The 72,089-nt window shown below is 39.1% G+C and overlaps 1 protein-coding gene across 1 annotated transcript; it reads right to left on the bottom strand.

The window, feature by feature from the left end:
* Positions 1-20,101: 20,101 nt before the first annotated feature.
* On the bottom strand, positions 20,102-55,418 carry LOC126198729 (WD repeat domain phosphoinositide-interacting protein 4-like). Its single transcript, XM_049935250.1, has 8 exons — positions 55,163-55,418; positions 54,927-55,001; positions 54,653-54,845; positions 53,866-54,046; positions 47,078-47,286; positions 42,177-42,278; positions 32,839-32,957; positions 20,102-22,019 (listed from the first exon to the last, which is right to left on the bottom strand). Exons 1-8 carry the CDS (start codon positions 55,227-55,229, stop codon positions 21,907-21,909), a joined length of 1,059 nt encoding a protein of 352 aa, XP_049791207.1. The 5' UTR covers positions 55,230-55,418; the 3' UTR covers positions 20,102-21,906.
* Between the last annotated feature and the right edge of the window lie 16,671 nt (positions 55,419-72,089).

Raw genomic sequence — 72,089 nt, 5'->3', positions numbered from 1 at the left:
TCCGACGCTTCGCGACCGCCGGCGTCGGGCGCGGCGAAGAGAGCGGCCCGCAGGGGGAGGGGATTTAAATCGGAGCCCTCAGGAGCTCAGTTCGTCAGCGCACCTGACGATGGCGACATATCTGATCGCCGAAATATTGTGCCCGTTGGACACTATGAACTGGCAGTATACCCGTGGACTGTTCGAGCTATAGAAGAACTGTTTGACTGTGACCATAATCATAAAGCATTCGTGGGCACTGTCAAGTTCTACCATCTCAGAGACTATTTAAATTGAATATATCATACATGACCAATCATGACACAGCTGTATAAATGCAGTCACTCTTCTCACAATGTGAGGCATAAACTTTAGTGCATTAGCATCGTGTGAGCAGCAAAATCAGAAATAGCACAGTAGTGGAACTAAGATTGCATGCAATGAGTTCTTGGGTTAGTGTCATATTACTTGAGGTATAAACAAAAATTAATGAATATGGGTAGGGACTGCGCTTGTGTACAGAACCCGGTGGAATTGGCTGCTGTCCATAAAGAGCTGGATGCGCATTGACCATGGTCAACAGGCTTCAGGCCACTGTCCTAGATTGTGGTGGCACAGGAGCCCATAGACAATTGCTTTGGCGCCACAGGAGCCTATAGTGTTTCACCGGATCCCTGATGCCCCAGTGTTTCCCAATTCACACATCCCGGCTGGTCGACACTTACCTGATGGTGACTGGCAAACAGTGGGGGGTTGCAAATCACTGGGCCAATTGCAAAAGTATGTATTACGCATAATATGACAAATAAAACTGGAGGAACAACATAGCTTGCAACAATTTACAGATTATCAACAATAATTTCTACAATATCTTCATTTATAACAGGAAGATTAGTGATGGCTTGAATGGTGTTGTGCCAATACGTTTTCTAGCAGACTTCACAGTCCACGGACAGATGAGCCAGCCTGCTGTCTGCTAAATTTTGGTGTGTGGACTAGAAAAGTGCTGAGGGAGCACGATGCAAGCCACTAGCCTGGTGCAGTGCAGTGCTGGTTACCTAGGTCATGCTCCCTAGGGCATTCTATACGACTGGAGGCGGTACCTTGTCAAAACAGGAGTGGGGCAAGAATAGATGATGGTGATTCCAGCCTAACAGTGTCTGTCATCGACTACAGCCCACATCACAAATGCCTTCACACCAGCTGTCGACCCGATGTGTGTCATTCAGTCTCATCTACAACTGTCCGCTGCCTCCACTAGCCACTGGTATATGGGCCACAATGAGAACCATTGCTGCTGTGGTCTGAACTGACACTACGTGGCTGGGTCCTCCTGCAGGCTGATACCAAGGGAATGTCTACCAAGGGTCTCTGATTAGAGGGGCCCTTGGTTCACAGTCCATGCCTAGGTGCCTCCTGCACATGATGTACCGCTGGACAGTGACACTGCACTCTTCACCAAGTTTCCGGGTTTGGGACACTGTGTACCACATCCTTACATTGCCAAATCATGCTATGGGCCATGCCTACCAGCATGATAAACTGCATGACTGCTGGTTGGTGTGTGCAGTGCCAGACCGGCCATGTTGTATCAGCACCAGATGTAGCATCATTGGGACACAGTTACAGCCCAAGGCTACCTCACCATTGTGCTTTGTTGAGTGGAGCAGCTACACCACTGCCACATGCTGCTGCTTGTTTCCTGGGGCAGGCATTGCCCCCCAGGTTCAACGAGAACATCCATAGGAGATGTATGATTCCTACTTTGTAAATATATTGTTGATAACCTGCTCTTATAATTCCATGACGGCCAAGAAACTGGTGCTTCACACCTGCCACTCTGCCAACCATAATGAGATGACTTCTTGATGTTTTATGGTGTCAATAATGCTTGGACCAACCTGACTTCATAATAACTGGTCAGAAGTGACCAGTGACATCGAACAATGACGTAGATCCACATTCCACTCCATCAGTCCAGAATGGTGAGTGGAAATAAACTGTCATTTCTGGCTGTGCTTCCTTCAAGTATTGCACAATGTCAGGTCAACCAGAAGTGTGAACTGTTTTTACAGTGAAATTCATAAAGGTTGATGCAGCAGCAGACTTGAGGGTGTTCAATGATAATACAGGAGGTACTTATACTAGTATGCACCGTGTCCAGCATATGCAGTGTATTTTACTAGGTCATTGTGCTGCCTGTTTTCAGTCTTCACCTGTAATTTGTCTTAAGTGTAGATGGTGTGGCTGGCTGCATGTTGGCAGCAATGCCCCCCATCACTTCGATTTGTAAATAAAAAAATAATTTCATTCGAAGTATACGAATGACCAAATTATGTTTAACATGAGATGCAATGACATATGTACTGTGAGGACTTCAAAAAGGCATGAACATTTGAATCACTGAGGAACGACTTGGTATAATTGTATAGAAGGCAGAATAGTTGTAGGTATTTTGGAAGCAATTAAATGGTATGTCGCAGAAACAAGGTGAATCTATCAAAAGTTTTATGGGTAGAATAAGAAAACTCAATGTTAATACCTATGAATTAAAGGCCTATGAGAACACAAATAGTGTCCATCTGCAAATAGCAGAGTTGAGTGCATTAAAACTCATTTTTACAGCGATTAACACCTGATGTATCAAGTAAAGTATGCATGGAGCTTCTAAGGGATTTGATTGGTGCCATAGGCACAGCAACAACTTTAGAGGAGAGAGAAGAGCTAAGTCGAGTCTGTAATAGGAGAAGTCTTTTTTCTACTTAGGTCCATTGTAGATGTTTGGGCCACACATGGTGAGATTGTCTTCAGCCACAATGTAGGAAATATGAGAAAGTTGGGCATCAATAATGGGACTGTGGACATAGTTAAGGGCTAAACGTATGGGCAGTTTGGTAATAACCAGCCACCAAATGGCAACGGGAGCGCGAAGGCTGCTGAACAGTGCTCCCAGTGATTCTTAATGCAACAGAAACCTATGCAGAAGTAGAGTTCTGCTTGATTGGCATAACAGATGGAAGGGAAAATTGTAATGTGTCTGTGGCAAGTTTGGGCCTCATGGGAAAGAGATGTTTAAACACTTCACAATATAAGTTACATGAAGCTGGGGTAGATGTACATCCGCAAGATTCAGCGATATTAAGTTTTCAGGTGCGGCAAAAAATTTCTTAGAATGTGTATAAGTTTTGCCTCATACAGGTGACAGTAGCAACCTGTTCTTGGGGTTAGATTTCCTTTATCAGCATAACCCCAAAATTCACCTTGGACAACATGTAGAAGAACTTGGTGGGCTTTGTTCCATATGGGATAAAACTGTTGTCAGTGAAACACTGTCACAAGTTTTGGCTTCCTATAAGGATGAAACAATTACACTGTGTGCAAAAACACCAAGGATCAATTACTGTGGTAAATTACCACAAGGCAGAGTGAAACTTCTATGGGTGAAGATGTCTACCTGTAAACATGTTGTGTGTAACTGAGCCAGTGGGAGAAAATGATGAGTTAAGATAAAGCACGGTTTTTGTGCACATGAGTATTGAACGTGTATGTGAGATGGACAGTGAGTGAATGGTGCCTGTCAGTACTGATAATTTTGGGACTGAAGATATGGATTTGTATAAAGGGTTGTTGGTTGACAATTTAGATGTTCTAAACAAAGATAATTCACTTAGGACAAATTCAAACTCTAGCCATAAGCAACCCATGAGTGTAACTGAGTTAGTTGAGAATGTGAATCATTTAAAATGAATGGAGAAAGTAGCAATGAAAGAGTTGTTACCAGAGCTTGGGGACGTGTTTCATCCTCGTAGATCTTTACCAATGACCCTATTGACATAACACAGAATTCGGACTGGGACTGAATCACAGGAGTATCATAAGCTATATTGGGTGTCCAATCTCCTACATCCGGTGAAGAAGGAAATCGTTAACCAACAATTGCATGATGGCAATTGTACCACTAGTGGGGTGTACTGATGGTGATTTGTGCCGAGAAAGAGCTTGGGCAGAATGAAGAAAAATCAGTTTTGCTCTGACTGCAGATACTTCAATAACTATGTGCTTAAGCATACACAGTCCTGAACATAATGGAAACCCAGCACTATTTGGGGCAGTGCAGGTATTTTTCCACAACGGATCTACGGAGCAGCTATCATCAGCTAGAGGTAGCGTAGGAGGACTGGCCAAAGTCAGTATTTAAGGTTTCTTGGAGTCACTACTAGTATTGGCAAATGCCATTTCGATTGAAGAGCCCACTGGCCACATTTCAACAGTTGTTGGACAGAGTGTTGAGAGGATTAAAACCAAAGCAGTGTATGATGCATTTGGATGATATCACTGTGCTAGCGGAAGACATGAAACAGCATGTGAGACATTTGAGGGAGGTACTGAAGAGTTTACGCACAGAACATCTAACTCTTAATTTAGAAAAGTGTCACTCTGCACTGTAGTTATTAAATTATGTGGGACATGCAGTTAGTCATAATGGGGTACATATATGTTCTAGATTGGCGATCACCACACAAAGCTATCCAATGTCTTGGACAGGGACTGAATTGCTGTTGTTTTTAGAGTTAGTGAATTATTATAGAAAATCTACCCTGGGATTTGCAGAAATAGCATGACCTCTCAGACAATTATTGACAAAAGGTGTGAATTTCTATTGGAAGTGTGAAGGTGCATTTTCGCAAGCTGAAGGAATTGCAGTCAACTAGTGCAGTATTGGTCTTTCTGAACTAAAAAAATGAGTTCATATTATTGTGTGGTATTAGTATTCATGCACTGAGCTGTGTTAGGTCAAGAATTAGGGGAGAAGGAACATCTTGTTCATCCACGCGTCACGACAATTGAACGAAGTGTAGAGGAACTATTCTACCACAGAGGAGATGTAGGGACTCATACGTGACATGAAATACTTCCACTGCTATTTGTATTGTAAAAAGTTTAAGGCAGTAACAGATTACACAGCATTGAAATGGTTATTGGGATTAAAGAATCCATCTAATAGGCTAATGTATTGAGTGTTGAAACTGAACAAATCTGATTTCAAAATAGTCCACCTGGTAGAAATCATGGTATTGAAGATGGCCTCAGGAGGAAAATTGGTGTATTATGGACTGTAGGTTGTACCATTATGGAGTGGTAAAAAGTGTAACCTCTCATGTGACAGTATCATGGTGCCATTTTTCAACACAACAATGATTGTCCACTTCTTGCACATATCTCTATGAACTGTCTGCATGATAGTGAGGTACTTCCATGGCCAACAAGATCCCAATATCTGCCCCATATAGAATACATTAGGGACCATCTCTGACATCATCTCCACCCCAGAGCCAGTATCCAGGATATCAACACTAGTTACAACGGTTGCGAGCCAGCTTGCCTCAGGTGAGAAAACAATGGCTTTATGGCACTCTTCCCAACCAAATCAGTGCGTGCATCCCAGTCAGAGTGGGTGTGATGTCATACTGATAAGTGGGCTCATACTGTCAAGTTATTTGCAGATGTGACTCATTTTGTAATCACTGCAATCACTTTGTTTCCTTCTGACCTGTGAAAATTAACTTTGTTCTTCTCCCCCTTCTGAGTGCATCACTTTCTTTGTCAGACAGTGTATATTATAAGCCCCACAGAATCATATATCAATTTTAAGATTCTTAAAAATAATGTAATTATATGGCCATTGATCAAATATTTTAGTACTAAAGTACCAGTTAATCTGTAACTACACTTACAAGCAATATTTGACTGTAATAAAACACAGTAAGTATTTGATGAGAAATTCTTGTCATTATTAAAAAGTTGTTATGGTTATAATAGAGGGAAACATTCCACGTAGGAAAAATATATCTAAAAACAAGGGTGATGTGACTTACCAAATGAAAGTGCTGGCAGGTCGACAGACACACAAACAAACACAAACATACACACAAAATACAAGCTTTCGCAACAAACTGTTGCCTCATCAGGAAAGGGGGAAGGAGAGGGAAAGACAAAAGGATGTGGGTTTTAAGGGAGAGGGTAAGGAGTCATTCCAATCCCGGGAGCGGAAAGACTTACCTTAGGGGGAAAAAAGGACGGGTATACACTCGCACGCACACACACACACGTATCCATCCACACATATACAGACACAAGCAGACATATTTAAAGACCAAGAGAAAATAAAGAGAAAATAAGACGACAGGAAAGATTTCGAAATGCAACAGCGACAATAACAAATGTAATTGTTGGGTTCTTGTCTGCTTTTGTCTGTATATGTGTGGATGGATATGTGTGTGTGTGCGAGTGTATACCCGTCCTTTTTCCCCCCTAAGGTAAGTCTTTCCGCTCCCGGGATTGGAATGACTCCTTACCCTCTCCCTTAAAACCCATATCCTTTCGTCTTTCCCTCTCCTTCCCCCTTTCCTGATGAGGCAACAGTTTGTTGCGAAAGTTTGAATTTTGTGTGTATGTTTGTGTTTGTTTGTGTGTCTGTCGACCTGCCAGCACTTTCATTTGGTAAGTCACATCATCTTTGTTTTTAGATATATTAAAAAGTTGTTAAATGTATACTTTGGAAAATGTACAGGATGTCCATGGAGGAACGGCCAGTATTCAGAGATATGACAAGGATGCTCATTTGAAGCAAAAACCTTTTTATACATATGCCCTATTCTGAACAGTTTCCTAGATAGAACACAACATTTAATGTACATTTGTTTTTGGATTAGTGGTGTGCAAGTATGTGTCTTACCCATCCAAACTCCTGGACATTTTGTTCTAGCCAAACCTACCTTGTTGAGGCAGCACATCTACACTAATGAAGAGTATGATATATGTTTATGGAATGGCAGTGCTCCTGCTGCTGTTGAACAATACCATTGACGCTTTCAGACATGTCAAATTCCTGATTGTAGAGTCTTCACCATAGTTTTCAGCACATTGCATAAAACAGGTATTTTCCAAGTTCTCTTTTTTCCTTCTGAACATGTAGTTCAATAACCTGTGCAGGGAGGGCAAAATGTTGTTGGATTGGTGCAGTGTAGTCCTACTACACGCATGTCAACTTTCTGTACATATTAATGTCCCACGAACAAGCATGTGTCAAACAATGAATACTTTCTAAAACACATTTTAATTTTTACTTTGAAGTGTAGTATGTGAGTAAACCTGACAATGTATCAAGTAATAAAGAAACCATTCGGAACAGGACATGTGCTCATATGATGTTTTTTGCTTCAAATCATCATTGCTGTCATATCCATGAATACTGATGATAATACAAGAGTACCTTACCAGCCACTCCTATAGTTTATAAAAATATTGGGACTCAAAGATGTCAATTCAGCTGAATTCTAAATGTCTGTATTAAATAGGTTTTGACTTTGCCAGTATATAGATAGCTGATAAGTGTTTTGTATAACATTAAGTAAATTTTTTGTCTGAAATATTAGAGGAAGACAGCAGCTAGTGAATGAAGAGCTACTGTTTTCACATATAGAATCTAGAAGTCTTTCCTACAGTTTCTAATGAGACTAGGTTAGTACATCTCATGATCTGTTACATACTTTACAGTGGTTGCTATCTACAGTTAATGCATAACTTGAATCATATCACATCACTGAATGCTCTCCTTGATGATGGTATTTAAAATATGACACATGAATAAAGGACGGAATGACATGACTTGCCTTTGGGAGTCCATTGTACCTAAGCATAAGACTGTGTTGATGTTGTGGTCTTCAGTCCTGAGACTGGTTTGATGCAGCTCTCCATGCTATTCTATCTTGCACAAGCTTCTTCATCTCCCAGTACCTACTGCAGCCTACATCCTTCTGAATCTGCTTAGTGTATTCATCTCTTGGTCTCCCTCTATGATTTTTACCCTCCACGCTGCCCTCTAGTACTAAATTGGTGAGCCCTTGATGCCTCAGAACATGTCCTACCAACCGATCCCTTCTTCTAGTCAAGTTGTACCACAAACTCGTCTTCTCCCCAATTCTATTCAATACCTCGTCATTAGTTATGTGATCTACCCATCTAATCTTAAGCATTCTTCTGTAGCACCACATTTTGAAAGCTTCTATTCTCTTCTTGTGTAAACTATTTATCGTCCATGTTTCATTTCCATACGTGGCTACACTCCATACAACTACTTTCAGAAACGACTTCCTGACACTTAAATCTATACTCAATGTTAACAAATTTCTCTTCTTCAGAAACGCTTTCCTTGTCATTGCGTCTACATTTTATATCCTCTCTACTTCGACCATCATCAGTTAATTTGCTCCCCAAATAGCAACACTCCTTTACTACTTTAAGTGTCTCATTTCCTAATCTAATTCCCTCAGCATCACCCGACTTAATTCGACTACATTCCATTAGCCTTGTTTTGCTTTTGTTGATGTTCATCTTATACCCTCCTTTCAAGACACTGTCCATTCCGTTCAACTGCTCTTCCAAGTCCTTTGCTGTCTCTGACAGAACTACAATGTCATCGGTGAACCTCAAAGTTTTTATTTCTTCTCCATGGATTTTAATACCTACTCCGATCTTTTCTTTTGTTTCCTTTACTGCTTGCTCAATATACAGCCTTTTGCTCCCTGTATTTTACCCCTGCCACCTTCAGAATTTGAAAGAGAGTATTCCAGTCAACATTGTAAAAAGTTTTCTCTAAGTCTACAAATGCTAGAAACGTGGGTTTGCCTTTCCTTAATCTTTCTTCTAAGATAAGTCGTAGGGTCAGTATTGCCTCACGTGTTCCAACATTTCTACGGAATCCAAACTAATCTTCCCCGAGGTCGGCTTCTACCAGTTTTTCCATTCGTCTGTAAAGAATTCGTGTTAGTATTTTGCAGCTGTGACTTATTAAACTGATAGTTCGGTAATTTTCACATCTGTGTTGATGTTCTACATTAAATAATTCACAGGTGATTTTCATGACATCTTCAAATTTATTTTAAATGAGTCACAGTCAGCTTTTCGTGTAAAAGGCAACATTTGAGATGGACTATTTATGACAGACATTGCCAACAGACCATGGGAACAGGGTGCAGGTTGCAGGGAAGGGCAGGAAGGACAAGGAGAGGGGGGGTGAGAGGCAGTTCGCCATGGTCAGTAAGTGAGATAAATGATGAAGTCAGTCTCTCTCTCTCTATGCAGTATGACTAGAAATCACCAATGCCAATGTTATATGACATCTGATGGCTGGATGGAATAATTGCCCCAAAGTAACACCACTGTCAAAGCAGATATATAATCCAAAATGAATTTTTCACTCTGCAGCAGAGCTTGCACTTCCTGGTAAATTAAAACTCTGTGTTGGACCGATACTTGAACTCAGGACCTCTGCAAAGTAACGAGTTGAATTTTCACTGTGGCAAAAAGTTTTAATCTACCAGGAAGTTTCAGAACTACACTGATGAGCCTAACTATTACAAACATTGCCCAACATAAGACTGCAAGCTGTGGCATTTCAGTCATGAGACACAGTAAGGGAAGTGTATAAGTAGAGTAGAGATGAATGGGGATTTATTCTAGCTGAGACACGGGTCACAAAGGGAAAAATTCACTGACATAAATGACTTTGACAAAGGGCACATTGTTTTCACCTGGCACTTGGGAAGTAGCATCTCAAAATCGTTGAAGCTGGTGGCTCTTTGCGTGCTACCATTGTGAGCATCTATGGAACGTGGTTGACGGTGAAACCTGGTTCAGGCAAAAGTTGTTGGTGTTGGACGTCCACACCTCATCACAGAATGTGGAGATCAGAGGCCTGTCCACTCGGTATTGCAGGACAACCAGTGATCTGACGACAGGATACAATGTTAGCACAGTCACAATTCTTTTTCAGAACAGTGGTCAGAATACTGTTGGACACAAAGCTCCACAACGGATGACCTCTGCATGGTCTCATATTGACCCAACAAGGCACTGATGGTTTCATCAATATTGGAAAATGAATCAGTGGAAATATGTCATTTGGAAGGATGAATCACAGTTAGTATTGCACAAGATCCTCGGTCTTGTTTGGTTATGCTCTCATACAGGAAGATGGATGCAGTAAACATGCACTGCATCATGGAGACAGGCTGATGGGTGCAGTATTATGGTGGGAGGGCATTCAGCTTGGGCTTTCATGTGATCTGTGGTAGTAATTGAAACATTACGGTAGCTGTGGACTATGTGGACATTATTGTTGACCAGATGCATCCCTTCATGCTTGGTATCTTCCAGCAGGATATCTGTCCACATATCACATTGCAAGAGTACAGCGGCAGCAGTTTGACAAGCACAATAGTGAAACTCATGTTGATGTCATGGCTACCAAATTTGCTGGATCTGATCCCAATGGAACACGTGTGTGACACAATGGGGTGCCAGCTCCACATCCACAAACCACTGGCTTGTAATTTGTGGGAATTGCGACCTGTGCTTATAAATCTGGTACAACACACACCTCGGAAATCTACCCATGAATTTTAGAATCAATGCCACACAAAATAGCTGCTACACTGTGTTCCATAGATGTTAAGTAGGTAGTGATAACATTTTGGCTCATCAATTATGTTGTTGCTGTTGTAAGCATCAGTCTGAACACAGGTTTGATGAGCTCTCCACATCAGCCTATTCTGTGCAGTTCTCTTTATCTCTGGGTGATACTGCAACCTACGTCTATGTGGACCCCCTTTCTGTCGCCAAGACGCAGCCTTCCTCTACAATATGCACTCCATCAAAAAACCTTCATCTACTGCTCCTCGATACCTCAGAACCATCCACCTATCCCTTCCTTAAGTCAAGTAGTGCAATAAAGCTCTTTTCACTCCAAATCAATTCAGTTCTTCTTCACTAATTGCTTAATCTAGTCATCTAATTTTTGGCATTCTTCTATAGTATCACATTTCAAAAGCTTATATTCTTTTCTGATCTTTACTGTGTGTTAATATTTCACTTCCCTGCATGGTTATACACCAAAAATATACTTTCAAAAAAGGCTTCTTAGCTCTTAAATTTATATCAGAATTTAGTATACTTTTCTTTTTCATCAGTTTGCAAAACCAAAAGATTACATACAAATTTCAGTATGAATTACACAAATCTGTGCACTTGGTTGAGTTCCTAGCACATCCTTTCTTTTACGTAACACTAGATCATGTTCATATTCTTTCCTGTGCTGTCATTTTTCTTAAAATCTTTACTTGTAATGTCCTCAATGTATCACTTCATTTAATTTTATCCTTTTCCACACTTTTCTTAACTTTGCTATTTTATGACTACAGACTTAAATGTCAAATCAGGATGCTTGTTACAAATGGTTTATTTTGGCCTTCATTAAGTTGGACATTGGAAAAGATGACCTAATTTACAACCAACAAGAGAAACGAAATCTCTGCTTTGTAGTTTGTGTTGATTGTTGGCAACATTAATTAGGAGTTGCAGGTGGTTTTGCGATGTTTGCTCTTTCACGTTGCTACAATGCACACAAATGGAGAAAAACAGTAATATACACAAATGGTAATACAGTGGAATTCTGAATCACATTGTTCGAATGTTTTGGCTTACTGTGGAGTTTGACAAAAGTTCTCTTACATTACTGTAAAAACAGAAAAAAACTCCAAATTCTTTAGATAATACTTTAATATTACAGGATTTTCTTCTACAATGTGAAACTGAATTATATTTAAAAATAATCAAACTGTTAAACAAAAAAGAAACAGTGAAGTTAACAGAACATTTAATTGTGCATCCAGTACTACTATCGCAGTCAGCCTATAGTAACCATTAAAGATATACAGGTATATACATTTATCACTAATATCTCATTAGTAATTACAATAAAGTCCAGTAATAACGAAGTGTACAATGACTGTGTTAAGTAACAACTGCAACATTATATACACGTAATTACAATTAACAAAAGTCTTAACTATCTGTCTGTTTTCTTTCATTACACCATATCAGTGGTGTATAGGTACATCACAGTTGTGCTATCAAAAGGACCTCAAACACATTTTCACATATCAAAAACAAAATAAATATTCCAAAATAATGACTGCAAAATAATCTACACTCTTACACTATAAATTCAATGTATAATGAGTAACAAATAAAGTAATCATCTAAACAACATATTCTGCAGTGTAATAAAATAGAAAACAAACATTAATATCACAGAAGTGAGATTATCATTAAGGCCGGGACTAGAGTAAAGTTTAAACTTGAAGAATCACTCGCAGAAGAAACCAGCTTTCATGTACGAAAGAGCAGCAAACAAAGTTCATATTTATATTAATGATGAAATTTTAAAGAATTTCTGAAAGGGGAAAGAAAGAAGAGTTGGCAAGAGCATGCAGAAGGATAGCTGCAAAATTAAGATCTATGTTAAGTCAGAACCTTAAGGTAAACATCGGAGGATGTAACAATCTTCAGAATTTCTGCAAAATAGGTGGCAGTAATTGCTGTTTATTAGTATTGCTCTATTGCAAAAGTAAGTAAACTCTGTAGGATTAGTTACATGTCAACTGAACACACAGATGAGTTGACAATAAATCTCAGGTTATCTTGACAAAGGTAGAATTATCTTAGAAAAATCCTGGACTGAAATACAGTACTTTTTGAAGATATAAGGGGAAATTTTCCATGGATTTGCTGTCACTTCTGATCCTCCACATGAAGACTCTAATGATAACTCTCTCTAATGATAACTCTATCAATATAATGTGTTAATTCTTTGCATGTTGCTATGACAAGCACACATCTCTACTTTCAGTTCTGCTATAGCACCCACTTCATACCAGCCCAGTGACAAACTTCATACATAAAAATCTTATAAGCAGAATTGTTACATCGCCTGTTGACAAACCAAAACAGAGCAATACCTCTAGTTTAAAAAAAAGCCTCAGTGTGTACTAGAGGTGATAAAACATTGGTATCCTGTCTGTAACTTCCTGTTATTTTCTCTGTGACATACAAAATAACCCCCAAAAAGTTCTTTGCTGAACTCAGTTTATATAATAGGAGCAAATACATTTGATTGCCTCTGAATTTTCTGTAAGAGCACAAAATGAGTTGACTCTATGTTATGGCTTATGGAAATGTCTGACAACTATATGCAACAAACAGTCAATAAGTAACACTGAACCCCTGATAAAGGGTAGATACAATTCAGCAGTGTGATGCATTAAATGAGGCTAATTTTGACTACACAGTAGCACATTATCATTTCACAATATGGGACAGTCCTTGTACATTTTGGCACAATATAGAGCTGTATGAAACCAGTCTTCACACTGACGAACACAATGACATTACTTCATGCTACTGGCCAATTGTTTTGTTAGCAAACTACCATCAGAAAAATGTGGTTTGGTGAAGTAGTGAAAGTCATTCTGTAGGGAATTAGCCACATCTGAGGGTAGAAGATGAAACACTGTGTTCACAACATATGGAGAGGAATACATGGCAAGTAAAGGGAATGAAACCAAAAACTCTGTATGTGTAAAAATTGCTAACAAAAGTATGCAGGAAAGTATGAAGGAAGTAATAAGTCTTGACTGAGCAATGATGTTTAGAAATTAGGGTAAGCCATAGATAATCTATTCTGTATCTGCAACTGGCTTACAACAACTAATGTTGGCTACCTGAAAATAAGATTACCAATGGCTCCAAAATTTCTTACCATTGGCAATGAGATTGCAATGAAAATGCATATCTTCTTGTCAGTAACTACTGCACAAACCATTAGATGAATAATGAGCAAAATGTTTGCATGACACAAACAAAATTATTTTGCGATATTCCAGGAATATTTGAATCTTATTTGTGTAGAATCCCGCACTGTTTAGAATGGCAGACTCATATGTTAAATCCACTGGCCGAAACCCATTTACAGGCAGGTGAAAAAATGGACGACATGCCACACTGTATAATAATCAGAGCATAACAACAACAAAAGAAATCTCTGGTATATATTATAGTAAAAGTGTAACTGTTAGTACAGTCAGGGTTTCACAGCACCTGTGAATTGCCTGCAAAGTAAGAATTAAAAATGGTGGCTAAAAAACAGTAGTAAAATCATGTAAGGACAGTTCTACAAATCACCAAACACTGGTACATTATTTTCATGATTTTATTTATTTTTTAATTATATAGTTACTTTTGTAATGCTTAAAAATCATTTGCAGTTTACTCATGGTTGGGTTTAGAGAAGAAATTTTGGTATCAAAAATTTGGATACAGATGACCATGCTCTCTATAGTGGAATATTCTTGCTGGAAGATTTTTTTAAAGTTAGTATTGGTAGCTTTAAATAGTACATCAACCACAAGGGGACAAACTGAAACATGTCAACAAATCATTAATTGAGTAACTAACACTAATATGGACATTGCAATTCCTCAGCAAAATTGGGTGTGTGTTACCATAATCAGAAAATCTGTTGCTGATAACTCGAAAGGCAACATTCCTTATTAAACATGATCAATTTATGATCACTACAGATTCATCCAATACAGAGCATCCAGTCCAATAAAACTCAACATTTAAGCAAATACAAATATTAAAATTGTTTGGAATATAAAACACAGCAAGAATCATCTTCCTTTTTGTGATACCTGTAATGGCAGAAGTATAAGCTATCGTTTTTTCACCATTTCATGCGAAACCTGTTTCTATAAATTGTAACAATGAGTCACCAACAAAAACAAAAAACAAAAGACAAGCAGTATGGTTATTTTAAATACAATTTAGTTATTAATAATGATAAATAGGACTGTGTAATTAAAGAGCATAAGCTGATAATGGATCAGACTCACACGAATTGAGGAACACTCAGGACAGTGTTCATTAACATATTCAAACCTTCTAGTTACAAAAAAATGCACACAGCCAAAGAGTGTAGTCTGGTAACACGAGGGTACATGGATGACTGTTCATGAAATCAGCTACCTGAATACCACCTGCTCTTCAGAAATTCACAAACAAATATCTGGTCTCCAGAATGTGCTAGGCTCTTAGCACTCTCCTCCTGGTTACTTACAATAATTTGTACTACTACTCAGTCCTATGTTTCTTCCATCTCCCTTCATTATTCATCTGTACATGCACATTCTTTCTGTTCTTGCCATTGCCTTCTTTATTATGTTCTTCTTCAAATCTCTTGTTTGTTAACTTTATTCACATAGATTAATTGTCAATCTGAAAATAATGTTCTGATCTCCATTGTTTAATTTCTGTTGTACGGTAACTTTTCTGATGCTGCATTACATTCTACTAGCTGTCATTTTTTATTTCCTCTTTTTGGTTCCAAATGTTTAAGACTGTACACAATTTCCATCTCTCTCTACACTAACACACACTGTGTCACTAATTAACATTTTTCCTTTATAAATTGGCAGTTACATGTTATGTAATGTGCTGATCTCCATTGTTTAATTTCTGTTGTACGGTAACTTTTCTGATGCTGCATTACATTCTACTAGCTGTCATTTTTTATTTCCTCTTTTTGGTTCCAAATGTTTAAGACTGTACACAATTTCCATCTCTCTCTACACTAACACACACTGTGTCACTAATTAACATTTTTCCTTTATAAATTGGCAGTTACATTAAAAAAAAAGAGTGACTGAAGTTTGAGGTTGGTGGGAGATGATGTTATTGTAAAACAAAAATCCACCACAGGTAGTTTAAAGGTTATGGACATATATTTTTGAGAGAGAGAGAGAGAGAGAGAGAGAGAGAGAGAGAGAGAGAGAGGGAGGGTGGCGAGGGGGGGGGGGGGGGGGAGCTGATATCTGCAAACTTCTGATTAAAGGTTCTGGTGTTATTCTATTCATTTGAAAGTATACACTAGATTGATGGAGAGTTCAAATTGTATGCTTGACGGGCATTATAACCAAATATTCTACAAACTGCACTATCCCATACACATACTCTAAGCTTCAACTCAATACCACCATCTCTCTTTCCTTTCAGACTTTCTAGACTCTCGTATGATTTTGTGTGACTAGTGCCTCAGGGAGAAAGGATACAGAGGATACAATGAGGAGTTAGGCTCCTCCACAACCTTAGGGTTTTTACTGTTCGTGAAGTATATGCTTTGTTAACCGCCATCGCATAACAGCCCTGAGACCATGGAAAATTTTTTGAATATATCTTGGTACAAGTACTGGCATGGTACACAATTTTGACTGATCACATATAATTCAACAGTTTGGTTCTTGAAATGTCAATAGACATTAAAAAGACAAACTAAAACTCTTAAATCGGTGAAAATGATGGGTTAACACTATTTCAAACATAAAAATAACAGAACAAAATTAATGTCAATGTACTCACAGCCAAGTGCATTAATTGTTGCCTATGCATTAATGTAGTCCTACCTTTGCAACTGGTATAGGAACATATTACTCAATATAAACAAATTATGAACAATTTTTACAGTCATTATCAGAGAAAACTTTAAATTGTAATTCAATATCTGGAAAGTAGACACAGACTTCATGACCACATCTGCCATAGGTAGATATGTATTCTCTTCAAACAGAACCCTATTTTGGTCATATCAAAAGAGACTGTGATTACTCATCTCAGGCACCCTGTTCTGGGTGGTATTACTTGTTTTCTGCTTATAATGCTTGTCTGGTACAACATAGCAAAATTTCAAGAAAGTGTTTTTAAGTTCATGTTCTTATTCTTGCATGACAAACATCTATATTATCCACTGCAATGGGAAACAATCAACAGAGTGAAGATTTCAGGGACTTCAAATTTTTCACAAACATCTCTCCATTTGAATCTACACAAAACAATGTCTCAAAGAAAAAACTAAAGTGAATCAGATGGCAGCAAGAAGTATTTTATGGTAAACAAATCAGCAGTATATGATGAAGCTGAGTGGAATTTCTCTCTTGATGATAAGAACTGAGGATGAAAGATTACATAGGAGATTCTGTCAACTTTAAATTTTGATCAAAGTTTCCACATTGAACGGGGGTTTCAGTTGATTATTGCTATAAAGCAATTTTGAAGATGACTAACTAATACATATATATTGTAAGGAAAGATTGAAAGAATGTAATTAATACATAATAATAAATAATTACATGGGTAGTGCAGAATATTTCTGTTGAAGACAATTGTCTACAGCAGGTTATGCAAAACTGCTCAGCAAGAGGCAGTACATATGTTTGTTAACATGATGGGTTCCTCTGTCAACATGCTATTCAATAAGTAGCTTGAATCCTATAATTTCAACACCATGGAGAAAACTGTATCATTATATTCATGCTTATCTTACACACTTTGCCTTTCAGTTCTGTAATTGATGTGTAAAAATGTTTAACTAGTCTGTGAGGTTGGTTAATGTACAGGCACAGTAGCATTTTCCTAGTTTGCTGTCTGTTTCAGATTGGAGTAAGAGAAGATTTTTAGCCTTGTCTCTGCATTTAAGCAGTTGTTCCTTCTGCAATTCACACACGATTGGAATGGGAAGGAAGCCTTTGCGTGGTAGCATGCTAAGTATCCTTTACCTTGCACTTTACAGCCTTTGCAGAATATGTATGTATTGTCGATCTCTTAGATACCATCAGCTATGATATTTAAATTCCCCAATTTTTTAATGGCCTTGGGCATTAGAAAGTGTTTTCTGGGATATATGTTAGAATTTGTAATTACTGATTTTGTCCCTGGTGAGGGGTTCCAGATGTATAGAATAAGCCACACAAATATAGCTTGAAACTATGCTGTATCAATCATGCAAGTTCTACCAAATGCTCATGCTGAAGAGCACATTGTCAACATTTACTCCCTGACAGCTGTAATGAGGCTTGGTGTCAAAATAAATGTTCCATACAGAGTAGAAATTACAAAAAATTCACTGACATATCTTTGGAGGTATGGTGTTGGTTGTGCAATGGAAGGATAAAAGAGATGTATATTTATTGTCAAAGGGCATAAGGCATCATTCAGAGGAAACGGTTAAAGCATGATGCAAATCTACTAAAGTCATTTCAAATAACGTACATAATTCACACAAGGAAGAGAAGGGTGAGGTAGGAGGAGGCCTGGAACACTGGACGACACTGAAAATAGATGAAATTATCAGCAAATTAAGAAAAAGGCAAAGGACAAAATCAGATGAAATACAGGGAGATGACATCTGAGGTCAACATCTGAAATATAATGTGTTTCAGTATGCAGCAGGAAAGTGGGCATGGAACCTACTTATGAGCACAACAAATTCAGTTTTTGAAGAGTTTTTAACACAAAAGTAACATGCACTTAGATAAAAAAAGAACACAAGTAATTTGTATGAACTGAAAAAAAAAAAAATCTCTTACAACAAACACAATTTGGTCCTCGAAGGTCCATGTCAAAACAGCAATCTCTCTTTCAAAGAGAAAGGCACTGTTCATAGAGGATTCATCTCAAAACGGAAAATTATTTTTAGGGTATACAAACAAATTAAATCAGTACATTTGAATTTTGTAAGCAAGGTTTTGTATCACAGAATCTGGTGACTGCTGTCCATTACACAATACTTCTTCCAGCAAAAAAGCCATTGTTGGTAACTGAATTTTGGCTCACCCACTTTATCTCTAGATTTAACTTCTGCTGACTAATGCAACTTGCGAAGTCAAAGCGAAATTTTAATGTGAAATTTTATATCTATTCTTTTTCAAGTTTTAGTTACTGAGAAAGTGGATTATACAGTAAGCAAGTAGAGGATGTACATACAAACATTTAGAACTGTTTGATTAAGATGCTGATATATGAGCAAAGGAGAGGATGATGTTGAAAATGAAGTTATTTTATTCTCCTAAACTGAAATGTGCACTTTGGAGTGGGAAAATGAAAACCGTGTGCCGAACAGACATGCCCCGAGATACTTGTCTTCCACAGGCAACACAGCCATCTGAGCAAGCAATTTGTAATTACTCAAAGTTCCAAACTTTCAGTGCCTCTATCTCATTTTTACAAACCCCAAAGTGAGTGTGTTGCATACTGGTTTCCCAAGTTGAAAAACTTGTTTGAAGTGCTATTTCTTAAGCAAAATTTTCTCTCTGCAATATATGTGCAGAAACACTTAGGTGGAGTTTGCAGAAATGTGGAGAATATACTGGCTGAATGAAGCTTTCACCTTGTCTATGAGCCATATTTGGATAATAGATCTGTATTTTGAGTTCTGATTTGGTGCTCAATTTTAATCTGCCACAAATGATTATTTTATTCTTATTAAACTATTTCACACAGATACGGCAAAATACTACAAATGTACTGCATGGCTTAGTATATTTACACTGAGATAACCTTTAACCCATTTTATGTAATAAAACCAATAACATATTGACTCAGTTTGACACACTGTCAAGAAATGTAACTTAATTGAAGCAAAAAAAAAATCTATTTATCAAGTTAGATAAAAAATTAAATGACTTCTTAATATATAACTACAATGTAAAAGAAAGAGAGAAATTGTTATTAACAGATTGTCAGGTACTCAGAACACATAAATGAGACTAATTTTGACAGAAACCATTTTACTGAATTTCTAGAGATGGAAGACAAACATACATTTTTCTAAATGTACACTGACATCAGTCTATGGCTTATCTTTAAAAATTATCACTGATAAAAATGTACTGCTTGCAAGAGGATGCACCTCCAAGAGCTGCAGAATGCTATGCAGTGCAATAAGGCAGTTCTGCTCAAATTACAGTCATTTTATTAAATTGAAATGTGTGTCACTAACCAGACACAATAAATATCTCACTTTGTACACAGGTATCCTAAATACATTAATTTATCAACTAGTAACCGTATGAATTTGTTTTTAATTAATAAGTGTAAAAAAACATATGCAGCGCTACAATAGAATAAAGAACTAAAATAATAGTTCAGTATAAATAGTAGCATAGAGGCAAGTAAATAAAAGACAGACTAAAGAGAAATTGCGAGAGAATTACTTTCGATAGTTGTAACAAACTGATTAAATAAGGATTCACCAAAAATTTTCAAATAAACAGATTCAAATAAGAAATGACTATGATTTGTTATCATTATTTCACTCATAAAAAGTCAAAGAATATGCTACAACTACTAAACAATTTGCAGAAGTAACTTAATGACTGATGGCCCACTAATCAATAGTGATATATTACAAACTTTGATATATACTTATTACAAAGATACTGATATTACATTTAACAACATTTAAAAAATTAAGGCAAGGCATGGAAAAAAATGGAAGCTGACAAGAAATGTGATTTCATGTACTAGAATCTGTTGACACTGAGCACAGTTAAAACTTAACTTGTGCCCAGGTTTTATTATACTTCACCAACAAAACCAACTTACTGGGTCAATGAAAGGGAAAGCATGCCATATGAGTCGAATACATGAACATCACAGAGACATAAATGGAAGAAATGCTCAGCAAGGAGGAGAGGAACAATAGTACATTACACCACAAACATCTACTGGAGGAAATAGAACAACAAATGTTGAATCATTCCGGAGAAGATAAGCAGTAATTTCTTCTCTTGCCTGAAGTAAAGAACTATTTATAACCATACTGTAAAAGAAGGCTATTCTCAATGAAGCAGTTAACAAGTATGTCCAACTTATATCCAAACACCTTATCTTGCTTTCACATTATAATCAGTGGGCATGACACAAAAAATATGCTAGGGAATAAGATTTATTACAACTGGTTGACTGAATGTTTCCAAGAACTACTCTATTTTAGCTACAAAACTGACAGGAAAGTATACAAACAGAAAGAAGAACAAAAATCAGAACAAAGAAATTTTTGTAAGTTCATGGGTTACAAAAATCAAAATTAAATATTTAAGTAAAACATTCACCTTTCTCAGTTCCTCTACCAGTCACAGTGGTATTCAGAAAATATAATATGTTACAGATGCCCTAATTTTATCTTCTGATGAATCCCCTGGAAAAAACTATATGTGATTACTTTTAAGCGGCATTTTTACGCCATGCTATATCATGGATGAATTGAGAATGCTCAGTAATTGTATCACACTGTGACAATTCCTTTACAGCAATACCTCACACCTGATGTAATGTACAGATATGATAGGGAGAAATTCAACACCACCTAAAAAATTCCTTAGATATTGGTTCTTTTTTACACAGACAGACATTCCTAACGTCTAAGTCATGCTTTTTGTAGAATTTATTTCATGCTGAAACAGAACCAACAGTACTCATATCCAAACTAACAAAATTAACAACTATATTCCAGAACAGCAGGAACTCTGTGGATTACACATAAAAACTTTGCAGAGATCCACTTACCCTAAAAACAATCACATTGTCTCCATCACATTCCACAAAATCCTGAAAGTGACACACAAATATCCATCATGTGGAAAACCACCAATATGTGCACCATGTTTAGCAAAATGTGTAATTTTAAATTTAAAGATCTTTTCATCAAACACCATTTATCTCTGTCATTTACCTAACAATGAACACATTCGTACACAATATCCCATTAGCTGTATAGTAAATTATTTGTTGTTTTCTCCATTTTCTGAGCACTTTATGTACAACTGGTGGCAGTGGAATTAGCACACATAGCCCTTGGATGTATTTACAATAAAACAATAATTTGTGCATAGCTGCTTTTTAAGACTGTATACAGATGAAACAATGTTTCTCTGAAAGCATGCCTCGAGACAAAATAAACAATTTTCCATTACTGGACAGCAGTCAACACATTAAATACACATTTGTAATATATTTGTACAAAAGCAAAAATCCAAGCACAAAAGGACAACAGTTCACTTTCAAATGAGTTGTGTAAAATATAGCTGTAAATATCCTCCTGCAGGGGAGTGCAAGCAGTTCTAGACACACAGTCTGTAATGTACTATGTACAGAAGTTACTGTTTCCCTGTTTTTGTGAACCACTGGCTGCTGTCAGCAAGTGTCATCATCTTCACATACATCAAGGAAAACATCGAATGCTTCACGGTTGCAATTGCCATCGGAATTGAAGACATATTTATGGAACGTGCCATCCAAGCACACAGCTGAAACATTTGGTAGTGAGCATCAGTAACATCACAAAACAGCAAATAAACACTAAAACTTTGATTAATACTGCACACAATTGCAAGAAAAATAATTTTGTTCTGTCTGTTTAACTTTTTACATCTACTTAACAGCCTGGACTGTGTTTAAGGAATGTGTGTCAGTTATCAAATTCTTCCCCTGAGCTTCAAATATTCTAGTATGTTCAATATTTTATGACGTTCAAAAGCAATTATTACACTTCCAGTTAAAAGGGTCATTCTTAAAACACAATCACAGAAAAAAGACTGAGCAATACAGGGAAACTACTTGATGAGAGTGTAAGCCTACAAAGCACACCATGGGAGAAAAAGTTACTAGCATTTGCAGCAATACATTTGTAAGAAGCCAATACCAGTCTTCTCCCACGTCACTAGTTTCGTGGCCATGGTCAGAAAAGGCATTTTCAAAGTTAAAACATATCTTGTTATGTCATTGGTGTGTGCTAGTAAAAAGAAATGTTTCTGGAAGGGGGCTGGAGTGGCAGGATGGGGGAGACATGAGAGGCTGGTTGCATGTAGGAGGGTCCAGCCATGAAAAGGGAACTGTGGGGAGGGGGGACCAGAAACAGAGCTTTAATAGTGACCATTCTCAAGTGGGATGACAAAATATGTCCTCCAATAAAACTTTTTTTTCCATTCATTCGTTTATATTCAGTTTATTTGTTTCAACTAAGCATTCATCACACACTTGTGCTGAGTGATGTTAAGAGAATCTTCTATTAGTAACCCCAACATACTTAGTGCTACCAATATCACAATGTTTGCAGATGACACAAGTATAGTGACAGCCAGCAATACCACCACTGACGTAGAGTTAAATACCAACCAAGCACTTGAAAATGCTCTGAACTGGTTCACGGCAAATTCTCTAGCAATAAACCTCAGCAAAACAAATTACATGCAGTTCCAATACAATTACATAAGCCCAGAAGAGATTAACATTGCACACGAGAGCCAACAGTTACAGAGTGTTCAGTGCACAAAGTTTCTAGGCATTCACATAGATAACCGGCTCAACTGGGAATTCCACATACAGCAAACACTAAGAAAGCTTAGCTCGGCAACATTTGCCATCCAAATAATCTCCAAAATTGGAGACATCAACGTATCAAGGTCTGCATATTTTGGTGACTTTCATTCAGTGATGTGCTATGGAATAATCTTTTGGGGCAACTCACCACTTTCAAAAAAAATTTTTGTAAGCCAGAAAAAAGTAGTCCAAATTATATGTAGTGTCCCTCCAAGAACCTCATGTCGAAATCTTTTTAAACAGTTAGGTATATTAACCACTACCTCACAATATCTCTTCTCACTCATGGCTTTCACTCTTCTCAATTCCTCTGAATATGAAACTAATGAGGCATACCATCATTATAACACCAGATGGAAAGGTGATATGCACTGTGAACGGAAAAATCTCTCTCTGGTACAAAAAGGGGTTAAGTACACAAGTACAAAAATCTTTAACGCACTCCCGAGTAATATAAAGTTTCTAAAAGAAAAGAAAATGCTATTCAAAAAAAGCTAAAGGAATTCCTACTGGAAAAATGTTTCTACTCTTTAGATGAATTCTTCAACAGAGATAAATAATTTGAGTAGTAATTCAGATTATTTCCTTTGTCATTGTTATCTGTATTGTTTTTTATCACTATTGTATTGTATTGTATTGTTTATTATCTTGATTATATTATTGTATTGTACCAGCTTTGAATCATTCATCTATCATTTGTAATATACCAGTATTGTATTGTATTGTATTGTATTGTATGATATCTATATTGTATCTGCTTTTCACGCATTACTGGATCTATGGAATATGTATCTCAAATAAAATAAAATAAAATAGTATAATAGCTTTCTACAACTGTTTCATTTAGATTAATATTAGCCACACAATGTAAGAACTTAGTAGTATGTTTAGAACATTGCTCTAAAAATATGGTAACAACTCTGTTGTAAGCACACTGGACAAAAACTTAGTCACCAACAGGTGACATCACGAAAAAATCGTGTGACTCTCAACACTGCTCCTTGATAATGGCCTCAGTTCAAAGACGGTAGTATTTCTTCAGGTACGCCTCGTCGAGCCAAGCCCATTGGTGATTAAGATCTCATAGGACTATCAAACCATGTGGGTACTATGTGCTGCATTTGACCTGCTTTTCTAATTAATCCCGGACATTTTCTACAGGATTTAGCAGGGTGTGATAGGGTGCCAGAGTATTCATCAAACTAGGGACATGAGCACACAGCTCTGTGAAGATGGCTGCTGTCATCTTGCAAGGTAAGATTATTCACAGCATATTCGTCACAAAGATGTAGAATATTGAAATAAATATCCTGGTTCATGTACACAGTAATCTGAATGAATGCGGCCAGGCTATGGTATGACATCCATCCCAAAGTTACCATCCAGTTTCCATGCCGTTTTGCCAATTAAGAATGTGCAGCTTTATGTGCTTCTGCAAGTGGCTGAATCCAGTTCCCATCACAGTGTTCACTCAGAAACTGGTCAAGATGGACACGCATTCACTGAGGTATTGATTCCTGTCAGGTTTGAAACCAAGGTGTGACACTCTTCTCTGGTCCCAGTCTGTTATGATCTTTTTACGACCACTGCTGAGTGAGCAGTACACCATTCCTTACAGGAATGTTGGAAAGTACACCTTGATTCACTACTATTGCTGTTTTTGCCATGCTATCACATATCAAAATCAACCCATCTAACTGTGCTGATCGCACACAACTGACTAGCACATTCATCTCACTTCACAGCAATGACTTACGTCTGGAGTGAACAGTCACAGACTACCTAGGACCAGTTCTAAATCATCTACAGTTCCCAGAAGACACCAGGGTGTTTTTTTAAAGTGAGGGGGAGACTAACATTTTGTCCAGTGAGCTGACTATGAAAATATTCCACAAAATTAAAACACTAAAGTCACTTACAATACTTGCTAGGTGAACAGTGAACAATATGCTTGTTTTATAGCAGAAATAGGAACTAAGTACGAGGTATGTTCAGAAAGTACATGTACTCATGTACTAGATCATCATCATCATCATCTTCTTCTTCTTCTTCTTCTCCTCAAAGTACTCTCCCACCTGCTCCTATCCCACTTCAGAGCCCCTTTCTGCACCCGCTCATTGGTTGAAAATTTAGCTCCACTTGTGTGTACCTTAAGGGAGGAGAAAAGATAATGATTTGAAGGCAGCAAGTTAGGGGAATAAGGCAGGTGGTTCAATGCTTTAGTGCCGCGTATAAAATTATTCCACACCTGCGATGCAGGAGCGCAACTGTACGGCACACCACAGAAATCGCAAGACACTAGCACCGCAGAGGCCTCCACTCTCGGATGTGCACGCAGCCTCTCTGTAGTGCACTCTACCGGCTGGCCGATGGCTTACAGAGTTAGGCACAGTCAGCCTCATGCTCAGTCGTATGTTGACATTCAGCCTATGCGCCTCAGACTAGTAGTGCAGCCACTCCATGGAAAGTGTTTTCCTGCACCAGTATTCTTGAAGCAATAAAGGGTTGTGTTTGTTGTTATCTATGTGTTCTTTTAGTTAAAACACACTGGCAACGAGTAGGGTTGTTTTTCTCACGATTTGTTGTGTGGGTTGCTTTTTGCATTTTGTTGGGACATTTTTCTTGTTGCGACATGGAAGCTCAGCTTAAAATGTTGAGGCAACAACAGACCAAACACTGTACGGTTACGCGACAGGCTGTGCCGCCATTGCCCTCCCCCCCTTTGTCTCCAGCTATGTTTACTCCTCTGCTTCCATCGTATGATGAGGCAATGGAAGATTGTGCATTATTTTTGTAAGGGATTTCTCCCATCTTGTATCAGGTATTGCGGCAGTTAACCCTATTGCAGGGACCTTCTTCATTTTCTTTTGACAATTTATGCTTATTTTTATGTTCCTGTGATTGCCACCACAGGCCCATCAGTCTAATCGTGCCTGGGACACAGCTCTCCACAGCTTTAGTCACAATTGCCATATTCTCATGTCCAAATCAAAAGAGTTGTACACGGATGTCACGGTTTGTGAAGTCATCATCAGCTCACCCCATTTAAGGAAGTCTGAAGATGGGCACGCTTCCCTTGACCAGGTGTTGTCATCCATTGCCCAGTTGTATCAGGTCTTGTATTCTGCTAGTCAACAGCTGTAAGCATGGTGCGATGTCACTGTGGTGCAGGGTGGTCTGGCTGCATTCACTGTGACTGTGGAGGACAGCATAGTGGTGCTGCAAGCCGGCAGGTCCGGCGGCTTCCACGCAGCACCTAAACGAGAGTTCCAGCTGCTGCCTCCTGTTGGCCTTTTCTAGTCTCACCACTTCCCGAATGATGATGAGGACAACACAAACACCCAGTCCTCAGGCAGAGAAAATCCCAAACTCTAGTCTTCTGCTTCCAAGTCCAGGCAAAACTGGACCGACTCACTTGTCTCTCGTCTATGGTTCCCAGTCGCCTCCTCTAGATCATGGCCCACACCCCTTGCTATCATTGTGAAACCCTCTGGCAAACTGTGATTTTGTGGTGATTTTTAAAGTCACTGTGAATTCATGGTCCATGATTGACACATACCCACTGTCATGTTCGGAAGAGCTGTTCACACACTTAGCAGGGGTTTAGTTCTTCTTCAAACTCGATCTTTCCAAATCATATCACCAGTCACCCTTGGATGCGTAGTCAAACTGTATCAACATTCTTAATACGCCTTTCAGCTTGTATCAATACCAATGGTCAATGTTTGATATGGCAAGTGCCCCTGCAATTTTTCAACACTATCTGGAACAGGTCATATCCACTATTCCACCCCGTTTCAACTTCTTGGATGACACTGTCGTTACCAGGCATGATATGAGCCACCACCTGCACAATCTCTGGGCTCTTTTTGAAAATCTTTAGGCTGTGGGTCTGCATTGCAATCTACAGAAGTCTAAAATGATCCAACTCTCTCCTGAGTATCTGTGCCACACCATATCACAGCAGGGCATCCAACCCTTGGTGAATCTGGTCAAGGCCATTATGGATCTGTCACATCCCTTGTCATTGTACAAAACTGCCAATTACCACTGGTGTCCACTGTTGCATACCTTCTCTATCTCCTTCTCCGCAAGGGTGCTTCCTTTGTTCGGTCTCCAGCATGCAACTAGGCCTTTTCCACGCTCAAGGAGCACCTCAGGTTGGCACCACGTCTAGCTACTTTTGATCCTAACAAACCACTGGTTTTGCGTATGGAAACCTCACAGTCCTTGCCAATCGGAATGCAAACAACTCTGAGCAGCCACTGGCTTTTGCATCCAAAACTCTCAGTCTAGCACAGGTTCACTACTCTCAGGTCGAGGAGGAGGCCCTGGCAATTGGGTATGCGGTCACAAAATTTCACACGTTCTTGTATGGCACCAAGTTTGAACTCATTACAGACCACAAGCCTTTAGTTTCACTATTCAGTACATCTGTCTGGATCCCCAATAAAGTGGCCCACAGGTTGCAGCAGTGGGTCTCATTCCTCTCTCCAAATACCGCTACAACATCCATTTGTGCCCCACAGGGTGCCATGCCAACTTAGACATCTTATTCAGACTGCCCCCGTCGGTCCGGACTGAGAGTTTGGTTGAGAGGAGCTTGTGTATTTTCATTTGGATGTCGCCTCTCACCAAGTGATCACCAGTACCCAGGTCACCAAGGCCACAGCGTCTGATCCTGCCCTGAAGCAGGTCATCCACCTCACCCAGAAGGTTTGGCTGTCTTGTCCTCTGGGCCAAACGTCCGATCTGCTTCATTACTACTTTGTCTTGCATCATCATCTCTCAGTCTTTGACAGGCTTCTCCTCCTCTCCATGGATGACACAGCTCCCAGGGTAATCACTCCCAGGAGATTGTGGTGGGAGGTCTTACAGCTGTGCCACGAGGGTCACTGGGGTGTTTCCCGCACCAAAGCCTTGACTCACACATGTGTGTACTGGCCAGGTATTGACTGGGAACTGGAGTATTTGGTTACTGTGAGTCCCCAGTGTGCTAGTCAACAGGTGGTTCAGATGGCTTCGTTTTCCCCGCAGTCTCCATCAAAAAAGCCCTGGAAATGCGCTCATGTGGATTTTGCAAGTCTATTTCTGACTGTGTTCTGGCTGATTGTCATTGACATTTTCTCCATACATGGTTCAATGTTCTTCACCAGTACTATAGTTACTATTCTGTCTCTTTCTAATTTTTTTTTTCTGTTGAAAATCTCATGGCTACTACCATTTCGATAATGGACTTCAGTACCTGTCCCATGCATATCATGATTTCTGCATGCAATCGGGCATGTTCACTACACAATCAGGCATGTTCACTACCCTCCCTTCCACCTCCAATCTAACAGGGAAGGCGACTGCATGGTTCACACCTTCAAGACCAAATGAGGAAGTATCTGCGGGACTTTACTGCTGAGGAGGCATTACTGTTTTTTCTGATGGCCTACTGGACAACCGCTATTGGTTCCCGTACCCCTGCCAAGCTTCTCCACAGGTGCCAACTGTGGACGCTGCTCCATCTCCTCCATTTGGATTCTTGCTCATCATTGTGTTCACCTGTGCCACACTTTCCACCAGGTATGGCAGTCTGGGCTCGTGGTTTTGGTCGGCATACCTGCTGGTTACTGGCGACCATCACGTGTCTGAATGGCCGCCTTGTCTACACTCTCGGGAGAGGAGACCAGGAGGTACAGCACCATCAAAATCACCTCTGCGTCCAGGTGGGCACCCACCCAACCATACCTGCCACACCACTGCCTTCGCCAGTGCATTGGTTGTTGGTTGGCGTCTATTGAATAGTGTTCTAGCCTCAATTTCTACCTGTGTCAGTTCTATTCGATGAGCCTTCAACAACACAGCCACTGTCACCAGCTCTGGTGACCCTCCAGCTGGTGGACACGCCTCCTGCTGTTTCAATGTATCCTGTCGTGGAGCTGCCTCCAACTCCCCCGTCACCACCGGATGCCACTATGAATCCTGGCTTGGAATGCCTGTTACCAGTCCTGTCAGCTCATACTCCCATCCCACAGGGGGGTATCTGGGCATTCCTCAAGTCCAGTTGCACCAATATTCCAAGTTCTCTACTGACTGGGAATTGCTGTTCCATCTCGCTTGTTGGGCCTCCATGGACATGGGTACCATCTCCAATCGTGACCATCCATTCCTTGCCCAGGAATAAGCAATGCCCCACCCCCAAGGGGGGAGGAGTGCAGTGACCCATGTCAGATTCCACACCAGTGATTTGGTCACCCAGCTGTACAGCACGCCACAGAAATTGCAAGGTGCTAGCCCTGGCAGAGGCCTCCACTCTCGGATGTGCATGCAGCCTCTCCACAGTGCACTCTACCAGCCGACTGACAGCTTACTGTATTTACTCGAATCTAAGCCGCACTCGAAACTAAGTCGCAACTGAAATTTGAGACTCGAAATTCAAGGGGAGAGAAAAGTTTTAGGCCGCACCTCCAAATTGAAACAAAGTTGGTCTATTGTAATATGAGACACAATTTAGGTAGAATAAATGACGATACAGCTACAGTAGTTTGGTTCGGGTCGTAAGCTTAGCAGTTAAGCGTTACCAGGTAGCCACTGCTATGCGTCAGATGTGCTTCGTCTGGTTTGAATCGGTTGCTTATTTTTCTTTGATGTGATAAGTGCCGTTCTCTTTGTTATAGGTGTTTACGTCACTCTAGGCTGAAAATGCATTATTGTACTGTGTCATGCATTGTTTGTCGCATTCTGATAAGTGTTTACGACCTGTCGCCGCTCGCGGCATGGCTTGCTTTTGTGCGCGCTACCGCTGCTTACAATTAAAAAAAGAGAGGAATTGTCTCATTAGCGAAACAATGGGAAGAGACTGCTATTTGTTGTTACTTACACTGCTGCTTTCTTTGATAATGATCAACAGGAACCAAATGATAGACTGCGTGTGATAGATGTTCTGAACGAGAGTTTAGCTAAAATTTTTCTCCGTTTGTAAATCTTTGCAGACACCTCTTTTGTACATTACATTCTGCACAGAAATTAGAGTCATCTTAGATTTAAAAATGAAGTCAATTGCCGTGCTTCATTTCTGATTCTATCACTATTAGGCATAAGAATAATACGAATATAAACATGACATGATATGTATATTCTTCCGCATTTGCTGCTGCCTCACACTAGTTTCGTAGGTTATTAGGCAGACAGGATTTAAATGAGATAGCAGCAAACACGAAAGAATATATGGCAAAATGTTTATATTCGTATTATTCTTATGTTGAAGAGAATACTGGATGTGATTCGCAATTCATAAAAGATCCTATTAGCAACCATCTCTTCTCACAGGTAGGAAAAAATTCAGAACGTACAGTTGGCCATATTGACAAACATCCCAAATAGTCATGCCAGTCGGATTTTCGTAGTACATTGAAATGCTGCTATATTCGAAGATGAACAACACGGCATTTGTATTTACTTCGTTGGATAATGTATGAAAATGCAGTGGTCGAAACTCAGGGCGGAGAAAAAAAGCTTGTCTTACACCTTTTTTTTTTTAATTTATTTACTGATGCAGAGGTTTTGGCGCCAGTATTTATTTTTATGTCTGCAAAGCATGCCTGTGTAGCGCTACACATATTCGACGGCAGAAGATAGTTGTGGCAGCACGTACCAACATTTTTCAGAACTTCCTCTTACTTTGCACTCGATTCTAAGCCGCAGGCGGTTTTTTGGATTACAAAAACCGGAAAAAAAGTGCGGCTTCGATTCGAGTAAATACAGTACACTGTCAGGCCCATCCAGCTTCACTCTCAGTCGTATGCTGAAATCCAGCCTAAGTATGTCAGACCAGTAAAGCACCCACCTCATGGCACAGTAATCACAAGGTAAAGAAACACACACTGTTACCTTGCAGTGCAAGCACAAAACACAGTGCAAGAATAAAAAATGATCATGAAAAGTGATCACGAAAAATACTTTCATGGTAAGCCACAACTTGCTGCCAACATCATTAATTTTACCTACAATGATAACAACGAAGGTATGAGAGTTCCAACAGAGAAGTTGATAGGAAATGCAAATGGTGGAAATTGAAACCTGAGTAGTCAATGTGTGCAAATTGCGGAAGGATGGACACAATGTCAACTGGGGTGGTATCGAAGTACCTAACCCAAAGCAAAAGAAATAAAATGTGCACAACAAATATTTCACTGATGATATATTAGACAATTTTTTTGGGATTATGACTAATACAAAGAAAACTGTTCCTGCAAAAACTTCACAGTTTATGTCACACAAGACAGGACTCAAGGACAGCAAAGAAACCCAGAGAAAACTGTTGCACCTATGGGATTTGATTTTAAAAGGTGTCTGAATAAACGCGTCATGATTTATTTTTCATACACACCACACTGCGAATAAATGAAAAGTACAGTGTCTGACAAGTATTGTCAAAAACCAGTGTCATGCAATTTTTGACTGCTATCAATGTAGAATTTCATTCTGTGGTCATTTTTCCTTTATGAATATAACATGAAAACTTCAGTCTATCAAGCAGCAATGAACAGAAAAAATTAAAAATATACATTGACAAGGAAAGCCAAACTTCTGGCATTAATTAAGGAACACAAACCTTCTCATATTTACTACACTGACAATATTTTGCAAGAAAATGGTTCCCTACCTACTTCCGTTGTGCCATCTAGACTTGAATCCTACAGAATTTGTCTGGAACCTTGTAAAGAATGAGAACCACACCCTTAATACATCAAGCATATCATTCTCTAACCCAAATAAACAAAAGCTCATGCTTTTGCTGCTAATACACGTATGTTGTTTGTGCCTGGTGCAATCCTTTTAATGTAACATTAATGCAGTGAACTGCAGCATGTCAATTTTGCTGCTTTTATATTCAAGAAGCTTTTCACTTGGCCTCATAAGGCTGGGAGAACTGCCTTCCAGGTATTGGTTGCCTAGATTCTAATCCGTGACCTCGGCATTACCAGCCAAATAGTCTAACCAGTAGACCACAAAACAGCCAAAACAGTGTGTGATGACTACTGGAGGAAAGATACTCTGACAGATGGGAAACCGATAATATAATAAAATCAGTCGGCACAGTTTCAAACAGAGTTGGCAGCTAAGATGAGAAATACTATATGTCTTAGGTATCCTGGCCTGAGCTGCTGGATTTGGTGGTCAAGTACGTGTGAGTTGTGATTGCTTGTGTGTGAGAATGGTGAGTATTTCTCTATTTTTCTTTTGTTGATGAAGGCTGTGGCCAAAAGCTTTGCATAAGTATCTCAACTGTGCTGGTCTGCAACTTAACATATCTTCTTTATGATAAATAGCAATCTGCATTTTCCTACATTGCTTATACGTTTTTTCCTGTTCTTTTTCGAAATGGATATTTCATTCAATGGCATATAAAAAGGTGTAGCATGTGACAGCACTCCACGTGCATGAGTACTTCAGTTTATATTATTGCTACAACCCCAGTCTGCTTCTCAGGTGTAAACCCGACAGTGGTACCACCATGACCAAGTAACCAGTTTGGTTTGCTAAGTTATAATTTGCTCTGGGTTATCAATAAAGTTGTAAAGACTGGTGGGACACACAAACATTCAAACAATACCTGGAGAAGAAGTTGTTAAGTATTCTAATAACACACCAATACCAGTACTTGTGAACATGTTTTTACAATTTACAGGACTATTATCCTACAGAGACTATACACTATTTAACAACGTTTGCACATTTCCATACAGCGCTACTTACCTACAACAGATGTACGTGATCCAAAGGCACAGATGCAGGCACATTCAGGGGGTACTGTGAAATTGGCGAGTGCCCACTGGGATTCTACGTAATTACCGAGGAAGCCCATTTTGGAGAAACTGTCCATTAAAATAAACAACACTTATATTAGTATTTTTTTCAGTTGAATACAAATTGCTTCTCTTATTAAACATTGTAATTCAGAACGAATCTTACTTAACAATGTTGTACATCAACCCTTTATTACATGAAAACTTTTGGTTTACTGTACCATGCCCTTGGCCATCTGGCAGAAACTGGCTCAGGAAAACTAAACTTAACTACATAATTTTTTTACCAATCGCACTCCTATTTTCAAGAGTGAAAAATCCAAGATGTAATTTAACAATATCATGAGCAGAGATGCTGAGTTGCAGATAGGAACAACAAAAAGGACTGTCACAAATAAATAAAGTTTTTGGCCAGTAAGGCCTTCATCAAAAACACACACACACACACACACACACACACACACACACACACACACACACACACACACACACACACAGCTCCAGCGTGGTTTCAGTTGCCTGAGACTGCAGTTCTGCATGTGAGTTTCGTTTGCATGAGTGTGTGTGTGTGTGTGTGTGTGTGTGTGTGTGTGTGTGTGTGTTTTTGATGAAGGCCTTACCGGCCGAAAGCTTTATTTATTTGTGACAGTATTTTTGTTGTGTCTATCTGCAACTCAGCATCTCTGCTATATGGTGAGTGACAACTTTCCTTTTCATAATATTGTTACACTCGCATTTTAGTTATATTGTAAAGTCCTGGGTGGGCCCCTTGTCTGGTTGAGGCTTATTAGTTATATCTCTACCATATGGAACAAGAGCCAATACACCATATCCTTCACGAAAGCCTCAGTAATTTGTCTCTTGCACTGTCTGAAGTTTCTCTTGAAAGGTTCCCAGATGTAGGATTGGATCATATTGTCCACACTGATAATATTTCCATGAGGCAGCTGCTCATTAACCAAGGTGAAACTATGGCTAGCTGTCGTGGCTCACCAGTTTATACACTGGTTCAATAGAAAAAAAGGTGGCACAGAGGTGAAGCTGTAATATCATCGCTTGGGACATTGACACCTAGAACCCTGTCAGAGAACTGAGCTGGAAGGCCCCGCATACACAGTGCAGGAAAGGTAGACTCTTAACGAATGTGCACAGGAAAGGTGCCCAGCTTAGATATCCTGGTTCTGATTCTCCTTCAGTGTCATTCGACGGAATTTGTCCGTCTTAGTGCCATAAATGCTGATGTAAATGCTTTGTTGAGTTGAAAAAATCTGTGTGTGTGTGTGTGTTAGTTAAGTTGTTAGCTGTATATATTTCAACTGCTTCAACCAGCACAACTTGAGAGAATTCAGAAGGAACGGAGAACTCAATTAGGATGTTTTTCTTGCCTTCTGTTGGCAGTGTGTCCTTAAAATCACCAGCATCTTAGTGCAAATAATGCTGGGTTCCACAATAGATGATCTAGGTCTAAGAAGACCAGAAATGAATATGATCCCATGTCAGTGTGGAAAACGATACATTGGCCAGACACATTGCTCTGTTAAAGGCAAATGCAAGCAACACAGATGTCGCAGAAGACTAGGTAAACTAGAAAAATCTTCTGTATTAATACAGGACATGGCATTAATACAGAGAGAAAGAGCCTTGCCCACCTCCATGTACTGGGACCACATCATTAAAGAAGCACTCAAAATATTTACAGGTAGCAAGTTAATTAACAGGCACAGATTTAACTCAGAAAAGCATGTAAAAATATATTCAGTGAGATAACACTGATGGGAAATTGAAGCCAGGACATCTAAGCCAAGCATCAACACCTCGCCTGTTTGAATAGCTATGGTCCACGGCTTACAGCTGAATCTTCCCATGCCACACATGAGAGATCCATGACTCGATTCTCAGACAGGGGATCTGAATGTCAATGTCCTCTATGATGACATTATAGTTTCATCTCTTGGTGCCTACACTTTTCAAGCAAAACAGTGAATAAATTGGTGAGCAACATCTGCTAGTCACAGTTGCACATGAAGAAAACTGGGTCCTGCCTCTTGGAAATATTATGTAGTTTCTTCTGCGATATATCTGCACGTGCACCTGATTCTGTCAATTCTCAGGACTTCTTGAACTATATTTTATCAAGCCCTGAAATGAAAAATATCATTCTGAAAGTAGTATTCCACCATGCATCTATTCTATGTAATATCCTGCCTGGTCCATGCTTATGCCACACCAAATCCCAACTCCTTGGCATATGGATCAAGTGCATGTGGAAGTTTCGCATATGTATGGAATTCTCCTCTTCTTCTTCTTCTTCTTAAAATCTGCAAATACACGTGGTTTCTTTCTTCAGCTCAGGAAAGCAAACTTAAAAGTTAATTTTTTGAAACGTTCAGCTTCTGAGAGTTCCTTCGAAAAAATTATTTATACCTACATTCAGGTTGTGTGCCCAGCAAACATTTCCAAGAAAACAAGACCAGCCAACCGTTTTGCAACATCACTGTGACATCAAATCAAATGGCCCATAGTTAGAAAGTAGATTAGAAATAGGGTAATAGCACTTTACTGCAAGTGGACTGCTGTCGAACTGTGAGTTACTGTACATCTCTTTCACTACCTCATGATGCTTTACATTGACACTATGGTGAATAAATACTGTGTATGAGGCAGTACTTGCAACCATCAGGCTGCAAAAAAGACACCATGGCCATGATAATGTGCTTTTGTGTGTGTCTGTGGGGGGTGGGGAGCGAGGGGGGGGGGGGGGGGGCAATGGTTGAGTGTGTGAATGTGTGTACTATCTATCAGAAAAAGAACCAGAGCTCAAAAGCTAGTGAAGACTGTTTTCTGCTGCATGTGTCTACGTGTCAGAACAATGCATGAACCATACTATCTGTGAATGGAACAGAAAATGGGGACAAATAATACCAGCACACCATGTACTTGCAACTGCCCACCATGCTGAGGCTTGGAGAGTCCAGATGTAAATGTCAATTTAGCTACCACTTTGGCAACAAACTTCCAGCTCAAGACAGCAAGCTATTCCAACATCCCAATGCATTTGTATTGATCTCTTATGACAGGAGTTTTCATTTATTGTAATTACTCATTGTTGTGAAATATATCAAGCTACGAACCAACACTTCCTTAAGGGGAGACGTTGATGAAATTGACCACAAATGCCGATTTTCGATTTATTTTTTATTTGTTAGTACAACTCATGGACAATAAGTTCCCAAAGTTTCAACATTGAAATTGCATCCGAAGTGCCTGAAAATTAATTAAAAGTGTGATGCGGCCTCCCTACCACGCCCAACTTTGGAAGTAGCACTTCAATACCAGCTCAGTGAACAACAATTCTGTGTAGTACTTTCAACCAAATGTGTGTGGAATACATCTAGAAGGCGGTGATTCATACTCTTTGGTTTTATAGATCATCTTTGGCCGATCCTGCACTTCTCAAAAAGTGTGTTCATGGTAAAACTCAAAATCCAAAAGTGTCTCTAAATTCACTCATATGGAAACAATGCCCTAAAAACATATTTGCATCTGCTACAGTTGTCAGAATTGGAACTTATGGTGAAGTTATTGTAGTTAATGATGAAACGTTGGGAGGATGAAGGTAATAGAAAGAGCGGGCTTCAAGATAGGAAATTTTACTCAAGACATCCTGAGAAAAATAGATTTACAGCACGTCTCTGTAGCTGAAATGTCAGTTGAAGACCTGGTAAAGGAAAGAGGACAGACAACAAGAAACCAGAAGAGAAGCCTTGAAGGGAAAGATGACCCAGAGTACAAATGTGGTGCCTTCTGAGGAAGTGACATAAGGAAAAAAGTTAGGTTGAACTTTAAATTGCATTTCTTGAAAAGTTTGTTTTTTAAAGTTTATGTACCTTTTCCTGAGATTCTATGAATGCTAGAATTATGAAATTTTGTACACATATTTCTGTAAACCTAATAAGCATTGTCTCAAGAGAAAATTTTGAAATTCTGATTGCAAGCTGAGATATGGGGCAAAGTGCTTGGAATTTTGCACGAATTTAAAATTGTGATTGTGGAATTATAATTTAAAAATTATGAAAATTCTCCTATTTGACATATTCCAAAAACCTCATGAGAGAAGTTTACAACATATAAAGAGATGTATGAGATGTATCAGAGAAATTTTTGTAGAAATCTCTTTTGGTGCATTTTTTAAATAGTGTGTGTTTTTCATCAACGTCCCCCCTTAAAGACAACATCTTAAGTGAAGGCAAATAAAATAGACAACAACAATATGAAAAAGGTAATGCTCTACAAAGTTTGTATCAACTGAATTGTGGGACTTCCTCTTGGTGTACAGTTCAAATCCACATATGTTGTAAAAATATACACACATACGTATGCATGTTCCACATCTCCTCCTAAACCACTGGATCAATTTCAACCATATTTGGTACACATATCCCTTACTGTCAGGCAACAATCGCTGTGAGGTAAGAAACACCTACACACCATAGTTCAGAAGATATAACATCATAAACAATGAGACATGTGAAAAACTGTCACAGCATGCATGACATTTAAATTTATTACTCATGTGCCACTAACTCTATTTGCAATGCATTTCATAGATAGTTTCCACATATGCCACTAAATGCATACACAAAATTATATCATGGTAGCACACACAACTCGAGAGAGAGAATGTAAGGACCACTGAGATGTGTGAAAAACTGTTGATTGTGCATGACATTTAAATTTATTATTTCTTTGCTACTAACTCTATTCACAAAACTTTTGCAGACATTATCCACATACGCCGTTAAATATACCTACACCATTATATCATTGTATGCCACGCAGTTCAAGACATATGACATCTTAAACACTGAGATGCACGAAAAAATGCCACATCAGGCATGAAGTTGTAATACATTAACTCTTTATTACTAGAAAACTCCTGCAGTCGACTCAACTTAAGGAAATCCCTGACACCTGGCAGCACTACTGACAGCTTTCAACTGCTATGTGCAAATATCTGTAGGCAAAAACCATTGCCGTCTGTAGAGCCATGATGAGGTGTTGCCGTAGAGATGTTTACAAAATCGTTTTATAGAAATGCAAAGTAGCTGCGCCTAGCACACAGAAATTGTCCAGAATATTACACTGAAAACAAAGCTCATATCTCGTTTTTGTTCTAATAGAAAATTGGCAAAATGAATACCTGGGCAATGCTAGTTTTTCAGCTAGTTTGCACATAAAAAATAAATTAATTTTAATTATGGACATTAATGAGGGAAACTCCCCACCGTACCCCTCTCAGATTCAGTGGTAAGAGGGCCCAGTGAACAGCCTGCCAAAAAACTGAATACAGATCAAGCATGAAAACAGGAAGACGGTATACTGTACTGTGAGGGGGGAAAAAAAGCAGCAGCAAAATAGAACCAGTGAACTATCCAAGAATAAAAAGAGCAATATAGAGCATCCAGGAAGAGAAATGGCATTGTGACCTCCACCGTGCCTCTTTTTTGCTGTACACTTTATTCAAATTTGTGTCTGTCTCTCAAGGTGTAACGTCCCTTTGCAACAGTGATGTTTACGGTAGGGTCCTATAATGACAGTTGATTCTACACAACTACTCTATTAGCAACAGAAAATAAGTAGCTTTTGAATGGGAACTGCAAATGTTTGATGATAAGGCGAAAAGTCAACCGAATCCTCCACTGGAAAATACTTCCGGTGTGTCATACACAGAATTAGTGACAGTGCATGCGTCATACGATAGGAATCTCTTATCGATGTACTTAATTTGTACGACTGGTAAGTGAGTGAGATATGTCTCCTTGTCCGATATAGGTGTTCGTATGAATGCGAATGAGATGACTCCCAAGGAAATGATGAAAATATAATATTTTGTCACATAAGCTGCAACAAATGAATGCAACAGTTTCACAATCACACAGTTTCTCTGTGCTCTCTCAAAACATATTTTTTATGTTTTTGAAGTTGTGTTCTGTTTTGAAAGTCTTCACTGTTGGTTTCCTTTGTTGTAACATAGTTCACATCTGTTTATTTGTTGTTTTCATTACTGTGAGACATCTATGAGGTATCTTGCCTGCTGTCACTATTCATCCCATTTACTTGCGACGGTAACATATTCTTGCCACAACTCATATTCTATAACCAATGTATAGTATGACAATTGTCAAGACTACAGAAAGAGAACAAACATTTCAATGACCAGATGGACAGTTCATAATGTTGTGAAAAAATAAATAAATAGTATGAGGGAGTTTTGAACATGGCTCGCCTGGTTGATGGTCCAACACCATGACCACTTACCCACGACACCGTTGCTGTTTCAGGCTGCTCTTTATTGCACTTCTTGTTCTTGGACTGTTCACTGTTTTTAGTTTGCTTTTTTTTTTTTTTTTTTCACAGTTCAGTACACCTTCATCCCGTTTTCATGCATGATCTGCGTTCAGTTTTTGATGGTCTATCCACTGGGCCAACTTACCACTAAATCTGAAGGGGTGCAGTGGGGAGTTTCCCTTGTAAAATGAACTTAATGTTATGTTTATGGAAATTCCAAGATGGGAATAATGAAAACAGAGGGCAGGCAAACTTGGATCTCTAGGTGAATGATGGATCGTATAGAGATACTTTCAAAAAGTCACAAAAGTACACTAGTTTTTGGTCTTCTTCTGGTTAGCAAGGACATATATCCTCTCTCTCTCTCTCTCTCTCACTCACACACACACACACACACACACACACACACACACATGCTAGCACACATGCGCGAGTGTGCACACCTTGAATGGCCAGAGATAGCAGTTGTATTCGTGTGTGTGTGTGTGTGTGTGTGTGTGTGTGTGTGTGTGTGTGACGAACTTTAATTAGCCACGAATGTATATCAGTTATTTAATCGCACAATTCCCTACACTCATTTAAGGTGGATGTGACTGGATAATGTTATGAAACAGACTGAGATTCACATATTGCAGTATATAATACAACTGATTGTTATATATCTTCATACACTGTAATTTTATTATGTGATTATATATTACTGCTAACTCTCTTCCAGCTTGTTGAATGGCAATAGGCAGCAACTTACTGAGAAATAACAAAAAGTTGGACACAAGTTTGTTTTTATTTAAATAGCAAGCAGTTTCGGACTTTTGTCCATTATCAAGTCATCCCCATAAGTACTACAATAACAGCATAATGTGTGTACACTAGCCACATTAATTGTTTGTATGGCTAAGTGCAAGGTACTATTTGTGCACAACATTCCAGTGTTGCGTGCAGCAAAACCTACTGCACTGGACCGTTGCACACAGCACTGGACTATCGTCTGCAAATACTTTCTTGCACTTAGCCACTTATACAGGCAATGTGGCCAGTGTACACATATTTTGGTGTCACAGTACGGCTTTTGTGGATGGCCTGATAACAGACAAAAGACCAAAAGTGGTCACCATTTAAATAAAAACAATGTGCAACTTTGATGGTTTTGTAATTTCATAGAATAAGTCTTGCCAGGGCCACGTGTGTGTGTGTGTGTGTGTGTGTGTGTGTGTGTGTGTGTGTGTGTGTGAGTGAGTGAGTGAGTGAGAGAGAGAGAGAGAGAGAGAGAGAGAATGAGTGTACTATAGCTGGAAAAAGAGCTACTATTTGAATGTTAGTGTGAACACCGTTATGTATCACTGTATTCCACGTATCAATCCACTATAGGTGAATGGTTGCCTTTCCCTTTTTCATTCAAGTTTTTCTCATTATAAAAGCACCAAGCTTTGTTGAAATTGCGAAGAGGAGTGCAGTTGTGACCACAGTGACTCAGTGAATCTATCAGTTGAAAAAAAGGAAATGACTTGTGTCAAGACCTTTTACCAAGCAAAATTCTCACAACACAATAAGAATGTGAAAAAAATTTAAAGAATCGCCACAGGACTTCTGCAACAAACATACATATATCTAAAAACAAAGATGATGTGACTTACCAAATGAAAGTGCTGGCAGGTCGACAGACACACAAACAAACACAAACATACACACAAAATTCAAGCTTTCGCAACAAACTGTTGCCTCATCAGGAAAGAGGGAAGGAGAGGGAAAGACGAAAGGATGTGGGTTTTAAGGGAGAGGGTATGAGTCATTCCAATCCCGGGAGCGGAAAGACTTACCTTAGGGGGAAAAAAGGACGGGTATACACTCGCACACACACACATATCCATCCACACATATACAGACACAAGCAGACATATCCCTTCCCTTTATCCCTCTCCTTCCCTCTTTCCTCTTTCCTGATGAGGCAACAGTTTGTTGCGAAAGCTTGAATTTTGTGTGTATGTTTGTGTTTGTTTGTGTGTCTGTCGACCTGCCAGCACTTTCATTTGGTAAGTCACATCATATTTGTTTTTAGATATATTTTTCCTACATGGAATGTTTGCCTCTATTATAACCATATATAAAATATTCAAATATGACTAACAATCTGCACCACTTCCAATTAAGTAAGTAACTAAGGACTTATGTAATGTTTTCCTGCTCCAAAATTTAATTTATCATTTTGCAAGGATCGTGTTATTGTGATGTGTACACTGCTAATAATTAACATTTTCTGAACTGAAATTTCATTTGTGGGTTTAAGAAAAGAAAAAACTGAAAAGTTAATGGGATTTTATGACCTGTGCCTATGGCCATCATACTTTTGTACATCATCAGCTATTGCCGGCCGTTGTTTTTTTTTATAGTTTAAGCACAGAACTATTTATTATTATTTACTACCTCTTTTTTCCATTAAGAATTTACACACAGTAGAAAATAACTATACATAATCTCCTATTTGATGATTCTACAGAGCAATAATTTGCAGTGAATGTCAGGTGCTTGAACATTTGCCTAGTGGCAATATAAACCATTTTGAAAACATTATTATTTTCATTATTTTCTCTCCCTATCTTAAACAAAAGAAGAAAAATGAAAACTAGATGGTTAGAGTCATGTGTCCTTCCCAAAGTTCCAATTATAGTATTACCAGAAATTTGTGACATGAGATTAGAAAATAAAGAATCTTCAAATGGATGATATCATTTAGTTTAATGTAAAATTATTCCTAGTACTGGTACTGTTCTCTATAAACCCATCACACCCCATCCCATGCCATCAGGTAATGACACTAATTTAGAATAAAGTATTGTAATCAATAATATTGTCCACCACTAAAACTCATGCTATAACTGACACAAGAAAAAGAACTTTGGAGGACATTGAACAGTAAGGGAAAAGAAGAGAAAATATTCTTACGTTGAGCGCCGGTTAAGATGGGTGTCCTTCAAGGCAAATATATGGATCGTTCCTTTGTCGCTCGAACAACACAGAAACTCTGAATCCCGGCTAAAGTTGATGCTGCAACAAGTAATTCAAGTAAGTTATATGATGAAAGTTACATGGCAGAGCACATAAAACAAATGCAATAAACTAAAAACATAAGTCATGTTTGTCAATCTGTCAATGGAAAAAAAGTCAAATTCATTAGCAATTAGGTTTTCATTAACCAGGCCAATATTAACAAAATCATAGTGCTTATTTTTGTTTTCATAACGGATAAATACATGCAATTCATATTTTTTGTTTGTTTGTTTATTTGTTTGTGTACTCAAACCTGATTTTCAGTGCCTTTACTAATACTTTGGTGATCAACATTGTTAAATTATATAAAATGCAGACATGCCAAACGTTGGAACACACAAAATCACTCCTTAGCATACAAAATCTAAACTGTTAAAATATGTATATATGACCAGAAAAGACACAATACAGTGAGTGTGGAAATGTTGCTTGGCTGATCACTTACTTAATACTTGGATGGTCCAATCAACTTCTGCACATAGCAAAATCTCCTGCCTAACAGTTTATTCCCATGTGTCCTGGTATCCAGCACACCACCACCTCATTCCTGTGTATTTGCAATTGGAAAAGGGCATCCTGGATATTCTAGGCTGTTTTATCTGCAGGGTATAGATACTGGATGGTCTATAAAGTGCTGAGGGAATCAGAACAGATGACAAATTCTGACCCCTGATCACGTCTCATCTGATACGCAGTATTCAGAATCGAATAAAGCTCAGTATGAAAAACATTAAACTCACTGGGCAGACAGATTCTGAGGACACACTCGAATTAACAATGTAAATAATGGAACAACCATTAGGGTCTCCCCATTTGCACATCCCCTGTGCAAGAGTATAAGAGTTATCCGATCAGAGAGGCTGAAAAAGGATACAGCCCAGGCAGGTTTTTGGTTTTAATGCTACACCCTGTTGTTATTTACTTCCCCAACTATTCACATAAATATGTCAACAGAATATTCTTTCTTCTTTAGAGCTGTCAAGGGTACATTTGTAAGATCTTGTATGGTTTCCTTTGTGGAGAATCCTTTACAGAAGGCAACAACGAGAGGCAATTGACAAATTCTGGTTAGAAAAATGAGTCATTATTCTATCATAAGATACTTTCGCAAACACTTTTGAAAAGAATGGAAGGATGAAATGTGTCTGCAATTAGAAGTGGTACGCTTATCTCCAGTTTTATAAATAGGTGTTATCGCCACATATTTACAGTTCTCAGAAAAATCCCCACATTCATTAATTGATTAGAAAGATAGCTTAAGCATACTCTTATCCACCCAGCACAAGATTTTAAAACTCTGATAGAAACACTACTATTTAGTGACCCAATGAATTTTTCAGTTTCCTTAAGGGCTGTATTTTAGAAAATATTGTCTCTTGGTGGTGCATCAAAGTAAATCTAAGGCATTTGTATTTGTATTTGCCTGCTTTTTTGTTAGTATATTTTTGCTGCAACAGTGATGAAACAATCTTTGAATCTGGTGTCCACTGATTTCAATATGTCATTATTTCTGGGAACTCAATATTTGGAATACTATTTTAGTTTGTTTCTTGTTTCAAAATATTCCAAAATGTGATGTTTTATTTATGCATTCCTTGTGTTTTGCTTTCTTTGATAACAGACTGGTGAAGTGAAGTTTCAGCTCCTGAATACAGAGTATCCACTGAGTTAGGTAGGGCTCTCTCTTCTTATCACATAATACTTAAAATCCCAGGAGTTATCCATTCATTGTCCTTGGTTCTGTTCATTCACACATTTGTTTTAGGGGAAAACAAGCTCTAAATGCTGTAGAAATAAGTCTTGAGGCAACTGTCCTGCCTGAATAAAATTCAGCCTTTTTGTCTCTCAGGTTACAGGATGCAATCATAATGAGGACTTTAGTTGTCTGAAGATTATTTTCATAGAAATAATCCACCATTTTGTGGACTATTACCTCTTGAGTGACAAGTAGATTGCAATTTTTACTGTAGTTGTGAATGGACATATTCATCTTCTCTCAAAAATTTTCTTACAGATTCCCTTATAATAGTTGGTGAAGGGGAACAATTCATTTAGCACGAAAACTTGGGACATAACCTCTTCTTGCACTCCTCAAAAATTGCTCTAGCTGTAAGAAATGTTGCTGGATTTTCAGCATATACATTGCTTCTCAATCTTTCCACTACCACCTGCTTGCAACTCAGTGCAGTTTGATATGCGCTATTCAACCATGGAACAGGTTATGTCCTGAAATGATCAGCAGATGTTGACAGGAGTACATCAGAGACTTGTGTACCACCCCCATCATGTGATCCATTCATACCTAGATACTGTCTTGGAATTACACCATAATCAGCTGGCTGAATTATATCTAGTTAGATTTTTAGAGCATCCATTTCAAGGACCATTGGTAGGGCTCTTGTCTCTCTGCTAGGGTATTAAGACAGGGAAATGTTCACTTAAATGTATGCCATTCATCACCTCCTATAACAGCACCAATGTGGGGTGCCAAAAATGCCATTTTCACTTTATATTCTCATAGCAAAAGATTCTTAGTAACTCATTGCCAGAAGTGTGTCAGAGGAGCCACATAAAATACAATCGACTATCCACCATCACACCACTTGAGCTCCCTGCTTCGGTACTTGCCAGATCCTAAAAGGAATGTCCAAAGCAACAAACAACCATGTACTACTAGATGCATCTTCATCATTATACTGGCTTTGACAACAAATAGCCATCCTCTCCACAGGTCCACAGCTCATCTTTAGGTTTGGTTTTGTGGAGGAAGGTTATGCAAGTTCAGAGCATCCTTTTGATTCCCTGAAAAACACAATGTGCCACCATCACACGCCTACAGAACTGGCACCACTGATCACCCCCAGAGTGAAAACTACAGATTCATCAAACCCGAAGTTACACATTGCTGAACACTATTCATCAGGGGCTTACCACTTGCCACAATTAGCTCTGGGCTAATTCCATAAGGTGCTTACCAATTGTCAGCATCACTGGCTAATGTGTCATAAGGAATTCAAAGAACATAACGAGCATTTCTTTATGGCGTTTATAGAAATAAATATATGGGTCTCTTCCCCTAAAATGTGGCATTCAAGTCTGAATAGTAATGCATACCCTATTGAAATAATGTAATTGTATTAATGACTACCACAATATTGTACCTGTAGATAAACAATAACATAATTACAGGACTAAATATCGATAATTTGTGCTTCCCTGAGTCTTGTTGAAAACTTAAGTAATTTGTTACTAAAAGAAAGTGCAAGCACCACCACCACCACAAATGTCAATTATATCAAATATGAACTGGGAAAAGTTATCACACACCAGAGAGTAAAAACAGAAACAATATGAGGCATGTCAAGAAAGTGTTGCTCTTCAGTTGGCAGAAACACCTTTACTGATTTGCATGCTACACAACACTAATCCCCTACAAAGTAGTCTCCTTACTAATGCACTAAATTCTTCCAGTGCTCCCGCCTTTGTTGAATCGCTTCCAGAACACACCTTCTGAAATGGTGATCACCCACACTGTTGCATTCTTCTCTTGACTCAAATCATATTCATTACTGGGGCATTTTCAGTTTAGGAAAATAGTCAAAAGTCATATGGAATCATATCAATGCATAGTGAGCCTGACAAACCAAAAGAATGTTGTGTCTGATGAGGGAAGTCTGAATCAGAAATGCAGAATGGGAGGGGGGATACATTATCATGATGGAGCTGCTAAGTTCTTGCTGCCCACAGATACGGTTGTTTGCAGTGCACAGCACCATGAAGTCAATGAAGTAGCTACTGGCAGTATTGCTTCCGGGCAGTTTGACCTTGTGGCGTGTGCTTGTGATGCATCACCCACGAGAAACGAATAAAATGGTCAACATAACCTCTACACTGCTGTGGGCATGCCGTGCTTTTCTTTGTTGTGGGGATTTCAAATGTTTCCACATGAAGATTGAAACTTGGTTTCTGGGTTGTACCCGTAAACATATGTCTAATTGCCTATGAACATGCGAGTTCAGAAAGTTGGGGGTTATTGCTTGCATTGTCCAGCATGTTCTGTGCAATTTACAAATTGCATTGCTTCTGCTCTCTTACCAGCAGTCTCAGTATGAATTTCACATATCCTCATCTCGTGCATAATTTTTCGGTCAAAACTTAGTATACTGATCTGATGCTTATTCTCATCTGATTTGCAAGTTCTCTTACTGTTATACGATTTTCTACCATGATCAAAGTCTGCACTTACTCAATCACGTATCATTTATGCTTGTTGAGTGCATGCCTGAAGACAGTTTACTGTCTACAAATGTGCAGTCACCATTGATGTGGTTGTACCACTTCTTTACCAGTGGGCTGCTCAAAGCATCATCCACGAAACCTTGCAAATGTTTTCTACTTAGGCATCACCAAACATTGGGCAAAATTTGATGCGGTATCCTGCTTAATTTTTTCCATCATTTTACAGCTGTTCAATTTTTTCCATCATTTTACAAGTTACTGGAATCAGATGAGTGCTCACTATACGTTCTCATTCATAGGCTGAATGTCTGTTGCTGATGCTTTCCATCAACAGAAATAAATTCACTACTGTGCACGAATGTCTCCCACCACATCTCCACTCGAGAAAGTCTCCCCCCTTCGATTTATGAAGGAAACAAGAAGCTTCAACATTTTTTTGAATACATCTGGTACAGGAGATGGAAAATGCCAACCTATGTATTCAATGATATCATTAAACTTTATACTACTTAGACAATACATACAGAAAAACTTAGGTAGCACAAAATATTGCTTACCAATACAGGGTTGCCGGATCAGAACCACGCCGCAGTTCCACTGCGAGAGTTCGACGCACAGTGTCCCACACACGAATGAGCGTGCCCTTCTCTGATGCAGTGGCAATTAATGTACCTTGTTGATTAAGTGCCAAGCACGCTAATGCACCACGGTGTGCATTGACTGTAACAGGTGCACTTGAGCTCCCTGCTTCAGTACTTGCCAGATCCTAAAAGGAATGTCCAAAGCAACAAACAAACATGTACTACTAGATGCATCTTCATCATTATACTGGCTTTGACAACAAATTGTCACCCAAAACCACTTTACTGTATTAAGAAGACACTTAACTGATGGTAAAAATATGATAGGAAATCCATATCAAATTTACTAATTTGTATAAAAGAGCAGATGAATTATTGTTGCTGCAACAATGGGAATTCCATTTCATTACTATACACAAAGTAAGTCAAATTAAAAACTTATAGAAATGCATTATAATGGACTGATTGACTCTAGTAGAAATGGATTAGGATAAATCATTAATGAATGAAACAACACGTTTAATGTTATGAGTTACAATGTATTTATTTCCACAACAGGTTTCAGAGGTAATCTCCATCATCATGTGGATTTGTGTGGATTACTGTGGAATTTATATGTTGTGTTACGACTTTGAAGTAACCTGTGGCACTGTCTCCAGTGGTTACACACTCCTCTCCCTGTTGTGGAACATCACATACACTACCACACTTCTGGAACACATTGTGAAAAGAAGTAGTGTCTAGTAATGGTAAACTTGATGTTTCCTTTGACAGTCAAGGTAAAAGTGAACCAAAAATGTTCGCATTTGAAACAAATCATTAATCTGTGAAATTTGGGATAACTGACACTACATATTTCTCTTTTTGTTTCTGTCTTGTCCAATTGCTCTCCTAATTGAGGGGTATTATAGATATCACATTAATAATGTTGTTGTTCTTATTAGTGGTAAAATATCAATTTACTTCTGTAAAGCACATGCAGCAATATACGAAGTATACTGAATGGGTAGCTGCAAATATCTTCAAGCTTCTTGACTCCACTAAGCCCTATTCTTCATCAACTAAAATCCACAGAAATAAATACTGAGATATAGATGTTTCTAAGCCACCTATGCTTCCTCTACAAGGTAGTTTCCATAAAACAGCTTCAGATTTCTATACCCCATCTTACAGACTGAACTCCTTCCTCTCCAATAACTGTTGTATTCTGAACACCATGTTAATAGTATTTCCAACATAATGTCTTGTAACTGCTGCCTCGGGTTAATATCACCTATCAAGGCCACTGAAATATGTGGCAAAGATCCTTCTCTGTCATAGCCAAAAGAGTGAGTCTCAACAATGTGTTTTACTTGGAATGTCGCCAGAAACATCCTACAGAACTTAAGATTGCAAATAAACCCAAAACACAGTTGTCAACTTACTTGGTAGAAACCTCTCTCTCTCTCTCTCCAAAGTTTCGGCACCACACACTCCAAATACAACACTACTACATCACAGTAGACCATTCTTTTCTACTAACCACATTGATAGGTTCCTTCTAGACACTCTTTCACATAAAATGAAACACAGTGATATATAGTCTCAAAATATATCCCCTCTGCCAAATGCCTGGCACCAGCTACAAGTCATGCCCCAATGATCTGACTGCAGGAGTAAAGCATGACCTCCAATTTCTGCTCAAATCCCCAGACTAACTTTGGAACTTTTCTGCTGAATCCTTCATTTCCCCCACCCTTAACATATAAGTGTTCTACATTCAGAATAAATGAAGGAGCGAGTTTCTGACAGAGCTGAAACAGTGAAGGGGGAAGTCATGAATTGTATCTGGATAATAAGAGCATTGCAGACTATAGGCAAGGATCCACGTTTGATCCTGAGGCCAGCAGACTACGGCAATCTGTTGGAAAGTTTCAGGAAAACACACATTTAACCATCCCAAATGGTCTACTGTAGTTTCCACTGAATGGATTTCTGCCGTAACCGATGGAATCCTCCAGCCCACTGTCACAGCATGTCTTTCTACATTAAACATACTAACCACTAAATTGCCCCTCCACTGTTACTACCCCAACACAACTTGGCTCCAATTTGTGCCAGCTGTTGATGCAACATGCTCATACATGAACATCTGCTAAGCTATTGCTTTTCCCCAAATTGCTTCATCTTTTACAAATGTGACATTATATCCTTCCTCTTTGCTGTGACAATATAAAACACAAACCCACAGCATGGCCATGGGCACTTGTAAGGCAACCTCATATCCCAATTTAATGAGCAAGGTTTCAGAGTGGGAAGACACTGGACATAAATTTGGGGAGACAGTGATTCAAATCCCTGGCCAGTCATCCAAATTTATGCTGTCCATCATTTTCTTAAATTCAAGTACCAAGGAAGTTTCTTTGAAAAGACAAGATCAATTTCTTTCCCCGTCCTTTCCGAATCAGTGTTTCTGCTCAGTATGCTATGACCCTCATATCACTGACAGGGTATTAAACCTTAATCTTCCTTCATAAGCCAGTATATTTATGGACTCCATAGAAGAATCCTCTTTGTTAACATATGTTCTTAAACTCCCCATTTGCTTCAGATTCCCAGGTAGTATCCTCAAGATCAGAACCCAGGATAGGTATGTCCCATCAAATAGGGTGATTTCAGATGGATCTGAGGTAATTTTCACAGTAACGTGCATAGGTTATGTTAGATTGCATTGTTTGTTACAGAAGTGGTGTGGAATATGCATGATGAACAAAATATCCTAGAATCAGAAATTCTGTATGTACCTATATTTTCCTGAGAAAGGCAAACAAAACGACAGAAATTACCCAGTGTATTTGGATGATTTCAGGCACAAGTGTTTTTAATCTCCATCCAAAGTATGTGGGAGGAATTTGGACATAAATTGACTTTTTTTTTAATTCTACATTCTTTCTATTTGATTTTTGTAATTTATAATACATTTTAAGGGTATCCAGCATTATGAATAAGTGATAAGGATTGAGATAATGAACGTTATTTTAACTGTCACTTTGTTCACTTCCACATAAGCTGTTAATATTTTCACTTAGGCAAACAGAGAGATCATCTGCTTCTTGAGGAATAAATGTAACCATTCGTCATCTGGTAAATAGAAAATTTCTTCTCTGTTCTGCCTTTCACCAAATATCTAATACCCAATCTACTGAATGGAAATCTCCAGTGTGCAGCCTTCAAGATACCTTGCTTCAACATTCCTTCTTCTTCTTACTCATTTAGTACTGGCTGTCCTCCCAATTTTTTTGAAAGTATTTCAAATCACACACTTTTCTACATGGTACTTTGTGACACCGAGTATCATGAAAAGCTTTATCTAGCCCAAGTTCGGAATCATAATTACACCATACTTTAGCACCTTTCTTGCTTTTACACATTCTTATATTTTCCGAAATCATCCCTCATGGTAGACAATTTTGTAAAAATCATCCTAATTTCATAACTTTACAGAAAAACTTGGCACACTTTTACAGCAACTGTCTCAACACCATAGGCTACCGATTTCATTGACCACTACAATAACACCACCTTTCTGCCACTTGCAACAACAGAAAATTTCAGCTTGATGATACTGTGTGAACTTTCAACAATTAGACTGTTTATCAGATATTTATGTAGGTAAACATTTGACCAAAACATGACCACAACAAAAGTCACGGAACATGGGAAATACAGTCTCATCCTTTAAATAATTGGCATGTGAAAGTGAAAATTAGTGGCAACTAGTTGCTATGCAGTGAGAAAGAGCAAATAAACCATACTTTCCGAAATCCCTCCCCCAGCACCTGAAATCATCCTGTTTGTTGGTACCATTTTTATTCTTTCACAACCTCAGTTTCTTTACCTATATCCATTTCCGTGTGTGATCTTTAGTTCAATAATCCATCTCCTTGTTAGTCTACTTCCACCTCTCTGATGCCCCCATAAAAACATCAGTGCATATTAAGATCACCATCAACAAATATTCCATTTTGATCCCTCCCATCCTTTCCACACCAAAAGACTCTCCCATACATTCTTTCCACCTGTTGTCGGAAAAACTGCGGTGCTGAGAAAGCTGTCTTCCATTACACTGACGGTCTTATCCTTTGGAGTAGACTAACCAATCATGCGCCAGAGCTTCAACTGCCTTCCATCATGCCCCAAAATCTTTTCCACTTCTCCCAAAGTGCTGTATCACCGTCCACACAACCTACAAAATATCCTAGTTCAATCTGGCTCCCACAGCCACAAATTGCCCTGTGCAGCCATTCAGCATATTGTAATACAGTCCTGTCACTGATATGTCCTATTCCATCATAAAGAAAAGCCATCCATGAACACAGGCACTTTTTGTAGCAACACTACAGCTGGCCTTTTTCGAGGCTTGACTCCCAATCAGCCATCCACCCTTATGAACAAACATTGCCAAACTGTGGCCTTAAGCATGTTTCACCACCTAGTAGTACAACAAGCTGATCTGGTTGCCTGCAATCCAGCAAAATCTTCCATGTCTCAATTTCTATAAGCTACAGTACCCATCATCCACTTACCTCTGCTTGTCTTCACCTGCCTTCTACTGCCCCCCTCCCCCCCCCCCCCCAACAAAAAGGCACTCTCATTTGTCACTGTTCCCTTGCTCAGTCTGGTTTGGGTTTCTAGGTCTGCGAACCCTGAATCGCTTTAATTTCTCAGCAGTTTTCTCCCTCTCCATATATCCTGCCACCCCCCCTCCCCCCCAACCCTGCCAAGTCGTCCACACCTTTGTACACCTGCCTTCCCCTGAAACACACAGTGTAACATTGAAAGACCCCTGCCTTCACTTGAGTCAGCTTTCTCTAGCACTGTATTTATGTACTCCTGCCCCCTTTGTCCACCCCCTCTCCCCTCTCTCAAGTTACAACATAAATCCTTCTAAACAGATCAGCCTGTGTGGCAATATATTTAACAGCAATCCAATAAAAATGTATCAATTATAAGAGTATGTTTCTGTCCTCCGTCATGCAATGTTTTTTTTTATTCTTTTGGTGAAATAGTTCCCAAATATATAATGAAACCACTTGGCAAATTACTGCTGCATTTAAGGACACTTAATACAGCATGGCAGATATTAGATCTGAAATATAACAGGCCAAAATGGGAACTTAGGCCTTGTTCTCCATATAAAAAATTATTAGCACACAAATTGCTTTTAAGTAAGAGGAATGAAGGGACTTCTCATTCAAGTTTGTGATTTTATAGCTATTTTTCAGATTTTCAGTTGATTCTCAATGTGATAAAAGTAATCTCCATGTTCATATATAGGAAGCGATAGTAATCTCAGACAGGGGTTATCATCACGGTTAGTGGTCTCAGATACTAACTGGTCATCTGTATTACAGTTTCGTGACAATGCAATACAGACTGGTGACAATTTATAGAGAAATAAATTGCACACTACAGGGCCATTCCCAGCTTAATATTCTGTAATGCCGTTAATTCCTGACATAGTCAGGAAGGACATAAGTGATCTAATATTTTATAAAAAGTTAAAAAAAAATTATTAGTAAAATCTTAAGAATGCAAGCACTTAATGTTGAGTGATGGCAAATTTCAGTTGATTACCTAGCCATCTTCAGATCTGGAATAAAAATAGAAAATTGCACTAAAGTGAGGTACAAGAAGGGAGTAGAAAATCCCTAATGATACAGACAAGATGACAAATACATGCCAATTATAAACACATGTATTGTGTCTACTCATAAAATGAGATTAAGACATGGTGTCTGCATCACAGTGGACACTCCTGCATCTCAGTAAGCTAACAGCATATGCCATCACCATAAAACATTACGTACACTAGATCTAGGAAATAAATAGAAGACATCAATACAAAATGAAACACACAACAGCATGTGTGGCCATATTCTGCTAGACCATCTAGTATTGCTGTACATGATGCTTTGGTTAACAAGTTACTCATGCAACAATTTTGTATACAAAATACTGTATATGCCAACTCGTAAGCTGGATTTGTACTTTACATATTTTTTGCTTGATTTATGGTGCTGTGTGCTTTATTGCATACTGTTGCCTTCTATTTATTTCTTAGGTCTTGTATATCTAATGTTTTATTTCAATTATGTATACCTTTATTTTATTGAGAAACGGCTCTGAAGTGAGCATCCACTGTGATGCAGATCTTGCACCTTGTGTCTTAGTCTTATTTTATGAGCAGACACAATATAATGTTTTTTAATTAGTATGTAATTGTCATCTTGTCTTCATTATTATGGATTTCATGACTCCTTTTGCCTTTACAATATTTTATTAAGAAATCTTTTTAACTTTTTTTATACTCTGTAATGTGCTGCAGCAAAGGGACATCTGAAAGTGCCAGACTAAAATCTGGGGATAACTGAAAAGCAAACCATTCTTTGCACAACATAAACCATTCCCAACAAGTTTTCTCTGTAGCATACCTCTTCATAATGTAATAAATTACACCGAAGAAACCAATGTTTCGGCCACAGTTACAGTGACCAAAACACTTGTTTCTCCAATATAGTTTTTTACATTATGATATGGTATGAAACTCAGACACGTTTTATGTCAACTACCTATGTCTGCGGAAGCCTGTGCACGGTACATTCCAAACAAACTAAAGCTAACAAAAAATAAACATGATATAGCTACTAATGTCAGCCAACATTCTACACATGACAACAACAATTTTGCAGAGGAGACCTATAACATATTTTATTTCTACTAACCACCAGTTGGACACTGCCTAGCTTGTGACCTGGGAAGGCAAGCAGTTGTCGTTCACTAGTAGCCATCGGACTCATCTCACATATACCACGTTCATTGTCCCTGGTCTCTAGAGTGAGTAGGCGTCGAGCAGGTTGCGGGAAGGTGAATACATGTATTTGATTACAGGTGGCAACCGCCATCCTGTAACAACACATTTTATGCAGTCATGGTAACAAAGATAAATAAGGTTACTAATGTCACTTACTGTCCTGTGGTATCAGAACAATATTTTCTCCTTTCATTTCCTGAATAACAATACAAACTCTTAGGAGATATTTACAAATTAACTGGGGCTAAACTGGAGCAAGGAAAAAAGTGATAATGTACGTGCAATAAGAAGAGACCAGTAATTTCCAGAAAAACTGAAAACATACACATCCGTTTGAACATTCCTGAGAAATTAAAATGCAAAAAGATGTAGGTTGTCTCTCTTTATACGAAGACCATAAGCCTATGTGCCACAGAAGTGCAAGAATGATATCTTTTAAGAAGTAATTTAGATTACCTCATCTGCCCGCAAACAAAAAATGAAATGAAAGGTAAAAATATCAACAATTACTTTCCACATCTTCCAGCTAATGAAGAGTGTTGCACTAAATTACATCCTTTTTTCTCAGTGTATGTGTACAAAAGACAGCATTTCCACAAAACCTTTTCACACGGAAAATACAGTATTATCTACAGAGTTATGGTGTTTTTCTCAATCTCATAAAGTTTAAAAAATAGTGAATATGAGGAAATTCTCACCTGTCTCTCCGCAAACGAACAGCAAGCACCCTAGCAGGAAACGTAAGTTCCATTATGAACTTCTTGGAAGCGTCGTCATAAACGAGAACGGTGTTCTCGGCAAACTTAGGTCGTGGACCCCCGGCGACAATAGCTAAAAGGTTTGTCCGATGAAGCATTTCGCAGGAACAAACACTCCCGACAAGATCCAGATCTACAATTCAATTTAAACTGTTACTAAAATTTATAAAAAACAATGCGCTTCTGTGGTTATTATAAAAACGTGTATACATACCTAGGTGAGCTTTTTCTACTAAGGGCTCTACATTGTAAATACGCAATCCTGTTTCCATACAACAGGTGAAACATCCTGAAAAACAAACATGTGTCATTCTAATTTTAACCAATCTCGCGCAATCCACGCGTGTTGTGTTTCTGTTACTACAAAATTAATTTGAAGATAAGAAATCATTTCTGCACAAGGCAAAAAAATGCACGGTAATGCAAGTCCTTGTCACATTATAAACAAACCTTGATCCTGATTGAATCGCAAACTTATGACCCCTCTTCCAGCTGCCATTACTTCAGGAGCCTTCATTTGTGTTTAGAAACAAATTTCTAATCTTTTCCACGTTCGTGCATTATCGCAGTGTTATGGCAGAAACGTTTTGCTAAAGGACAACAAATTACTGTTATCATGTGCAGAACAATGGCAGGAACACCACGCAGTAAACAGCTGATTGCTGTCATGGAAAAACTTTGCGCTTATACACAGTTAATAACTGTATCAATGAAATTTCAGAGCTAAGATATTTTTATTTAAATGTTCCCTGAAAGAAATAAACAAGTCGTGTATATCGACAAAATAAAGCATTTGTTCAACCCGACGAATAATATAAACGGGAAGTGATTGCTGTTTTGACTACTACTACGTTGCCATGGTGACATGTAATAAACGCCCCAGAGCGAACTAAAACATAAGGGAGTATTGTGATACTGATTAGAAATGCACTTGAGGTATAGGATCTTTTGCAAAACCTATGTCCTTAATACTGTTACACATTTTTATCGGTAGGTAACGAGAGGCTAAAATCTTACGGAGCAACGTAGCTGCACTTTGTTTTCCAAGCACAAGGCAGTGTGAGCGATCAGGCTGCATTTTGGATATTAATTCGCCCGAGATAAATATTCTGCGTGGTACCGTCTTTTTGATTATCCTATTAAAAAGGTAACTGTCTCCTGCTGTGATACTAACTTCTTATAAACAAAGACTTCAAACACACATTTTAGCAGAATGTATGTCTAAATGGCCAATCCAATGGATACATTAATTTCGGAGTGACCCGAAGCTCGACCAGAAAATAACAAACAGCTGATTGTTACAACGAGGTATATTTTGTCTTTCGTTAGCTCTTAGCATTTTGTTTGAAGTGTTCACTTGTGACCTAGCAACATTGTATTGGGTAAATTTTGAGCGTATTAAAAGTGTTTATTAATAAGCTGTGTGTCCCTTCATTCTGGATCATCACAACACTCTCTAAACTCTACAGCGATGACACTCATTAGAAACACGGGAAAGTGACGGATCAACTTGGAAACGGCAAAGTTAAGGAGGAGGACGCGAACGAGGTACAGCAAACACTACAGCTCGCTGTAGCAGGAACTTTCACCGTCCAGCAATCGCCGAGTCATGCGTTTCCTGAACGAGGTAGGACTGTACATCAAGTTGAATTGCTAGCGTTCTTGACATCTAGACCAGAACCCTGGTTCATGCGAGCTGTAAGAATTTTCTGCCAACATGGTGTTCACTATTATACGGCTCAATTTCACTGCGTCATAGCAAATTTAAATGACTCACAGATTGTACAGGCGGAGGAGAATTTACACACATATAGTTACGTGACATTCAAAAACTGCCTAATCAAACAGTTCGCCCCTACGCTGGAGTATTGCTTACAGAGGTTATTAGTGGACGAGTACTTGGGAAGCAAGTCACTCAAACAACTCTTGCTACAACTTCGTTCACTGGCAGGTTCAGCTCTGTTGCCTGAGAGGCCACTCAGAATGCTTTGGTTAAAAAGTCTTAAGGGAATGGTACCAGCTACAGACAAGCTGAGAGCTGTTTACACGAGGAAAAAGGGGCTGATCACCCTGTAGTTTGATCCCTTTACTTCCAACCTATCCAACCAACCAGAATTGCCTCTAACAGTGTCGTCAGAAGCTGTTGCAGCTTGTTTAAAAATCAGCACTGTAGCTAGAACTGATATGGCTAGCAGGCCCAACTCAAGACATTTCAGGGGCAGTTACACAAACTGGGCCTGGACCACGCATTCTTTTGTAAGCACTGACGAATTCCCCATAATAGCTGGCAGAGAGCGTTGAGGCTCTTGGTGCAGAAGTCGCTGCACTACAGATCGGGCAACATTTGGAGGGCAAGAAAACAAAAAGAGGGCATTAACACATGAGAAACCAGTATAAAACAGGACAAATAAGGGTAAGGATTACTGGTGCTGGTTTCACCAACGTTTTGGAGATGGGGCACACAAGGGCAAGGCCCCTTGCAAACACTCAAACCCTTTCGACAGCATGTACTGAGCACTATAGGCCATAATGCTGCATTTTCAAGTCGTGTCTCCCCCACTTTCCTGCCGTGACTGTCATGGCAAGTATGCTAGTGGTTCTCAGCGCTAGTGTACAGAATAATGGGACAATAGCCTTTTTTTCCACACAGCAAAACACAGGTTACAACATCATAAATTTGAGCCTGTGTCTAGCACTGAGTTAATAAATACACAACATCATTGCATTACCTTCACATCTGCCTGCAAGAATCTCAACTTCGAGAAATTATAATTTTATTTCCGTGATATGACCAGTAGTTCTAGTGTGCATGGCAAGAATCCTCAAAGAATTGGTTTTACAGATTCATCCAGAATGTCAACAGTCCTCTTTGGTGGACACCTATTAACGAACAGAGTTTTGTGCGCCTAACAATGAGGCATTTCAAACCAAGCAAAATGGTGGCTCCTCTGCGTCATCATGGCATATGGCAAGAGGACCATGAAATTAGACACAACAAAATGGCTCTGAGCACTATGGGACTTAACATCTGTGGAATTAGACAAACAATTTGATGGATTTTTTTGTAGTGAACGTTCGTGACTCCTCTTTGGGGGCAGATTTCTCTCACCATATCATATTGGCTGTGGACATCAACAGTGGAACGCTGTAGACAGTTGCAGAGATAACAACTGTAGAGTACGGAGGAAATTTGAGTTATACTTTGGACGAGTTACCTGGCATTACATCAATGACAGGCAAAGAGCAAGGTCTGACACAACACTATGCACTTCACCCACACCTCACCAGGTCCACCGATGGTAGCCAAACCCCAAGAGCTCATACTAGAAAATTTAGTGGTGGCAAAGAATGACACAGATAAGCAAATTCAGGAAGGAGTGATGAGGTCATCTAAGATTCTCTGTTCATATGGTACAAAAAAGCTATGGCATTTGAGAGCCATTAGCATTTTTTTCTCTGCTTGAAACTGATGCTCAGAAGAATTGGAGAACAGTCAACAGAGAGTTGTATACGACTGTCTGGCACTTTAGACACTCACTTGAAGCGAAACATCTCTCCATCCACAATAATGGCGGTCCTCTAACAGCACTCTTTGCAAAAGGAACCTCCAAAGGGTCTCCTAGACACTGCAGACATGCAGAGTTCATGTCACAGTTTACGATGGATGTGCATCACATTAATGGGAGCAGAAATCTGGTTGCAAACTAGGTCTTTGTGGTGTTAAAAATCTTGTAATATGCTCTAAGTCTTTGTCGCCAAACACATTCAGAGTTTAGCCTTTGACATGTTTCATAATTTGTCTCATCTGGGAGTGCATACAATGGTGCAGTTACTGACAAAGAAAGTGCTTTGTGCATGGGATATCTACATGTACATCTACATGGATATTCTGCAAATCACTCTTAACTACCTGACAAAGGATTCATAGAACCACTTTCATAATTATTCTATATTATTCTAATCTTGACCAGTACACATAAAAAAAGAACACCTATATCTTCCAGTGCAAATCCTGATTTTCCTTATTTTATTACGATGCTCTTTCTCCCTATTTAGGTCGGCGTCAGTAAAATATTTTCGCATTCAGAAGAGAAAGTTAATGACTGAAATTTCGTGAGAAGAACTGCCAGAATGAGAAAAACTTTTGCTTTAATGATGTCTGTCCCAAATCATGCATCATGTCCATGACAGTTTTCCTCTATTTCTCAATAATACGAAATGTGCTGCCCTTCTCTCAACTTTCTCGATGTACTCTGTTAACCCTCTTTGGTAAGGATCCCACATTGCACTACAGTGTTCCAAAAGAGGACAGAGAAGCATAGTGTAGGTAGCCTCTTCAGTAGATCTGTTGCATCCTCTGAGTGTTCTGCTGATAAAACGCAGTCTTTCGTTTGCCTGCCCCACAACATTTTTTTTTGCTCTATCCAGTGTAAGTTGTTCATAATTATGACTCCTAGGTATATAGTTGAATTTACAGCCTTTGGGTTTGGCTGATGTATCGTGTAACTGAGGTTTAACAGATTCATTTTAGCACTCATTTGGATAGTCTCACACTTTTCATTATTTAGGATCAATTGCCAATTTTCGCATCACACAGATGTCTTTTCTAAGTCGTTTTGCAATTTGTTTTGATATCCTGATGATCTTACTAGGTGGAAAAAGACAGCATCATCTGCGAACAACCTAAGACTGCTACGCAGATTGTCTCCTAAATCTTTTATAGAGATAAGGAACAGCAGAGGGCCTATAACACCACCTGAGGGAACACCAGAAATCACTTCTGTTTCATGCAGAGAATGGGAAACCAGTACACAGCTTGATATTTTATTTTAGTATATAAACTTATTTCGGCTTTACTGCCCTGACATTGTAGATTGACATATGTCAACTTTGAGTAAACCATTATTGCTGTCTGTAGTTGTTGGTTGTAATATTATTGTAAGTAATTTTTTGATAAATTGCTGTTTCACATATACTGTAATACATTTTTTGCTACCTGACAGTTGTAGACATTCAAGTTGTACAGCTAGTTGTTTACTCAAAGCTATCTGTCAAACTTGAATCTCTACAACTGTCAGATAGTAAGAAAGTATTACAAATTAATTTAGTTTATTATATACAGATTCCAACGCAGACCAGTGATGCATTTCTGTGCAGCACAATCTCTTTGCCAGTTTTTGTGCCGGCCGGAGTGGCCGCGAGGTTCTAGGCGCTACAGTCTGGAGCCGAGTGACCGCTGCGGTCGCAGGTTCGAATCCTGCCTTGGGCATGGATGTGTGTGATGTCCTTAGGTTAGTTAGGGTGAATTAGTTCTAAGTTCTAGGCGACTGATGACCTCAGAAGTTAAGTCGCATAGTGCTCAGAGCCATTTGAACCAGTTTTTGTACTCGTTTTCGATTTCAATAAAACCCCATGTCATTTCAGGCATTTTTGTCGAGTTTTAACTCTCTACTTTCATAATACCACGAAAGAGTGCATTTTCAAATGTTAACAGACTTTTGGGTCATCCTGAACTTTACTAAAGAAAATACCATCCATTGTAGGCTGTAATGTAAACATTCTTTATTTAAATCATGTGATTAGCTAATTTCGACCATAAGTCATTTTAAATCACGATTGGTGCCACATATTACATATTGTAATTATCAGATTCTTTCACTTACACATACAAAACCAGATGTCATATTCCATAACTACATTAGAACTGAACCCACATCAAATACATACATCACATGTGACAGATTGGTAACTGTGCTCTAAGTACTTAAAAAAGTGCTGACATGTGACATGTGACATTGTAATGTTTATGATGTGGATTCATTCTTAATTCGATTATGAAATATTACGTTTGGGTCTGTATGTGTACAGTAAAAGACTCTGATAACTACAGTACATAACACATGATGTTATGCATGTGATTGAAAATAACTTGTGGACAAAATTAGCTAATTGCACGATTTAAATAAAGAAGAAATTGCTGTCATTCGCTGAAGAAATGCCGATCATTGGTTTAATCCCTAAAGTTAGTTTATATTTCCAAAATCAGTTTCCATTAAGAAGATGAAGGCAGCAGCCATGACTACCATTGAGTTCTACAAGGAAGCGTGTTGAGCGACCTACCATGAGAAATGTGTCTGAAATTCACAATCTACCACAAATGCTACCTATTTCCAAAGTCACTACTTCTTCTACAAAAAAGACTGCCATGCAACATGCTTGTCCATTTATTTGTAAGTGATGCATCAGTGACAAAACAAGATGACAGGAATGGAGTATTGCTCACGAAAACCCACAGGGAAAAAGATCTCCTCCAAGAGAGTTCTGACGGAAGGCAATCTAATTCTGTACCATATGAAAGTAGGGTCAGGAGGGGAGGGTGTCTACTAATCATCAGCTGAGAAATTATGCCAAAAGGAAGAAAGAATTAAGGTTTGATGACTCTGCCTCCGACGATGATACCATTTTTGATAAATGTGGGGGATGAAATTGGCCATGTCCGTTTGTGGGGACCTCACCACCGATAGCAAGATAAATAGACTCTTCGGTTAGTGGATGAACTCCTGTGAGAAGGTTGCCTTTGGTATTTTCATTTGGCTGTGAACAATTGTCCAGTGTACATCTATACAGGATGTATCTCTATGTTGTAATAAATCATATTATAAGAGCCCAAACTTGCATCCAGCGTTTCACTGCAAGCATTTCCTCCAGGAAATCCCACAATGGTGACCTCACAATGAACAACAACAGCTACAACAACTTAATCAGCGTATTTCTCCAGATTGTCTTTGTATGACAATGGAGCTATCTCTCAACTGATACCTGTGCAAATAACAGATATTAAAAGGTGATTGTCATGATGTTTCACGTGATGTTTTTCACTGCACAAATCAACCTACGTTATATGCGAAACGCCAAAGTGAAATTCTTACATATTGTGCTATAGATTACAACAATGATCCCTCTGCAAATTAACAATCTGCAATAGACATCTTGGGTTGTCGGGTGTTCTGCCGGATATCAGTGTCGTACTTGCACGATATTTCGGTCACGTAGCTTGTAACCTTCATCAGATGCGACCTGAGACTGCTCCTCGAGTGAACCTGGTCCAGTATTTATGCCTATGGCCTTCCCCCTCCACCAACGGCTGCAGCCGCTTCCTCTGTGGTCCGCGCCCATTCCCTGCGACTTGCTGGAGCGTTGCTGCTCCGTTTTCCGTCCGCTGCGGTTCTAGATGTTCCCTCTGCGGTCCGCGCCCACCAGACCCGCTCCTGGGGGTTTCATCTACGGTCTGGGGTACCAAGCGTACCCCTGCGGTCCGCGCCCGCTCACCACGACCTTTGGAGCGTTGCCGCTCCACGACGATCCCCGATGTGTACACAAAACTAATAGACAGCTTTCTGACAGACCGGACGTTTCTTGTTGAGGTAGACGGAAAACGCTCCTCAAGAAAGGGCCGGCATCCCCCAGGGGTCTGTACTATCACCCACACTGTTCAACATATACGCAAACGACATCCCCCTGTCACCGCATGCCAGGATAGCCCAATTCGCGGATGACACAGCCTTCTACACGAATGGCAGGCAGCACCATTCAAACATAGCACGCCTCCAAAGGCAGCTAGACATGGTAGAAGACTGGTGTAGGGGAAACAAAAGACACTAAACGCAGACAAAACTACAGCTGTCTACTTCACAAGAAAGCGGCCGGTACTCAGAAACCAGCTGTCTCTAAACGCCCAGGAATTACTGTGGATAGACTCCGTGAAATACCTGGGTGTAACACTAGATAAAAAAATGTAGTTTCACCTTCACATCAGGGAAAAGCGGAAGAGAGGTATAAACCTAGCAAAAGCCCTCCTGCCCTTCTTCCTCAGCAGGGAGATGTGGATAGAAACAAAGAGAACTATACAAAATAACAGTCCTCCCAGCACTAATGTACGGGTGTTCTGCGTGGGGAATCACGTGCCAGACCAATAACAAAAAGTTGCAAAGGGTGCAAAACAAGGTACTAAGGTGGATTCTGGATGCCCCACCATGGACACCCGCACGCGAACCCCACGAAACAGTGGAAATCGAGATGATACAAGATACAGTTAAAAGACTAGTAACAACACTATTTGACAAACTAGAAGAAATTAGAGAAAACTTTAGACAACTCAGGGGCACAGGCACTGTGATACCCCGAACGTGGCACAGGCAGAGAGTGCCATGCCAAATCATACAAGACCCCATACATTAGTAAGCAATAGTGAAAAGCCCAATAGTTTAATAAGATTTCGTTTCTAGCTTAGTCCACTAGCACTTCCCTTAACATAATATACCCTTGTTATTGTCCTTGAAAATCCTTGCTCCCTTGTTGGGAGCCAATAGGGAACAGAAATATGTTTAAATTGTTTTTGCCTTGATTAGTAGTTAATTTGTCTAGCTGATTGTGCTCCCTTGTTGAAACCCAATAGTGTTAGATAAATGTGTAAATTGAGATACCCTTGTTAGCGTAGGACCCAAACTAAAACTAAGATGTAGTGACTAAGCCCACTCCCCCCCCCCCCCCACTCTCTGTCGGCTGCGCGACCACCCTTAGCTACATAGAGTAAACTAGAGTAAACCACACTAGACTAAATGGTTTGAGAATAAATGTTAAAGTGAGACGCAGACCTGCTGCAGACCAACGAATGTACGACGCCCGTACCAAGCGGGCAAGCGGCGGGAAACAACGAGCACAGCGACCGCTGCGGAACGACGACCACATCTCGCCGAGCGGCCGACTGGCGCAACTCTACAAAAGGAAAGCAGTGGGAAGCAGCACCCGCTGCACCCACTACACAGAACCAAACAACTAAAAACCCACGCCTCATAAATCGAGGATGGTCGGGGGCCGCAAGGCCTTATTGTCACCGACCATGCCCTCCAAAGCCAACGATTTGTTTTTGTCAATAAAAATTAATTACAAAGAATAACAAAACCAAACCACACACAAATACACGTAGATTCGGCGAAGCCGAAGGAACTGTAAACACCACGTGACACCAAAAAAAAATAAAAATAAAAAATAAAATAAAAAATGCCGCACCGTTTTTCATCCGCTGCGGCTCTGGATGTTCCCTCTGCGGTCCGCGCCCACCAGTCCCACTTCTGGGTGTTCCATCGTCGGTCTGGTGCGCCTGGCAGTCCGTCAGGGGCTCGTTTTCCATCTCCATGTCTCTGGTTCTTCTGTTGGTGTAGTGTTGCAGCTGGCCCTGTTGCTCCTTTAACAATTCCAGAGCTGGATCCCAGGCTCTGCTTAGCTGGTACCCTGTGTCACGGTTCATAAGATCGTCAGCCATTTTAATTTCTATCGATTCTCTTATAACACTGTCCCAAAATCTGGGTGTTTGTGCTAGAATCTTGGTATCCTCATACTTCATGGCATGATCTAGTTCTAGACAGTGTTCAGCAATGGCTGACTTAGTCACCTGTCTTAATCTAGTGTGCCTCTGATGTTCTTTGCACCTGATCTCCACAGTTATGCCCAGTTATGGCCAATGTAGGACATGCCACATTGACAAGGTATATTGTAAATTCCTGGTTTTCGTAACCCCAGGTCGTCTTTGACACTCCCCAGCAGTCCCCCGATCTTGTTGGATGGACAGAAAACACACTTGATATTGTGTTTACGGAGGATCCTACTGATTCTGGCAGAAATAGAGCAACTCGGCGACAGAAGAAGTAGTTTCCCACGCTCCTGCCCTGTACATCAAGTGCAGGGAGGTCGAGTGGGTGGAAATCTATGATGAGATGGGGCAGAGCGGCGACAAGGAGGTTGTCGTTGAGTCCGTCGACTCCGACGCCACCATCAAGCTCCAGGCCGCGAACTGGGACGACTACAGGGCCCTGAAGGCCCTTGTGGCCGCTCACACAGTGGACGCCCCGGAAAGAGGTACGATGGGTCAGAAGACTCGTCGCAAAGAAGTCACCAAGGCGCTCCTGAGGGGACTGCCTTGGATTCTCACGGAGCGAGCAGTGAAAGAAGGGCTGCGCCGCCAAGGTTTTGTTGAGGCAACCGTCAGGTTGCACAACAAAACCAATAAGAAGAAACCGCCGCTGTTTATTGTCGCCACACCAGCGCAGACAACGGCGGGGACATCCCCAGAATCCGAAAGCTCTTGGGCTTTCACGTGCAGCCGGAGACTCTCCCCCCCCCCCCCCCACCTGGACACGAAGCCACAGTGCTTCAAGTGCCAGGAGGAAGGGCATGTGGCAAAGCACTGCCGCAACGCCGCCAGGTGCGTCAAGTGCGAACGCCACCATGACACCCGCACCTGTACCAGCACCAAAGACGTCCAACCGACGTGCGCCCGCTGCGGCGGTGAGCACGTTGCTAACTGGCGCGGATGCCAGGCCTTCCACGGCCGAAATCCCGCCACAGCACAGGAAACGGCGCCCCAGGCAAAGAGACGGCGCCGCAGAAGAAGGAGACGGCAATGTCCTGCAACCACTGCGAGCAACGGAGGGACAGAGGCAACAGCGAGAGGAGGAGGCAACGCCGCGGGAACAACAGCGGCACCCGGAGGAGAATCGACGACCGCCACCGCTCACGTGCGGCCGCCTTCCCCGCCGCCAGTAGCAAAGGCGGTGGAGGGGGGCGTCGGCGCGGCGCAGCGTGTGGGAAGACGGCGGCGACAGCTGGTCCCGATATCGACTCGGCCCTCCAGGAGGCGGAAACAAGATTCCGCATGGTTCTCCATGCGGAGATGGAGGCCGCCTGCCTCACTCTCCGTGAATCCCTCCGCCGCAATACAAACAAGGAGACGCAGGCGGTGCAGACGTATGAGCAGCACAAGGACGACGGGCCGGCAACGGAAGCAACACACCCCAGTCGCGACCAAGCCACACAAACGGCCTGGCCGAAGAGGATGACAATCAGTCGAGCCACACAAGCCTCGTCAGAAGTCAAATGAGCACCGGCAGCACAAAAGGACACAAGCGTCCAGACTACCTTGTAGACAACGAAATCCTTGACGTCACCAACCCAAACATGGACGACTGCGATGAACACCAAATGAGCTTCCTGCAAAGCGGGGAGCTCATAAGTAGAAAGGCGGAAGCCCGAAAGGAGAAGTACAGAAGAGAGCAAGAGGAGGAGCGTGACAGAAGACGCGAAGCCGCCCTTGCTCACCGTGAACGCCAGCGCCAACGCTGGCAACACGGCAAATAAAGAGAAGGCAAGCCATAACAAGCAGTTCTGGCCGGGTTTTGATGGTTTTCCTTGGCCGCTAAGGTAAATACCGGAACTGTCCCCAACAAACTCCTGCAAATAAATTCGCAATTGGGAGAACCCCCCCCCCTTTTTTTGCACCCCAACGAGACAAATAAAGAGTGCAAAACAGAAAAACTTTACCCCATGGCTGAAAAGAGCTAAACGTACGCTCTACAACAGCCTGCCCTTCTCCATCTGAGAAGGGAATGAAAAGGGCAAAAAAAAAAAAAAACACTCGAGGAGCAGTCTCAGGTCGCACCTGATGAAGGTTACGAGCTACGTGAACGAAATATCGTGCAAGTACAACGCTGATATCCAGCAGAACACCCGACAACCCAAGATGTCATTAGATCACTGGGAAAGCCTGAAGAGTTACAATCTGCAATAGCTTTTAATCTCCATAGTGATTTTGGTAATGAGTTTAATCTGTCTTACCAACAACAAGACAATGTTCCACAGACTATTTCCGCACTATGCAACAATGAATCGTCCGATTTTACTGGTCCACCCATGTTGGCAAGTTTTAGAGAAAACTTCAGCTCACTAATTCTAAGTTCCCCAATATTACTGTGGAACAATAATAAATGCATTTTATGAAAAACTGTCTGGAACAGATAGTTCAGAAGCCCACTCATGGTAGAAATATGTTAGCTCTAATGGCAACAATTAGACCTGACCTCTTTCTGTAAGCCTACATGGAAACAGGTATCAATGGTCATGAGACAGTGGTAGCAACAATGATTAACAAATTTAATAAGGCAGTTCAAACAAGCAGAAAGATTTATATGTTCTGTAAACTAGACAAAGAGACAGTTTTGTCTTATATCAAGAAGGCACTTGAAAAATTTAGCTGTGGATAGAAGGAAGTAGAAATATTCATGATGTGAGAGATCCTCCATGGCATACACTTACTGCAAAGAAATTTCTAAAGAAGCACAGACTGCTGCCTAGTAGGTACATTACAAAGCACAGAGACATAGATAGAAGGAAAGGAAAAAAGGAACATTAGGGTTTACTATTCCTTGACACCAGTGTCATTAGAGAGGGAGCACAACATCAGTTTGTTTTTTCTCAAGGATGGGGAAGGACATTGGCAATGTTCTTTCAAAGGAGCCATCCTGGTGTTTCCCTAGAGCGATGTAGTGAAATCACAGAAAATGTAAATCAGGAGGGCCAGAACCATCGTCCTTCTAAATGAGAGTCCCTTGTGCTAACTACCGCACCATCTCAATAGGTCAACATAAAGAGAGGTGCTGAATGACACATGTTTGCATCAAATGAATACGCAGTTGCGAATAAGGACTATCATCAGCTGTAGACTAGAATGATGACAATGAAAATGTGTGCCAGACCAGGACTCGAATCCGGATTTCCAGATCCAAACTTCCATATGTCGTCAACCATGAGTCAACAACCTGTACTCATACATCCATTATATATATTCCTGCACAGGTCAGGCGTTGCAAAGTCGCTTGCCCGGTTATTCTGTTTACGATGCAAAGTTCCTTTGGACATGCATGAGTTCTAATGGTTGGCAGTCATTGAGTAGATGTAGATGGTGCCTGTGTATAGTGCCTGGTGAAGGTACTTCCAGTTTGATGTCCTTTGCTATCGGTGGTGGATATAGTGGCGCATGCCATGTACAGATTCTCTGCTGTTAGTTTGCTGGAGAGTTCCTCATGACAAATTCAGGAAGAGTTGGAACTGTTAGAGGATATCCATACCAGAGATCGATTCACGAACATTCACGACCAAAAATTACCATGAAATTTTATTGCAGAGGCTACTGTCATTAGTTCTAATATATTTCTACCATGAGTGGGCTTCTGAACTATCTGTTCCAGACAGTTTTCAGAAAATGCAGTTATTATTGTTCCACAGTAAGCTTTGTCACAGCCATCATTCACAAAACTGTAATTATCGCAATCGATTGTTGAATTGTTAAAGTAGCCTTCTAAGATGACAGTACTATTGGGGAACTTAGAATTAGTGAACTGAAGTTTCCTCTAAAATTTTCATTTATATTTTTTGGAGAGTCAGGAATTTATAGAAGGCTCTAGTCATGTGCCCTTTTGATACTGAGTCTTGCTTGGATAATCTTAGATGCACTATCAATTTCGATCTCAGTAGATTTGAGTGTCTTGTCTGCTATGACAAATACACCGTCTTCATTTCTCATTATCATGTCCTTTCGATATACACTTAAATATTCCATTAAAATCTCACATCCATTATTCAGATTTTAGACTGTCAAAGTGAAGAACTTTTTAAGAGCGCTTCAAACTGCAGTACATTACTACAAATGTTATAAAAGTTGATCAATAGGATTTTCACACTTCAACCTGAAGGAAACAACTGATACTTCTGGTTCTTCTACAGCTATTGTTATCTGAGCTGGTGGAAAGTTATCGAGCTAAGTGACATATTTATCAAGATAATACACTCACATCCATGAGGAGAGTGATTCAAATACTCATACGGACATCCACATATATGTTTTCCGTCGTTTCCTATAAAAAATCAGTACTCAAAACCCTAAACTTTAATGTATCTAAAAATCTTAATGTTAATCCATCTTCAACATATTACTAAAAAAATTTATGTTACTTCATTATTTGTAATTGCGTCAATATCTTTATTGTCTATTGCTAATTCTTTGATAAACGAATGAACATCGCAATTTGTTAAATTATGAATATAAGCTGGAATAAATTTTGGGTTTTCTAATTCAGATTGCAGTATTCATGAACAATTCCTCGATATTTTCGTGTTAAGTGGCAGTGATCTCTTACTTTCTTTTCACCAAAAGTAAATTCTTTTCACAAATAAAACAAATTTCTGAATTTTTAAAATTGATTACATCGTTTCAAGTCATGATCTTTGAAATATCTCGACCATATATTTTAGCAATTTATCTAGATTCTTCTTTTAACATTTCAACGAATTTTTTGCTGCATGTTTACTTGTGTATGTAACAGTATTTTTATAATTACCTATAGAATATTTAACATAATAATGGAGTGAAAATGGTAATAGATTTTGACATTTGTTAATATAAGATTTTTCAGGATTTGTCTGGCAAGTGTTAAAATCTTTTAACAGACATTCGAAATCTGCATAAATTATAAAAGATACCCTTAATGAATGATTATAATTATGAAATTCAGTTTTTTTACCTTTTACATGCATATCTATTTTTACTTCTTTATGTTTTTACAATCACTTTCATGAATGTCTGAATTTTCTTGTGAATAAAAATTTATTAAAAATCTATTAAAAAGATAAATTTGATGACCATTTTCAGTTGCTTGTGAACTAATTAATCTAGATAGATCCTTTATCAAACAATAATGTGATTTGTTTTCGTCTCGAATTAAAAGACGATTAGCATGTTTTTCTTGTTTAGATGGCTCAAATGGCTCTGAGCACTTTGGGACTTAACATCTGTGGTCATCAGTCCCCTAGAACTTAGAACTACTTAAAACTAACTAACCTAAGGACATCACACAACACCCAGTCATCACGAGACAGAGAAAATCCCTGACCCCATTGGGATTACTTGTTTATATTGTTTACAGTAAAGAGGATGCGCAATTTTTCTTGTACTTCATTGCTGTCATATGCATAAAGATCAGTTAAAGTATTTGATTTATTCAGATTTTGGAATACCTGTTAACTGAACTGGAAAATTAATTATCTTCTTTTCAAATATTTCATCTAATTCTAATCCAATACTTTTATATTTACTGACTCTTTCACCCTCATGTTACACAGGATATAATGCTGATTTGATTGAATAAAGAAAACAGTTTTGATATTAGTTTTACATTAATTACAGCTTTTTATCTTTAATTACTTTTGGTAAATCGATACAAGAAGAATCAAAAATTGGATTATGTTTATTAACATTTGATTCTAACCTATCTATATAAAATAAGACCCATTTTTTCCTTTGCATTTCTTCCACGTCAGTTAATAGTTTATAGGTTGATTTTTGATAACAATCTTCTAAATGTGTTGTTCTTAATGAAACTTGATTATTTGTTTTAAAATTAAATTCTTGTATTTCATCTTGTCTTTTACAATTACAATAAAATTTTATATTAAGTTTAATTGCTCTTCTTTGTAATAAAATTTTCTATAATTTGGTGATTATTTCTTCTTTAATTTGATTAAAAAATTCTTGCCATTCAACAATATTAACATTATTATTAATTCCATAAGTTTCTCATTTTGATTTAAAAGGAGCAAATTTTCTATAAATTCGATTGGGTGAATTGAAAAAATCCTTATCATCTAGAAAATTGAAAGCTGGTAAATTTTTCTGATAATTGTTTGCTTAATTTATCTATTAGAAGCTTCTGAAAATAATCCTCATTATCGTTATTGTTAATTTTGTTCTCAGCTCTATTGTCAAGACTGATTAATTGTTGTTTATTAAGATTAGTATACTTTCTAAAATTTTGTTTTGCAAATTGTAACATCACTTACAGATTTTTCACTCAAATCGATATCGTTATTAATTTTACCTTCAGATTTTTTGATGAAATAATTAGTTGTCTTTTCTAAGTTTAGAATAATTTTTAATTATTTTCTTTTTGCAGGTTTGATGAGGTTGTTTTATACATTTGTTATTCAATTCTTTATGGTAATCATTGCTATTAATATTCTCAACAGGAATTTCAATAATGTCGATTCATTTTTGTTTATTAAGTTTGGATTAATTTTTTAAATTTTCTGTTTCAGCGATTGATTGAAGTTCTTTTATAGATTTATATTTTAGTTCTTTCTTCATTTCTTTATGTATTTCTCTCTTATCGATAAATGTCATCAGGACTTGTCTACTTACGTTGGAATAACCATTTTCTTTAAAATAATATTCTTTGTCATCTTCCTTTATTATAATTTTCTAAGTTTTTAAATAGGTCAGCTTTATTTTACATTTATTTTAGGTTTTATTTATATAAGATGATATTTGAATTTTATTTTTATTAAAATATTTACAGTTAAAATGTACCTTTGACATTTTTAATTTAAATTTCAATCGATAATGTAGCTAGGTAAGGTTTGATGGTTCTTACTTATAAAGAATAGAACTTATCAGATTCGTAAATATTTAAACTGGAAGATGAGAATTTGCTTTTACCTCTATAGATAAATGAATTTTGATGTTCTTGTAGACAAAAAATAAAATTTCTTACATTTGTAAATTTGAAATGAAAATTTCTGTTGCGGGTGTAGATAAATGATTTGGTTGGGGAAAACTGCAAAATTACAGTCTTAATTTGTTGTTGTTGTTGTGGTCTTCATTCCTGAGACTGGTTTGATGCAGCTCTCCATGCTAATCTATCCTGTGCAAGCTCCTTCATCTCCCAGTACCTACTGCAACTTACATCCTTCTGAATCTGCTTAGTGTATTCATCTCTTGGTCTCCCTCAACGATTTTTATCCTCCACGCTGCCCTCCAATGCTAAATTTGTGATCCCTTGATGCCTCAGAAAATGTCCTACCAACCGATCCCTTCTTCTAGTCAAGTTGTGCCATAAATGCCTGCACTCCCCAATTCTGTTCAGTACTTCCTCATTAGTTACATGATCTACCCACCTTATCTTCAGCATTCTTCTGTAGCACCACATTTCGAAAGCTTCTATTCTCTTCTTGTCTAAACTATTTATCGTCCATGTTTCACTTCCTTACATTGCTACACTCCATACAAATACTTTCAGAAAAGATTTCCTGACACTTAAATCTATACTAGATGTTAACAAATTTCTCTTTTTCAGAAGCGCTTTCCTTGCCATGGCCAGACTACATTTTATATCCTGTCTACTTTGAGCATCATCAGTTATTTTGGTTCTTAAATAGCAAAACTCATTTACTACTTTAAGTGTCTCATTTCCTAATCTAATTCCCTCAGCATCACCCGACTTAATTCGACTACATTCCATTATCCTCGTTTTGCTTTTGTTGATGTTCATCTTATACCCTCCTTTCAAGACACTATCCATTCTGTTCAACTACTCTTCCAAGTCCTTTGCTGTCTCTGACAGAATTACAATGTCATCGGCGAACCTCAAAGTTTTTATTTCTTCTCCATGGATTTTAATACCTACTTCAAATTTTTCTTTTGTTTCCTTTATTG

Source organism: Schistocerca nitens, chromosome 8 (genome assembly GCF_023898315.1).
Source record: "Schistocerca nitens isolate TAMUIC-IGC-003100 chromosome 8, iqSchNite1.1, whole genome shotgun sequence".
Lineage (NCBI taxonomy): Eukaryota > Metazoa > Arthropoda > Insecta > Orthoptera > Acrididae > Schistocerca > Schistocerca nitens.
The sequence above is the reverse complement of the archived record's forward strand: the minus strand, read 5'-3'. Positions and strand labels throughout refer to the sequence as shown.

Excerpts from the sequence above, each read along its gene's own strand:
- LOC126198729 (XM_049935250.1), bottom strand. The coding sequence starts at position 55,229 with ATGAAGGCTCCTGAAGTAATGGCAGCTGGAAGAGGGGTCATAAGTTTG. Across the intron at positions 42,279-47,077 it reads GATCCGGCAACCCTGTATTG|CATCAACTTTAGCCGGGATT; the intron begins GTAAGCAATATT and ends TACTTGTTGCAG. Across the intron at positions 22,020-32,838 it reads ATCACGTACATCTGTTGTAG|CTGTGTGCTTGGATGGCACG; the intron begins GTAAGTAGCGCT and ends CAAATGTTTCAG.